This window comes from Amblyomma maculatum, chromosome 6 (assembly GCF_055883805.1).
Source record: "Amblyomma maculatum isolate TAMU_Amacu chromosome 6, ASM5588380v1, whole genome shotgun sequence".
NCBI classification, from domain to species: Eukaryota; Metazoa; Arthropoda; class Arachnida; order Ixodida; family Ixodidae; genus Amblyomma; species Amblyomma maculatum.
This window is the reverse complement of record NC_139349.1, coordinates 45,727,876-45,790,787: the sequence shown is the minus strand read 5'-3', so window position 1 is coordinate 45,790,787 and position 62,912 is coordinate 45,727,876. Positions and strand designations below refer to the sequence as shown.

At 44.8% G+C, this 62,912-nt stretch overlaps 2 protein-coding genes across 2 annotated transcripts; both read left to right on the top strand.

The window, feature by feature from the left end:
- Positions 1–2,248: 2,248 nt before the first annotated feature.
- On the top strand, positions 2,249–20,843 carry LOC146185638 (venom serine carboxypeptidase-like). Its single transcript, XM_084607888.1, has 6 exons — positions 2,249–2,258; positions 2,760–2,823; positions 5,175–5,227; positions 11,773–11,945; positions 15,497–15,830; positions 18,388–20,843. Exons 1-6 carry the CDS (start codon positions 2,249–2,251, stop codon positions 19,188–19,190), a joined length of 1,437 nt encoding a protein of 478 aa, XP_084464014.1. The 3' UTR covers positions 19,191–20,843.
- Positions 20,844–29,266: 8,423 nt separating this feature from the next.
- Positions 29,267–44,532, top strand: LOC146185637 (venom serine carboxypeptidase-like). The gene is made up of 5 exons (XM_084605565.1): positions 29,267–29,464; positions 35,841–35,896; positions 37,689–37,861; positions 41,983–42,316; positions 42,759–44,532. Exons 1-5 carry the CDS (start codon positions 29,394–29,396, stop codon positions 43,559–43,561), a joined length of 1,437 nt encoding a protein of 478 aa, XP_084461691.1. The 5' UTR covers positions 29,267–29,393; the 3' UTR covers positions 43,562–44,532.
- Positions 44,533–62,912: the final 18,380 nt, after the last annotated feature.

Here is a 62,912-nt window from a genome sequence, read left to right as displayed (position 1 = left end):
ACTTAAAATAGGATGCCCACGTTGTTGTAAGAGCAGCTGCACAGGCCGCATAGAGGCCTCTCTCCTAGAGTTTATGATAGACGTCTGTTGCAGTTGAAAGAAGAATCTAGCAGGCTTCACATGAGTTTATGTGCGTCACGAAATTGTCACATTTGAGCTCGTGTAGGCTGCATATAAGCTCAAGCGTGTTACAAATGTCTGAAAAGAACACATATCTGCTAAATACAAGTTGGTATTCGCAACAGTGTTTATGGCGATTTCGTGCTTTCCGCGTAAAAGTGCACTTCCAGACGTGACACATACATGTGGTGTATAGATTTATGTGTTTACAACTGAATTGACACTGATATACGTGCGCACAAATGGTCTCAGATGGGCACTGCAGCCACTTCTGCCTCGCATGAAGCAGCGGCTGCTCAGTTCTTCGTGTAAAGTCGAGCGTATTTCGTCAAAAATATCAAAAAGAAGTGTCGAAAGAGTGACGAATAAGCGAAATATCAACCCTTGAGTGGCAAACATGGCACGTTTTCGGAAACTTCCTTCGTGTTTCTCAGATCTGGCGTTTTTTGAGGTGAACACTTCAGTACCCCACGTAAAGTCAAAGTCACTGTGCCAGGCGCAGGCCCAATCTGCGTATGCGCCCGTCTTCTCCTTCTCCTTCTCTTCTTCTGTCGTCGTCTTCTTCTTGGCATCTCCTAAATGTTTTTGCTTTGTGTCTTCTTCGTCTTCATCTTCTTCCCTCCTGCTGTCTTCTTCTTTTTGGCGTCTTCCGAATGTTCTCCCTCCATTTGACCGGCTTCTTCCTATGTAAATAAAGAACTTTACCACATGTAATCATTAGAAGTGAAGGTTTTGTTTACACACTAGGTTTATTGAAGTTAAACCATCAGCCTTTTGTTTTTATTCTGAATAACGGCTAGCTAAGCTGCCTGTTTTAGCCTTTCCAGATTTCCTGGGCACTTAGATAGACGTTAGAAGCTATATATATATATATATATATATATATATATATATATATATATATATATAGCTTCTAACGTCTATCTAAGTTACAATGCGTAGATGGCATCGAGGATGTTGTCCCGCAATCAGCAGCCGGTTTTGGGGCCAGGCCTTGCACTCTTTTTGGTGGTGCGCGAGGAAACTATAGTTTAATTAAATAAAGGATGAATAGGATGGCAGAGTATACTATATATTGAGACGCTGTTGGGGTTGAATAGGCAGAAGACAGGTCGTATATGACATTATCCGCTTTTTTTGAGGTTGTAAACCTACGTGATCAAGAAACGCAAGTAGGTATGCGGCAGAGCTACACGCGTACTGAAATATCCATGCGAATACGACCAAGAAAGGAGGCTATGCTGTTTTATTAGAGTGCACGTCAAGAATAACAGTATGAGTGGTGCATCTCGAGAGCTTTCAAGAGAACTCGGCATACTTACGGGGGAACTTTCTAGCTACGCTGCAATTTCTGCCCCCGTAATAAAGAGCGAGACGTACAAAATAATAATGCCACTCTTGTCATTCAATGATAAAGCGGTAAGTTAGTGCGCCAGTAGTGATGCAGTAGCTAGTATATATAGCTATTTCATCGGCCAGACATTGGTTGGATTCCTGAAGCAGACGTGCTTTTCTGAAGCGCGCATCACTTTTGTCTCTAAACTGCATGGAAGCTGTTTTAGTGTAGTTATTTTTATTTTCTGACCAGCTTTTCTCTACCCCAATGCTCTGAAATATGACGGACATGACACATACATTCTTACATGACATATAGCCACCTATGTCCATATGCACACATATACCACATACCCAAAGGTCTTCTGCACAATACACATACGAAATATACCGAAGATTTGTGGCTGGAGTACGTAGGATCTTTGTCAAAAATATGCAGACCGATGGGTTTGCTTCTAAGCTCCGTGTAGGGGCTCGTGGAAGCACCTATGCTCGGGAAGGGTGAATACGAATTTCTTGTCACCTATGAGATCGCAAACGCTGAATATGTACAACAAGCCCCGGTAATGTGCTTAGAAGCAAAGCACTTGGGCTGTATATTTTTGACAGACTGCGCCTCCATTGAAGGGCATGCGACGTTTTCGTTTGCGTGAGCCCTGATCCGCATGCATTTTATTTTGTTTTTGGACTAAAACCACAGCGTTTAAATCTGCCTTTAAATAAAAAAAAAAATTTCCAGATCGCCTCTCTCAATGCACAAAAGCACGTTCATAGACTTTTACAAGCATGCTGCATGGGTGAAGGTGAGTGGGTGGGTCGTAAAAAATAACCAAATTTACACACGGGTCTTACATGGTAAAGTTCTTGAACGGCACAACGCCCCTTTTATTGCCACCTGAAGGACTGGAAAAATGATTTTTGTGACAGTTGTGGCCAGATGTTCGCCGCTGAGGTTACTGGGAAGAAGGCGCCTAAAACGTCAGTTGAATGTTTACGAGTCTCGCACGGCGCTCACTCCTGCTTACTATCACAGTACGCAGGGGGTACCACTCTTATGTGAAATGACCTGCAAGGCTGTCGTATGAAAGAGCGGGTTTATTTGATGGGGTGCTCCACACATTTGAAGAAAACGAGAAGGGGGAAATAAAAATACGATGGTAGCGCTCTCTCTCTCTCACCTCTCTTTCTTTAAACCTCACGAGCTCTGAGTAGCAGATCCTATACGTTCGAAAATAAGTCTTGCTTTCTCATTTTCGCTCCATCAGTGTGAAATATTTATCTTTTATCCATCTCTGCTCCGAAAGAGACAGAAATTAATGTGGACAAAATAAAAAAGGATGAAGGAAACAGTGATCGTAATGTTGAAGGGTGAGCAATAGAAAACTATATAAAAACGAATGAACGAAAAGTTTTGATCGAATTGTTCGAAGGTCGGACGAGGAAGGTTGATGAGATAAAAGCAATTTTCTCACCAAATTGGTGGATGACCGCTAGAGTACACAACGTCATGCCACAAATTCACTTTTGGCGAAAGGCCATCCGCCGTCCAATGAGCGCAATATAGCGTGCAATGCCGAATGAGGGAAATCTATTTCTGAAAGAGGGAGTATATAAGAAAATAATCAGAAAGCAGCAACAGCAGAAACGGGACCGACAACAATAAAAAAAGAAAAAGCCTGCATGTGTCGGGCGAGTTTGAGCAAAGACCTCTACCTGCAAGCTACAGATCTATCATCCAGTTGATGCGACCACAGATTGAAAAGTGCTGTTTCACTGTCCAGATGTTTGATCGATGGCCCCACTTCGCAATGCATGTGCTTTCTTTCTTTTGTGCACTTGCGGTTTTATGAGACTCGATGAATGTATACCTACATAGCTGGCCTAATTTTAGCGTTGGTGATATTTTTTTAATGAGAAAGTCTCCAAAGTTTGTTAATAATTGTTTAGTGTACAAAACTTGTCATAAAATTTCTCTTTACCGAGTAACGTGTTCAGTCTAGGTGCACCACGTAATATTATATGAAAAAAAAATGATTTGCCTGCTTTTAATGCTTCGCAGAATGGCGCGTCAAGTATCAACCCTGTCCGAGCTGCTAAAGAAATCATAAAGTAACCAACTATATTTAGAAAATACCGATATACCAATCCCCATTGGCGAGCGTACGAGGCGTGTAGCTATGCACGTCTACAAAGCGAGCTGCCGCGCACAAGTTGACTTGGGAGTTCATGAAGCTTTGCATGTTTTAAACTTTCTTTTGCTGTTATATATTCGTGTGAACTTCGTACGCATAATTCTCGCTTGTATTAGCATAAGTTTCGAGTACCCTTTTGTTTTTACTAAAAATAAGTAAAAAATGAAACACTAACGCGATCGGCCCTTATACTAGTCACGCAGCCGATATTTTACTCCTAACTGATGCATAATGCGTTGATATTTTGGACCTTCTCGACTCGAGCTGGATGCGCGAAGACGGGCTAACTGCGGTGTGAAATGCGCTGTCGATCGCCAATGTGTTGTGGGACTCGTCAGTGATACGAGTAACTTATTTATGTTTAAAATAATAACCCGTGTCCTTAACTTTCTGCTAATATCAGGGGAAGTGCGCGTGTTGATCAGTAGTGGGCATTTGAGTTGTGGAGCAGTGCTGCAATAAGTTCGCTTCTCAGCAGGCGCCAAGATACTTTGTTGGGCGAGTTGGTACTTATTACTGTACTGTGGCTTCCTTTTATCTTGTTCTTTGTCTTCGTGTTCGCGCTGTTTAAATTAATAATGAATCAGCAGGCGCGTCTGGTAAATGTTTGCTGCCGTCAGCGTATCTTTGAGTGGACGCATTTTGTAGCGACTGAGTAGCTTTGCCATCGCATCGCAGAGTGTCATAACTCATAACTGAGAATTCCAGCGATCACCGACAGGTCGCTGATGGTCGCAGTTGGTATACCTGCTGAACCACCAGGTATCCAGCCAGTGGGCCTTATGTAGAACTAATGTGCGCTGTTAAAAAAAGGAGATGGCGTGTAGAACAGCTACCCACAGTGACTGACTGGCAAAAGTGAAATAACTTTATAAGTCTGCGTATGGCGGTTTTCTATTATATATTATACCCGATATTCTTTCCCCCGCTGGAACCGATTAGGGTCCCCATTAATGAACCCTAGACGACATTACGTGAAAATAGATGTTTGGCTACTGCGCTACTTTGTGAGAAATTTTAGAAATGCAAGACCCATCTCCTCTGTCCATGTTCACGTTACGTGTTCTAGCCAGTTCGGTCAAAAGGAAGACTTCCCATAAATGTTTACTGCTATTTTAAATTCAGACCTTTATTGGAGGTCAATGTCTCCGAGACAAAAGGTAAATGATAATTCACTCTTATTGGGTGTCACTAAACGGCGATATTTGTAATATGCATTGCCGTGCCAAAACTTTACCACAATCCCCACGGAATTCGAACCACTGCGGAAGATGGGAGCTTTGTCAAGCCGCGTGCGCGGCTTTTGTTTTGTTGTCCTCAGTCGTTGTAAATGACAAGAATAAACTGAACTGAACTGAACTGAATTGAAGTGAATTACAAAAATTTTACAAGGTTACCTCTATCTTCCTTAGCCTAACCGAAGGTGTCAAATCTAGAAAATATCGTTGAAGTCAAGAGGGAAGTGACGCGTGCGTTTGTGTAAGCACACGAATTTACAGCAAACACAATTTCATGTTGATGTTGCAGGTCTCCGGGAGGCAACTCCGATGCGGCTTCGATTAAAGGCACTGGTGGCTCAGGTAAGACTCGTGAAGTTGGTAGATTTTAAGCAAAAAGAAATAATTTTATTTTTGCCTGCTAAAATCGCACATTTTTTTCAGGGTACTAAACGACTAACGCAAAACGTGTCTAGACAATACTATGTGGCAAAGTTTAGCTTATTTTTTTTTTATTGTTTGCACATACATACGGCTTCAATGTGATCAATCAGGTGGGCATGTTTGTACAAACAGTTTCAGTAACATAAAAATGCTCGTGCTATTGTACTGACATAATAAGTTGAGGAAGAGAAAAACATATCAGACAAGATGAATTTAGCGCTTTAGAACTGAAAAATAATTGTAGGTGCATATAATTGAAAGAAATAAAATTCTTGCACAGGCAACCTTCTGTAAAAAAAGCGAAAAAAAACAAAACAACAACGCTAAAAACAAAGGAAAAACATTGATGATTGTAGTGCTAAACTACAAAATTTATAAGCAGTGCCTGGAAAAAAGTCTAGAGTGAAATTACTTCCGCTGGAAGGCTATTCCGCTAATCAACCGTAGGTGGAAAAAAAGAACAAGCTAGCGTGTACGTAGGGAAGCAGGAATTTGGGAGCGTGTCGGTGTAGAGATGAACGCGGCAGGAAAGGACTATTTTTTGCAAAATTGCAGTGGCTTTTTTTGTATCGTAAACATATATTTTTATCGTGGCGTAATTATTCGCGATTTTAAAGTATACATAGATATATGGTTGTTGGTCACTATTTGTAATAACCTAAACTTGTTACAAATAAACCGCACTGTCCGCCTCTCAACCATTTGAAACTTATATATATATATGTATATATTTTAAATAAATGTTGGCTTACTATTGCTGCGTATTTCAATATTTGCAATATAAAAGTTCTGAAGGTTTAAGCCTGCAGGCGCTGTTTTCTGCTTATGACGGAGGTATGGAATGTTTCCAGACGCGCATTCGCAAACGTTTACTATGGATTCCGACTACAAAATAGTGGTTGTGATCGATATGCATACGTATTTTTATCCTGCAACATTTCTTATATGTGCATTATTTAATGCAATATGAAAATGGAGTATGTTTTCCTTTGCTTGTGATGCAGAGAAATCAGTGATTGACAAGACCGTCGCATAGCGATAGCATAGTAAATAGGCACGAACTTTGACATGGCGTTTGAACCTTTAGTGCACATCCGAGAAAAGGAGCACGGAACAGAATTCACAGTGGACACATATTTGACTTAAACGAAAGTGTGACCTGTTTAAAAAGACTGAATACCTACTAAATCAATTTTGTTGTTGTTGTCGATGTGATGAAGAAGAGGAAACTTAACCAAATTGTGAAGCACTGTAATAAAAATAAACAGTCGTAACCTATGCGGGAGGTTGCCACTCTGGGATTTGTAGCTAAGTAATACTGGAAAATTCTGCAAGGAATGCGATTAGAGTTCAGGGAGAAATTTTGAATGACGGTAAAAATATGCCTTGTTCAAAGTTTAGGGGAAACTCTCGGAGTGGAGTAAATTAACACGAACTTACACGGATCCTGTTTAGAGTTACGAATCAATCCACTCTTGTCCTGCCATCTGCTAGCCTTTTTGATTACCTCAGTTGGTACAGCAACTGCACCGGAAAGGCAATGATCTCGGGTAGAACCCCGCACCAGGACGAATGTTTCTTTTACCACTAAGTTTCTCAGACAGCTGTGTAGCTTTCCTTTATAGCCGCATGGCTGCACTTGGGTGGATGCCAGTGAGTAATCCCTTCCCTACCAAAAAACAGACTTGTGACTGTGTGACATTACTTGACATTTTCTCTAGCCTTAGTCATGCTAGTGTTCGGTGGTTTTTCGTCTTCTCTCAAGCTCGCTGCTGCATTTCGCGTCCTTAGGTGCCTCAGTAATCCTACCTCGGCTGCTGCTATCGTTTGTCGGTGTAGCCGTGCTCGGTAACGTTATATGTAAGCTAAATTTCAGGTTTTGAGAGCGTGGGCGCAACTCCCGTCGACAAGGCAAGACGCCGCCTGCGAGTCTTAAAGCGTGAGTTCAATGGCCTGACAATGACGGCAAGTAAACTTATGTAAAGCGCAACAGAGACACCACAACCACAATTTCTTATCTGATTGTGGTGTCTCTGTCGCGCTTTACGTAAGTTTACGAAACCAACTAGCCCCGCAACGCATTTTAATAACAGCAAGGGCCATGGCTTCCATCTCAAGCAGCCAGACTACTCAGCATTCTGGAACTGTCCCACTGTTCGTCCTTCACGCACCTCGGTCACTACTATGATGCGACGGGGATAGCTTCAATGACGTTGAAAATTGGTCAGAAAATGTCGACCAGGTGGCGGGCTTCAACCAGTGTGGTGATGAGCGAAAGCTGAGAAACGTCTTCTTCGCCCCGCAGGGTTCGTCTAAAGCCTGGTACGATAATCGAGAAACTTCTTTTACAACCTGGGCAGCCTTTCGCCAAGAATTGTTAGCGAGATTCTCTACCAGTGAAAGAAGGGAGAAGGAGGAAATCGTTCTTCATTGCATATTGAAGCAGTCGAATTAAAGCGTAACCATGTTGATTGAAGACACATGGCGCAATGTTTCAATCGGACCAATCCGCTTTGCTCAAGAAAGTGTGAAGCATAATGAGGGATTGGAAGGAGAAGGTGTTTGCTGCACTTCTCCGTTACCATCCGAGAACTGTGGCCGACTTTGTAAATCAGGCAACGAGCACGAAACGCTCTTCGCAGGGATGGGGCGCTAGTACAACCGACAGGCTTCTGTAGCAGGCCCTCATTACTGTAGGCCTACGTCACTGCCCGCCGAGAAGCTTCGAGAATATTTGAGCAACAATGTGCGTGAAGAACTCCAGAAACACCGATTCGATGCTCAATAGGCAAGCGCTTTAGCTTCCCTGGCGGATGTGGTCCGGGAAAAAATAAGGTGAACGGTACATGCGACACCAGTAACTCTGCAGCCAAAGCCCTACCTAATGATTTGCAGGGATGCGTTACGAAGTCCTGCGTGAGTGACACAGGTCTTTTTCTCCGTCACTACTTTACCTTCTATGCGGTAGCCAATCGCAGCTGTGCCCGGTTTTCCGCAGAAATTCAGTGGCGCCATGCGTGAAGCGCACTTCGGATGAACGACAAACAACGGGCCACTTTGGTACCACTGCAGGGATCCAAGCTACATAGCTACACCCTGAGTGATTGCCGCTACCACTGGATGGGTTTGAGGGCCGCTAACGTGAAGACCCAGACCGTGGAGTTACACCAGTCCCGGTTCCCATCACCAAAGACGTTTTCTTTTTCCAGCCGTTCATTGACCTCTGACCAATTCAGAGGCACCTCCCCACTAACGCCTTCCTTCCGGTTTGGAGTACTGGACAGAGTTCAAGGCTCCACCCGAAAATTTGCAGCCATGAACCGAACGACGGAGATTGTTACGTGTAGACGTCCAAGGCAGCTCGTGAGTGCAATGCATATACCGAGAAAACAAGCCGGCTAGATAAGCACCAACTGGAGCGCTAAAATTCGTACACCACGTGGGGGTGGGGCCAGTTTCCGCTAAGACAGCCCGAGACACATCACGTTCCCGCGACGAAGCAGCGCCTTGTTTGTGCTGCAGATCCGCTGCAGAATCGTTGAACTTTCTGCTTTCGTAGTCGAATTTCTGAGCGTCGGTGCCGCTTGAAAACCGGGCAATGCGAATGAAAGAGTGAGTGAATCGTCACTGCTTTGGCACACAAAATAACCAAATTTCTTTCCTCATGGAAGCACCTCAGTAGCGAATGTGGTCTCAGACAGTTCTTATTGGATAAGGTAGGGTAGCAGTTTGGTATGGTGCACCGTTTTGAATGCCCGAAAGCAACTAAAGTCAAGAGGGACGCCATTGTGGAGGGCTCTGGACAAATCGATCCCCCGGGGTTCATTATTGCGCACTGACATCGTACAATGAGCGATACAACAGGAAAAGTTTTTTTATTTGTCTCTGATGCAAGCGAGCAGCAAGATGATAAGGTCCGAGACACCGACCTCCGAATCTACTGGTGCGTGCCGCTGAAGCAAAAGCTTGTCCCCGGCGCTGCCGCCAGGGTTCAGGAATGATCGCCGTTGAAGTAGAAGGCAAGCGCCGCAGCCGAGATCTGATAGCACTGATAGTACGGCGCCGACCTCCGAATCTACTGGTGCGTGCCGCTGAAGCGAAAGCTTATCCCCGGCGTTGCCGCCATGGTTCAGGAATGATCGCAGTTGAAGTAGAAGGCAAGCGCCGTAGCCGAGATCTGATAGCACTGATAGCACGCGCCGTCGAAGCGGAAACTCATCGTCGCCGTCGAAGGGACCCAAGATTGACTGTATCATTCACGTTTACCGCATTCGCTAAGAAGGTCGCGAATGTGACGGCTCGTCGGTCTGCACAAATGTCAGTAACAGGTGATTTTCACGCAGATAAAAAGGAAGTCAACAACTGCGTACCACTGGTGAACGCGAGCGCCTCGTTTCTCTCCATCGTTGCTGATCATATGGTTCTGCCGTCTTCGCAAACCTTTGCATAGCCCATCGTCTTTGAGAACCAGGCATTGGTGGAGCTCATCGAATATGCCTTCATAAATTCTTTTCGTTCGCGAAAATGCTTCCTTAAGACGAGCATGAAGTTCGCGGGGGGTATCGCTTGGAAAGTAAGCACGTGTGGAAACAAACAAACAAACAAACAAACAAACAAACAAACAAACAAACAAACAAACAAACAAACAAACAAACAAACAAACAAACAAACAAACAAACAAACAAACAAACAAACAAACAAACAAACAAACAAACAAATAGACAAACAAACAAACAAACAAACAAACAAATAGACAAACAAACAAACAAACAAACAACGAAAGAAACAAACAAACAGTGATCTGTAACTGTACATATGTAAGGACATGGCTTTTTGAACATTTTTAACTCAGGCTATCACACACCTAAATCAATATCCAGCTTAGCTGAAATTTCGCATTAGGAAGTATAGTAATCGTCGGCCATTGTTTCCCATTTTCTTTTGTTCATCTAAAATGTTCATGCGCATCGAGCTGCTGTTTTCACCTTAGCGTAGTGACGGCGTGCCAGTAAGTTTCGTACAAAACAAGCAAGGATTGCTAAAGGATCTGCAAAACTCGTCGACATTCACGTAGTTGCCTACTAATATGTGAGAATTGAGAAGAGAGCTTGCATGCGAATGGGGCAACATTTGGATTAATTTCTCGCTGAAATTTCCGACACCAATGATAAAAAGCATTTTCGCAATGCATTAACGAACATTGTAAGGATACCAGAGTACCTTGTGTAACACGCATTGATTTTGTTTCTATATTTCTTTTTTGCAACCGCTCCCCTCTTTAGTGTATTCGCTCAGGAGGTTTCAATAAATAACCAAAATAAAAATAAATAATCTGTGGCGTGGAATGAGGTAGGTGGCTCCTATCATCAGTATACACATTATCGATGCTCATCTTGTAGCGCAGCTTTCCACAGGCTCACGTGTTTCTTTGGGGGGACGGAAATTTGCAGGCAGTGGGAAGCAAAGATGTGACCATAATATATGTATCGCGCAGATTAATGCCAGCGCATCCAATCTCTGATGAGGATTGCGTATCGACACTCTTTAATCATGATTATAGCCGTATTATTCGACCTGATATTGTGTCTTGGTGCTTAACGGGGCTTTTTGCTATGCACGCAGTGCCTGCAGCGGTGTCCGGATTGTTCTGTTTGACTGCACTATTAAATATTCTATTTTGGGAACTTACTCTTGCCTTCCGTTACAGGATTGTTCCTTAGCGTTTATTAGTTATTGCTTACCGTGTATTATTATACCAATGCAGTTATATGCAATAACGAACTGTGTACCCATTCTACGCGTCCATTAAATGCAATTTTTGGTATATTCCATTAATCTCAAGTAACTCGTTAACGAGTGCGATGGAAACATAGTTCAGCTGCGCTCATATGACCTTAACAAAGTTAAAAAGGTTCAAAACAACAATTAAAAAAGTACAATGAACGCACATAAAGCGCGCGTCATCAGGAATTTTTCTGTGTGCCTGTTAGCCGCACGCTAGGGGAATATTTCTTCTTAGTGAAAAAAAAAAAAAAAAAAAAAAAAAACATGCCAAGAATTTTCTCTGCATGAGTAATGGTAAAATATTCTTAGTTCTTTCTGCATCTTGGTTTCGTTTCTTTTTTTTTTTTTTTTTTGCACCTTGCTTCCAGTGCTTGCTGGTTTAAACCTTGCTGTCTGCTGTTCAACTGCTCACTTCTTACCATATTTCGTGTAGAAGCGGCATGATTTTGCATTGTTTCCGGATTGGCAAACCGATGAAACCCATGGCTCTGATGCTGTTTTAGTAGCTTTTGTCGTATTGGGCACCAGACACATTTAATTAATATCCAAGTAGCTTTCAGTATCTTGTTCGGCTTCCTTTATCGCCAATAAGGGAAACGTCTTGAATCTCAACGAATGTGCTTTCATTACGCAAACCTCTGACGCTTTTTGTTGCTTTGCAAACCCTTCTTACCCTGCAGATGAAGCGCTGTTCTTGACTCCGCTGATTGAGGCAGGAAAATTAGAAGAAGCCAAGTCCATGAGTAAGGTCGGCCCAATCGGCGCCCCCATTGAGGTTCCAAGTTATGCGGGATACATAACTGTTGACCCGAAGTACAACAGCAACCTCTTCTTCTGGTTCTTTCCATCCATGGTGAGTACATTTGATGCGGCGCCTCTGAGCAACGGCTCCTGACCGCACATTTGACCTTCCGTCTTTCAAACTCTTCAACGACACTGGGGCCGACGTCAATCTGGTGCATAAATGTTTCATACAGCAGTACAAAAAAAAACAAACACAAAAAACAAACAAACTAGTGCACATTGTTGAAGATGCTTGTCGCGTGATATAGGGAAATATGAGGCCATGGTAGCGCCCGACCACACAGTTATTCTACCATTAAGTCGCGCATGAATTAAGTTTTTTCGTGCAGCTTCACTCTCTGTTCGCAGTTTGTGCCACCCACATCCAAACGGTGCTCGTTTGAACAACACTGTTACGTCATTCAGTTGAAAACCTTCAAACTCGGGGCTATTTGTACGTCGCCAAGGTAAAAAGGCTGTTGGACGGGCAGGAACAAATTGTGAGAAGAGAAAATTTTAAGAGGCACGCAAGCGCGAGTTCATCGTCCAATATTGTCATCTGGTGTTCGACGTCAGGTGTAAGATGCCACGTGGTAGTGACAATAGAGACCTTGCCATTCTGTTTAGACGACTGTGGTGTTTCTGAAGATGTAGAATCGGCAATGCGAAAAGTAAAGACGCAGTATACTGTACTAATGGGCGACTTCAATGCCAAGGTAGGTAAAAAGCAGGCAGGAGACCAGGCAGTAGGTGACTATGGCATTGGTTCTAGAAATAGCAGGGGGGAGTTACTAGTTGAGTTTGCAGAGCGCAATAACTTAAGAATCATGAATACCTTCTTCAGCAAACGGAAGAACCGGAAATGGACATGGAAAAGTCTTAACGGGGAGACTAAAAATGAAATTGACTTCATAATGTGTTCAACCCCCGCCATTATGCAAGATGTAGAGGTAATCGGGAAAGTGCGATGCAGTGACCACAGGATGGTGAGGTCCCGAATTGGCCTTAATCTGAAGAAGGAACGCAACAAATTAGTAAGAAAGAAATCCATCAACGAATTAGCGGTGAGGGGGAGGGAAGAAGAGTTCAGGATCTCGCTACAGAATAGATATTTAGCTCTAAACGAGAATAGCGACGCAATGAACAATAATTTCAGAGATATCACTACTGAAGAAGTAGGCGGTAGGATAGTTACAGAGGATACCGGTAAGCTGTCTAAGGAGACGAAAGATTTGATTAAGAAACGCCAGAGTATGAAAGCTTCAGCACGGCCTTTGCAGACCATGGTTGTTCGAAACTAAGCCCCCGAAGGAGCACAGCAGGGTTAGCAGAGCCTCTCCCAAACGCACACCCCTGAAAGAGCCGGGCGCCGGGCCGGGGGACGCTTGTACCCAATTTTACCGGTGGGTGTCCGGCGGCGGGTTTCGAACTGACCACCTCCCGCAGCCGAGACGGGCGCCCAAACCACTCGGAAACCAACAGACCAGATTGAATTCGCCGAGATATCAAAGCTAATCAATAAGCGCGAGGTGTCCGAAAAAGGAAGTATAACACGGAGAAAATTGAGCATGCTGTAAAGAACGGGGGAAGCCTTAAAGCGGTAAAGAAGAAAGTGTGCATAAGCAAAAACCAGATGTATGCGATAATGGAGAAGGAGGGCAACGTCATCACGAATATGGACAAGATAGTCAAAGTAGCCGAGGAGTTCTATACAGGTCTCTACAGCAGCCAAAGTAGTCAAGACCGTAAGGAGATTGACGGTAGGGAAAACAGTCAGACGTTCCCCCAGTTATGAAGGACGAGGTCAAGAAAGCATTAGAAACTATGAAAAGGGGGAAATCAGCTGGAGAGGATCAGATAACTGCAGATTTGCTGAAGGACGGGGGAGATATCATGTTAGAAAAGATGGCCCCCCTGTATACGCAGTGCCTGGTGTCATCGACGGTACCGGAACCATGGAAGAATGCAAACATTATCCTCATTCATAACAAAGGGGACTCTAAGGACCTTAAAAATTACAGACCAGTCAGCTTACTGTCTGTTACGTATAAGGTATTTACTAAGGTAATCACTTATAGAATCAGGACAACCTTAGACTGCAATCAAGCAAAGGATCAAGCAGGTTTTCGGAAACAGTATTCTACTAGCGATCATGTATCCATACCATCAATCAGGTGAGAGTTCTACTTAAGTTGAGGACAACCGAGAGGGCTATGGAACGAAAAATGGTAGGGGTAACATTAAGAAATAGGCAGAGTGGGTCAGAGAAGAAACTCAGGTTAACGAAATTCTAGTGGAAATTAAGAAGAAGAAATGGGCATAGGCAGGACATGTAGTCCGAAGAGAGGATAACCGATGGTCGCTTAGGGTAACAAACTGGATTCCAAGGGAAGGAAAGCGTAGCAGGGGGCGGCAGAAAGTTAAATGGGCGGATGACGTTAAGAAGTTCGCAGGGGTCAAGTGGATGCAGCTAGCACAGAACCGGGTTAAGTGGAGAAATATGGAAGAGGCCTTCGCCCTGCAGTGGGTATAGTCAGGCTGCTGCTGCTGCTGCTGCTGATGATGATGATGATGTTTCTCTTTCCAGGCAGAGGATGACAGAAAATTTTTGCGCCGTATGTCCCATCGAGCGAGTTCTTCGAAACTGCCGCGCCACGTTGGTTTAGTGGTTGTGATGCTTGACTACTCAGTTGGGGTCCCAGGTTATATACCGGCCGTGGCGACCGCTTTTCAATGGAAGCGAGACGGAAGGACCCCGTGTTTGGTGCGATGGCTGCGAGTTAAATAACCCCATGTTTCGGAAATTATCGAACCACTTTTAACGGCGTCCCTCATAGCCTCAGTTAATTTTGAACGTTAAACCCAATTAGGCAATCCAAAGAAACCATTGTGAAATTTTACGGACTTGACTCATCTTCAAACTCGGGGGCCTTCAATATTTCATTATATAGTTGTGCCGTAAAGTGAAAAAAATTAAAATCTTATTTACTTAATTTTTTTTATTAGTTGTCAATTGATTGCCCTCCACCTTGCCTTACAATCTATGAACAGACCACACCAGCCCGCCTTTCACAACCTTATAAAGAAAAGTCTTCTTTGAATAGTTTGAAACACCCCGTATATATGCTAGTCCGTCGTTGCTATGCTAAAATTACGCACTTAAAGCGATAGTAAGAAACTGCATGCAATTCTGTACTGGTTACACAAAAATGTCTCCTTTGGCTCTCCGTGAATACATTGCCGCTTGTCTGGCAATAATTCACGGTTCATTTATTGGTGATAAAACTCGGTACAAAATCTTCCCGTCAATCGATGCGAACTCGACGTGCATACCGAAAAAGGTTCTGCTGCTGCTTTGAAGTGTTGTACAGATTCTGAGATCCGGACCTGAAAATGTGCTTCGACGCACACATTATTCTTGCGACATCGGCCTGGTGTTGGTACCCATATTAGCGTCCTATAGCTTATTACTGCCCCGTCTTCGGCGGCAGTGGTCCTTCGCAATTAAAATGCGTCGCCCTATTCATACAAACCGTATTCTGTTTGGCCTTAGTGCCCCGTAAGTCTGCGCCTTTCACGACGTTCAAACTATGCACTTGCTTCTATTTGTTTCTTTCGCAGACTGATCCAAAGAATGCACCGGTAGTGGCATGGATGCAAGGAGGTCCTGGCTCCAGTTCGTTGCTTGGTTTATTCGCCGAGCACGGCCCGTACCGAATGTCGCAAGATGGCAGCCGAGTCGAGTTCCGCAACGTCACCTGGGCACAGCGTTACTCGATGCTCTACGTGGACCAGCCTGTTGGATCTGGCTACAGCTTTACAGAGGGCGATTGCGGATACGCTCGCAATATGTCTGACGTAGCTCGCGACATGCTCGAGTTCATCCAGCAGTTCTTCACGTTGTTTGGCGACCTGTCGAAGAACGAGTTCTACCTTAGCGGAGAGTCATACGCCGGTATGTGATGCACCGACAAACGTTTTACACAGACGCGTTTGTGGTGTTGAATAATTTCAGTGGTGCTATAGTATTACGGGAGGCGTACTGGACTCGTGCCGAAAAGCCGTCGCCGTACCCAGGCCTGACCACGGCCGGCCTAAGGGGGAGCACGCGCTCATCCGCCCGTGGCCTGACATGGAGCTTTGAGACGATTCAAAAACTTGCCGGCGAAAACATTTCGGTGGGGCCGTTCTGCGGCGGCCACCGGAACTCCAGGCATCATACGTTTTTGGCAAGGTAGATTCTGCGCGAAGTGGGACTAACCACAACAAGGGAAGAGGACTTCTCTAAATGGCTCGCCGACAACGATAAGAGCTGGAGCCTGCTCCGGTTCCTTACGGAAAATAATTTACACGAGTTTCTATAATATGCTTTATGGCAAGCTTCCGTAAGAAAACAAAAACAAAAACAAAAAATGGCGCCTCCGCGTTTTAGTGCATTAACATCAAACTGCGCGTCTGCTTCAAAGTCTAGTCGAAAACGATGCCAGTAATATGATGGACGCCTTGTATGTAGTGTTGATTAATTGAGGACGAATTGTAGTGTGATTTATTCACTGATTGAGTAATGAGCAGTGATTTGTTATTAGTAAACATAATGAGCATGGTGTAGACAAATGTTGTGTGTGTGTCGCTTAGATTGAACATGCGTGATGACCTATGGCTAGTACTAGTGCGACAACTTCGCATATGGCACCAGATGCATGTAATAGTGTATGTGCATTGTTTGTGGATGTGTTTTGATGGGATTGAGGGTGTTCGACGATCAGGGAGAATTAGTGCGGAGAATACCGAGAAGGCGGAGAAGAAAGCTTGGTGCGAGGCAGTGAAACGGTTGATCCAGAGGTGAGATGGCGAGATACGAGCATTAAAAACGGAAGCGAATCATATAAGTGTGCAGAGAAGCCGATCTGAAACGTCAGCATGCTGCCGACGATAGCAAACACAGGCCTGAAGCAGAGTCGGTTCGTAAAGCCAAAGCATCAGAGCTGTAACATCAAAGTCATTCAAGAGTGCACATGCTTTCACGTATACTTTTGAGAAGCTCAAGCTGTCTCCTTTTTTTTTTTTCATGTCTAACATAAGAAAGTGGAGGCTTGTCATGAGAAGAAAGATATGACATCAAAACTTACAGCGTGTATGGATTCACTCGATAACATTAAGCGCCTCGTTCAGCTTAACGCTCTGCACCAAGGTTTTTGTCGTTCTGGGCTAAAATAAAATTAGAAGAGTTCAACGCTGCTGAACCGAATATTGAGCGAAAGCAATAGCTGCGGGTGACCGAGCATTCTTGTAATTCTTCTTCTTCTTCTTCTTCTTCTTCTTCTTCTTCTTCTTCTTCTTCTTCTTCCCCAGCCCACACATAAAGCCCCGCTTTACCCAAGCCGTATGAATGTGACTTAGTGGCCTAGAGGGGTAACAAAATGCCGAGGTCCTGGTAGGCTGAATCTAACATAAGCGTCCCATGTGAAACGAGAGACCCAAGTTAGCAGCTTCTGAAAGCCCACATATAAAGCCCCCTCTTTAAACAAGCCGTATGAACGTGCCTTATTAGGCTCTAGGAGTAAGGGGAATGCCAGGGTCCTGGCAGGCTGATTCTGACATAACCGTCCCATGCGAAACGACAGACCCAAGTTGGCAGCTCCTGCCAGCTCGGTGGGCACCGCCGGGCCACGCTGACGGCTCAAACTGCGAGCAGTATTGCTTTCGAAATACAATATTAACATGCCTCTAGAAGTAAGTAATTGGCATATGCCATGGGCGAGGACGGACTTGCTAGCAGGCTGTGTTCCGTCACGTGACGACTCGACAAGGTCAAGTGGCAAGATCTGCCAACTAGGCCAGCTCCCGCACGATAGGAGGGTAAGATAAGATCGAATCTAGCAAGCTTGGATTTCGTGTCAAAAGCGTTACCCTTATGACTCACAGGCACGTTTCTATTCCTTGCCTAAAGTGGGGGCTATGTGGCTATGCAGGGTGGTCGTGCACACAACATGGCAGCTTACGAGTCTGTGCTGATGAGTATGTGTGAAAGATTACGTTCGCAATGAAGTTGGAGTATTTGTTTTTACATTAAGGGAAGTTCGCTCAGGAACGAAGAACAGACAGCCCGAGAGCTTGAGTGTTTTTTCTATTTCCATGCCCATGTTTTTGCGCAAAATTCACTTCATATATGAGGTAAAATAGCCACAAATAAAAAGGTTATTGAGTAAATGCTTCGCAATGTTGTACGCGAATTAGGCCTTGTAAATGCGGCCGTAGACGGAAGCTGTTAATGCTTTGGTACTCGTTCCTCCCCCTCCCCCCCTCCCCCTTCTATTCTTATTTTTGTTTTGGAGGGGAAGGGGGGGATCTGGCTGACGCTGCCCGTCCATCATACTAGAGGAACTGGTATAGGTTCCTGACTCCCTATTAAGAGCAATCATCAATCTCTCATTAGGCAACCCGACGATCTCATTGTTTTTTCACGCAAGCCATAGTTTTCACGACTTTCTGTTTTTACATTTCTTTTGCAGGCAAGTACGTGCCCAGCGTCGGTGCTGCATTGCACGAGAATGCAAAATCACTCCGAATTAAGGTAAACTTCCAGGGGATTGCCTACGGAAACGGGTTCACAGACCCGATCAACATGATGAATTTCGGAGAGCTGCTCTACAACTTTGGCCTCATGGACCGCAACGACGCCGACTACATGACGCGCATCGGTAATCAGGTGTGCGACCTCATCCGCGCCGGTCACACACGAGACGCAGCTTTGTTAGCAGACAGGCTTTTCTTCGGCATCCTTCACAAAGACACCTTCTTCCTGAACCGCACAGGTTTCCAATACTATTACAATGCACTCTACGACAGGCAGCCCCCGGATAATTTATTCTACTGGCAGTTTGTCCAGCGGCCAGACATTCGGCGCGCCCTACACGTCGGTTCGCGGACATTCGATCCGTCCCGTCGCGTCGTCGCCAGAAAGTTCATGGACGACCTGTTGCGTTCGGCCAGACCGCAGTTCACTGTGGTAGTGGAGGGTGGCTACAGAGTGCTTGTCTACAGTGGCCACCTGGACTTTGCCATGTCGACGACGGCGACCCAGCAGTTCCTGTCCCAGGTGGAGTGGTCGTACGCCGACCGCTGGGCCCGCGAGCCCTGGAGAGTGTGGCGTAGTAAGGACGGGGAGGGCGTGAACGGCTACGTGAAGACTGTCAAGAATCTCAACTTCGCGTCGATCAGAAATGGCGGCCACCTACTGCCTTTCGACCAGCCGGAGGTGAGCATGGAGATGATCACGGCGTTTATCGACAGGAAGCCACCTTTCACCAACTAGGGCCACGGCTCCCGGAAGTCTTCCCTGTTGAGAGAGCGTAGTAATGCTCGCAGCGCCAGCATTTTCTTGATTGCTCAAAAACCATTCAAGCAGGTGATTCACCTTGGACTGTCCTCCGCACCAAGTATGGGCGGTAGGTCGAGGTCTTGGGTCGAGATGATGTCATGGCTGTATTCCACGCATGCGCAACTGGCGTCTACAAAACAGAAGGTCGTGTTCAGGGACGGTCGCAGTCAAGCCGTGATGTGGTTAGTTGTAAGGGCGCATCAGTCGAGCAAGCGTCTGATGAGGTGTAACGATGGTTAAAACCTCAATTAGGTTCACTCTCTTGACATATTATTTCAGAGATGGTATGTATTCGTTTCTACTGCATGTAACCTAAGGTTCACGTTAAGCTTACAATTCTTTAAAATCGGCTCGAATCGTTCACTTCGAAGGCACATTACCCAAAACCAAAAGGAGAAACAGATGAAAGAAAGCTTTGTGTTTATTATGCGCCTCAGTCACCAAGAAAGAAATTACCCTTAAATAAGTTATGCTGGTAGCCAGTTCAGAAGAGTTGAAATTAGTAGAATAGTTTATGTACAGACCTGTTTGGTGTCCACTTAGCTTATTAGTTGCTGCGGATGTGTCACAGCGATGTAGCGAACAAAATACGGTCGATTATGAAATTCACGACTTTAAAGCTAAAGAAAACACGTACGCAATAATGCTATGTAATTATACAGTATTCTTGCAGTGTAGCATTGCATGCATATACTCGTAGTAAGAGCGAAAATTCTTTACAGCGCGTGGGACTATAGTTGAACTCCATGTGCAACGCGAGGAGTATGCAGTGGTTGAGCTTTCATTCGCTGCAGCTCTTTGACGTAGTTTCTTCTTCACAGTGCAACAGCCGTAATCCATTAAAGCAGGCAGCGCTCACGGACCGCAAGGTCCTTTCGGCGTAGAGCACTCATTCGAGAGACGATAAGGTGGGGAAGCGACCACTGAAGTGAGCGCTGAGCGCCTCCATTTTGAATTGTCAACTGTGCACGCAAGCTGCAAAGCATCTGCAGAGTGGCCAGCTTGCTCATAACTACTAGGACTGCGTTCATAGGGTAATTAAGACATCCAAATTAACAAGAAATCGCTAGTGCACCATCACGGCAACTGCTGTTTCATGATCACGTTGATAAATCACTACAAAAGCGTTGCGGGTACCATTCGTAAGAACCAATCCCTTAACTCGCTGTATCTAGGACGTATGTAAACGAGTGGACGCTCAAGCGATGACGCCTGTGTTTTTATTGGTTTTTCTGCTGTTGCTGCTCGAGTTGACCATACGAGGACGCATATATCTTTCTCCATAGGCCAATGCTAGAAAGTATCACGCATCAGATGAACTAATTTTTTATGATGTCTTCAAGTTCTGATATAGCTGCGACAATAACCTTAGCTCGCTGTGTCGAAACGCATGACGCTTGTTAACCTTCGTGGTGTTATAAGCCAGAATGTGATGACGTATGTTTTCTTGTTTGTGATTTCTTTCGATGAGTTGTAGAAGAGCGAGAATTAGGTTGCTTTTCGCCAGGCGGAATGACTACATTTCGGCTGCATCCCTCACGAAATGGCCTTGGCTCTACTTCATGTACGTGTAAGAATATTGTTAATATAAGCGAAATAAAGGCTGTTATAGCTTTGACGTTCAGATTTATTTAGTGCGTTTGCTTTTCTTTTCGCTTATTCACATACACCTTGGTAGAGCTCTGGTGAAATATTGTAGACTGATTTGGCGTTCACGGTAGTGCACAGAATGAAAAGCGCAAGAGCCTGTGCACGAAACATTTCTTCCTTTTTTAGTTGGAAAGCTTCTGGAATCAGTTTTGAAATAATTGTCATAATGACTCTCATTATAAATGGTAATGTTTGGTAAAGGCTTCGTGGTCACAACAGGATTGCCTTACCTCTTGGCTTGTCTTGCAAGACTTAAAGGGACATTCTACTGACGGAGAGAAATATAAGAATACTGATATATCCTGGTTGACGTCACCCCATGATGGCAGTAACGAGAGTAGAACTCGAGGTTCAGGCAAACGTTATCCTGAATTGGTTAAAGAAGGGCAAAAGTGGCATAGAATAGGTCCCGATGTCAGAAGGACTTCGAGGTGGCGGAAGGCAGAATCATAGTCAGCAGTCCAGTTAAACGGTGCGCCTTTGTGAAAAGGCACGTGAGCGGGTAGGCAATGTCAGTGAATCTGGGCTCAAAACGCCGAAAATAGGGACACAGTCCTAAAAAGCTCCGAAGCTCCATCACTGATTTCGGCGCTGTAAAGCTGGTTACAGCCTCAATCTTTTGAGGATCAGACCGAATATCATCCTTAACGACGATGTGACCAAGAACGTTCTGTACTGGCGTTCGCCAAAGTGGTCTTTTTTAGAGTTGAGGACGAGGCCTGCTCTCTCAGTGCAGCCAAGAACGATGGCGTGGTGGCTATTGTGCTCCTGAAAGGTCTTGTCGAAGATCACAGCGTCGTCCAAAAAGCACAAACAAATTTTTCACTTCAGTCCGCGCAGAATGGTGCCTACGAATTGTTCAAACGTGGCAGGCGCATTGCCCAATCTAAAGGGCATTGCGTCGAACACGTAAAGACCGTCGGGTGTCACAAAGGCAGTTTTCTTTTGTCACTCGGGTTCATCGGTATCTGCCAGTACCCTGATCTCAAGTCTACCGAGGAGAAGTATGACGCCGAATGAAGACAGTCGATTGCATTGTCAATACGTGGAAGTGGATATACATCTTTTTTGGTGACGGCGTTAAGGCGACGATAGTCCACGCAGAAACGCCATGTGTTGTCTTTCTTTTTAACGAGAATAACTGGAGCCGCCCAAGGACTTGAAGATTCCTGGAAACACCACGTTGGAGCATGTCGTGAACTTGTTCGCCAACAAGCTGACGTTCGGTCGGTGACACACGGTAGGGCTTCTGTCTGATCGGGCGAGATGTTCCTGTACCAATCGAATGATGCATGCGAGAATTTGGAATCGGTGGCGGACAATCCCTGGAGAAGTCGGAAACGGAAACATGATTGGAAAGCAGGTTAGTCAAAATGAGGCGCTGCTGTGTTCCCAAAGATGTGTTTATCATTACCTGGATTTAAGACTTTGCAAAAGGGTGAGGGTGTTTTTTGACTTAAATAGCACAGTCACTTGGTGCCGCCACGGAATTTGACATACCTTCCTCGAAAAGAGCCAGTTTTATGCCACGAAGTAATACGGCTGGCTCATCTGAATAGTTGACTGTCCCCTGCAATGTGTGGCTTCTGGTCACTGAAACTATGCAAATAGGCACCAAGACACTCTTCTTTTGCAGGTAAGTGTTGTAGGTTCCACTACGGCGTCGAAATTCCCACACAAATTTGTAGATGAAATAACTTAGATGAATTCTACGGCCATCGCAGGTACGACTGTATCTTCAGACACAGAAAACGTTCTCCAATCGGGCTACGAGGTTAAAAAGTAATTAAAAAGCTTGCGGCTAAAATAGATGACCTGGAGAATCATAGCAGAACATCAAATCTGGTATTTCGGAAACAGATGAGGAAACAAACGAATCGTTGGAAACGACGGTGAACGAAGACATTTTCTAAGGCATTCTAGAGATCGATCCTGTACCTATTTAGAGCATTCACAGACAGGGGAAACCAACCGAAAACAATACGCAGCCGGTTATTCGTAAGATCTTAGACACCCGAAAAAAAAAAAAAAAGCTGAGACACTCAATAGAGGGTATAAACTGAAGGGTAAATAATTTTAAATTTGCTAAGACTTTTCTAGAAAGGTGAATGACATCAGAAAGAAACTATGGGCAAGCGCGAAAGTAAATCGCGTCAAAAAAGAACGGTATTTTAAGTTGTACCGGTGCGAACAAGAGTAAACGGAGCACGCTACTTCTTTCTGAAATTTTTCATTTGTTGCGTAATTGAAAATTGGAAGCCATGGTATGTGCAGGCTAGTAGTAGACGCCAGTGCGCATTCATTTGGACAAATAATATTTCCCTATCTCCGATACAGATGGCGTGACTGTAATTTGAACGAAAAACTGTGCTCCGTTTACTATGTCTGCACCTGCACATCAATAAAGTGACTTAAGTCTGAGACAGCGAAAAGAATGATAAAGTGCCGCTGAAAAAGAAAAAAAGAAACTACGACGATGCGAAAGTAAGCCGACCAACGATCAGAAGTCAGACGCAGTCGCAGAACCCCACTTCGTTGGGAACGTGAGCAATGCATATAACAAGCGTATATCCAAAATGCATATAAAATTGCAGCATCTTTGTTTACTGAAATTCACAGCTTGACACGCAACGGTGATAAAGCGAAATAGAATAAAATGTGATTGAGAATTGTCAATATTATTGCGCGCAGTGTTCTGAACAAAAAATATGTACTTGAATTTGGATTATTGGAATTCGACCCTCATATAACTGTCCTCACTGAAACCTGGGTAAATAGTGGCATAAACGATGACCCGGTATTTCTCTCGGATTATGAAGTTGTTCGCAAGGACAGATCTTCTAGGGTGATGGTGTGGCCTTTCTTTTGAAGGGATCTATCGAATGCGTGCTCGTGTATGAAGTGCCTGATCTCGAATGTGTCTGCATGAAAATATCTTGTTGGAACCATTTTTTTGTATCCTCTATGCATGCTATAGGACACCTGATGCGGCCCCTGAATACTTAATACTTAATACAACTACAAAGTCATATGTCTCGTTTCCAAAACAAAAACATTTTACTGATTGGTGACTATCACGTACAGACTGCGACAGTTTTTAGGAGTTCAATAAATCTAGAAGCAACGCTGACATTATGTTTGATATTATGATTACGCGTGATCTTGTTCAAATTGTTAGCGAACCTACTTGTTGGGAAGGCTCATCATCTTCGATCTTAGACCTAGTTTTTAACCATTATTTTTTTTTTTACATACAGCATAATATTTGAACAAGACCCTTTGCCAAAAATGCTTCTCGTAATAAAAAAACTGAACCAGTCGTACTCGATTGAAGATTATTGTAAGGCTGATGATACTCTTGTTTCGGATAATATGAAGACGTTTTTCTAAATTTTGATCAAAGTGAGAATATCAGACAACTATGGGCGCCGTTCACTGGCATGTTTCGATATTGTTTTAACTCATTCGTGTCAAATAAGCCCAAAAAAGTGCATAAACACACGCCTTAGATGACGCGGAAGATTATTTACCTTAAGCGAAACTTAAAACTAGCGAATAGAATGAACCGCCAGCCTAATCTTATTCAAACGCTAATAGAGAAACTTTGGTGCGCAATACGCGAATTGAAAGATAACTACTTTAGCACGGGACCGAGTTTTCTAAAAAATGACCCCAGCAAGTTTTGAACTACCTGAGCTATAGGAAAATGTGCATTCCAGATATATCAGTTGATGGAAACGTAGCTACTGGCGCGGAAACTATTGCACAGAAACTCAGTGCGTACTTTTATAGTGTGGTTCCTGAAACAAGTCTAGAACCAACGCAAAACACTGCACATTTTCAGCAATCGGAAGTCAACTTTATCAGTTACAGTGGCCTGTTTTCTATGCTTTTCGACTTGTACTAAAAAAAATCTCCAAGCCCAGATAACTTACCAAATGTCTTTCTTCAGCGGTATGCTGAAATCATAGCGGAGTTTCTTGTAGTGCTATTTCGTAAATCTTTAATGTCATCAAACTTCCTTCTGACTGGAAAGCCACTCGTGTTGTTCCGATCATTAAGAAAGCCGACCTTTTATTAATACAAAGCTATCGTCCAATGTCTTTAACTTCTACATGCTGTAAGTTGCTCGAACAAGTCATTGCAAAATATATTAATGAATTTATTGAACAGCACTCTATAATCAGTAACTGTCAGTATGGCTTAGGGTTTTTCTACACTGAAACAGTTAGTTACAATGGTTAAAACATTAGCAAAATCCTTAGATAAAATGGTGAGATTGATGTAGTTTTTATAGGCTTCAGCAAAGCAATCGATGAAGTTGGTCATGTAAAACTTATACAAAAGCTAAGAGACATTAACCTCCCAAATATTTTGATTTTATAGATTGCCAATTACCTTACTAATAGAGTACAGTTTGTTTCAGTTGGTGGCAGCAGCTTAAGTTGTCTTTTAGTCACTTCAGGTGTGCCCCAGGGAAGTATCCTGGGGCCGTTGCTTTTGCAGCTGTACATAAATGATATTGTTACCTTGGTTACTGCGGGAACGAAAATTCGACTATTTGCGGATGATTATGTGTTGATTCGACAAATTTCATGCACAGGTGATGAATATGAACTTGATTCGGTTCTAGAAAAGGTGTTTGAATGATGCAATATTTTTTAATGTCTATTAACACCGAAAAAGTTTCACTCCTCCAAATAACACATAAAAATAATTCGTTAATGCACAGGTATAGACTTGGATTATTGCCCCTAAAACAGTAATAACTACAAATATCTAGGTATGACAATAACTAAATATCTTTCTTGAGACTTGCTCCCCTAAAGCAAGTTAATAGCTACAAGTACCTAGGCGTGACAATAATTAACGATCTTTGTTGGAACTTGCTCATAGACAACATATGTTCCTCAGCATTCCGTAAACTATGTTTTCTAAAACAAGCTTAGAAATTCTCGCTCAAAAGTAAAACTCCTCTCATATTACACATATATCAGACCGATCTCGAATATTGCTTCATAGTATGGGACCCTTTTCTAAACAAAATATCAACAAACGAAGGAATTCAAAGATAGGCTTTTAGGTTCATTTACTCTAAATTCAAAATGTCAGATTCTCCTACTGCCCTCATGTCAATCAACAATGTTGAAAGCCCTTTAAGTACGAATAAAGAAGTACCGCCTTCACTTCCTGTATTCCCTACTTAATCGCAATCTTGCTTTAGATCCTTCCCTATACTTGACTCCGCTAACCACACGACGCACCCGACATGATCACGAACATTTACTGACATCATATTTTGCGAGAACTGACTGTTATAAATTTTCTTTTTTTTTTCCGCACACGCTATCTGACTGGAATAATCTTACAGTTTGTCAGAGCTTGAGTGACACTATTTCTTATTTTTCCGTATCTGTGCAATTGGCCAGTTTTCTATTGTTCCTGAAAATTTATTTAACTGTGCCTGTCCTGCTTAGCCCCTGACGTGGTCTGCAGTATGCACTAAATAAAATAAAAGCGGCCATGACATGCCAGTGAAAGCAGCAGCATTGTCCAATGATGAAAAATGCAGGTCAAGAGGTCAAGGGCATACATTATTCTGCTGTCTGTTGCTCAATGTGAGGATGGCCTTTTCAACAAATGCTACAAAAGTAGGAATGCGTGAGGGAGGGTTTAGAGACAAGTTGATTGAGTAAAATCGCAACTGGGCTAATTGGTTCTATGATTTGAAGACTGGTAATTACATTTAGGAGGCTAGCATGACTGTTTCGCCTGCGCTATTCTAAGGTCATGATCGGTTCACCGGAGCTTAAAGTGAGAGCTTCACCGTTTCTGCGTTGGTGTCAGTTATTTGGTTCTTATTTGAATATATATTTCATAAATGCATAGCCATTAATAAAAAGAAATCGCATCGTGGAGATTCAATTATCCGCATTCGTAAGAACGTCACCGATAGGAAAAAAAAAGAAAACATTACTGACAACTGAAAGCTTCGAGAACATAGCATTACCACTCGTACCCAGTTGCAGCCATTCCAATGCGATTGCAAACGTAAGCTTCCGAGTCTACAAGCGCACTCTGAGAAAGAAGCACATTTGAAATTTTCCGCCGGTCTTGGTGATCTAACAGCACGAGGTCGTTTTTCTAACTGTGCCTAACTCATATTGTTGCAATTCACGAAGACCGAACTGTCCAATCACATCGCTTTGATATATGTTCTCACTTTTATTAGTGTCGGCGCGTTATCGCACATAATGAGAAAGCACAGATTTATTTTTTAATAACTGTATAATTCTAACTCGGTCGTTAAAGGGTTCAGTGTTGCCTATTGGGAGACTCGTTTACAGAATGCATGCTTAAATTTATGCCACTATCATCGTGCAATACACACAGTTGGCTTTTCATTTCCCCAATAAGAAAGTTGTGGTCCCCACGACGCCCTCATGTTTGTAGGGTGATGGCAGCCCACATCATGCACTGAAGATCCTTTACCCTTTCTTATGTGTCGTAGCGACTGTAGTGTAAGTTTGAGAAGCTAATATAATGGCACTTGCACATTTCAACTGGGCGAATGCGTGGCCGTGGCTCGTAGTTTATGCCATCGAAAGGATAACGCAAGAATAGCCGCATTTTGTTTCAAGCAGATAACAGAATGGCACTTACCAAAACGTTCATCTGCTGCTTTATAATTTCCCACAAGATGAGTAGTGGTTTTCCTTATCGTGAAGAGATTAACATACCACCTGCCCTCCCTCAACTTCAACGGCACGTAAATTGCACAATTCCACGCAATGCCCCGATCGGCGGTTAAGGCGGCGGTGCAACTAGGGTAGGAAACCTGCATGGAAGCCACTGTCCCCCATTTAAGAAGCTGGCGCTATTACTGTCCTATTGAAGCGTTCTCAAGCGATATGAACCGCCTCCGGCGAAAAAAGAGTGCTTCCCGACACCGGCACCTCAGACAACTCGGTCACCGCTGCATCTGAACGCACCGCATGCATGTAGAGGGAGGTATTTCTTTACAAACATCAGTTAGCTTCAGTCACCAGGTACGCTGAACCAGTTGGAACCAAAAGTAATGAGACTTTCCTGTCCCTGGTATAACCTCTTCGTAACACAGCACAGCCAGTCTACCCTGACTGGGCGTCCATTACCCCATAGGTAAAATCGTAGAGACCCGGCGTTTGGGCCGGCGAAAAGAGCTCCGCTCAACACCGATAGGTTTCAACTCGACACCGAGGATTAGTTTTCCACTGTTCCTCGGTTTTGACGTATTGTAGGCCAAGTGAATATACGTCGACGAACCGCATTTACCAAAAGTAATCAAGCAACAAGGTTTGCTTCTCTAACGTATTGTGGAACCCTCTATATGCGGTACCTTAAAAGCCAAGACGTCGGAAATGGCGAGGGCAAGGGTTTTTGTTACTCTACACAAATTGACAGTTTATCCACTGCCGTATGTGGTCCATGCACAATTAAGAAACTAACCCTGTTGCCTGGCTGCTTTTGGCAAAGAAGGTACATAATGTTTTTTTTTTGTGTGTGATATATGTGTAGGATAATATTTCAGAAGGGCACATTGTTTGGGGAGCTCATGCATGTTCCCTACTGAAATGACGCTATGGGGTTGACACGTGCGCTGTTCCCTATGTCGCCGTCTCAGTACGCTGTCACAGCGGCGCCCTTCAAACCCATGATACTTTTGTCTCCCGCAGGTTAAGTAGCATGCTTTATTTATCTTTATCCAAAAGTAGTTTATTTGTTCGTATTTTGGAAATCCACAGAAGTAGCCTTTTGTCCGGGATAGAACAGGTACAGTTGCTCAATTTCAAAGTTGCAAAAAATCACACTTTCTCTTCCTTCGCTGTTTACCATTCACTGAATATTTACAGGAAACGATGGAAAATAACGTATACATATGCTCGTAGGCACAAATGTTGCGAATGGGGGTCCAGGCCGGTGGCCTATCACTTTATCGCGCACGCATCATCAAGGAGTCGCTGGCCTTCAGCCGACGGCCGGCAAGTCCCATTAAATAAATAAAAAGGACAAAAGAAAAACAAAAGCCAAGTGGGATTTAAAATGAGCAGGACAAAGTTAAAAGAATATTGCGAAGTTCTGTGAGCGCGCAATTATCCGCACAGTGTTTTGCACGGCACATCTGCCCACTCCTACCTCGGATAAGGCCTCACGCTTTAAAATGTGGGCATCGCACACACGCACTAGCTGCAGCGACGCATGACAGCGGGAAGGTCATATTCCCCTGTCTCGCTCGAAAGAAGCAAAACCAAATTTCAATTATAAAGCCAACGGCAACCTCACAAAGGATAGCAAGTTGGGGCTGCGGATGTTGACGGTTTGCTCCGACAGTGATTTGCCTCTTGTCCAGCGTAAAAGCATCAGTGAGGCCACTGCTTGGCAAAGGGAGCACGGCGCTATTTCACAGGCAGACACTCCGCTACGGTGTTCCTCGGTATATCCAGCGACATGCAGCTGGTTGCCGTTCTGCTAATTTACGCAGGTCCCCTCATTGGAATTGGGGTGCGGAGCGTCAGTGGGTGAGCCAATATCTTTTCTGCAGAAAGAATGACACTTAGCTCACCGCTTTCCACGCGAATGCACTTTTTAAAAGAAAAGGTCAAGAATAAGCGAACAGTCAGCAAAAGGTTGGCTGCGTGCATATGGCGGGCCTATTGCTTGTTTCTCGAGCCTATATGAACGACTAACAGTTCTCTTCTCTAGTTCATTTTCAAAACCTTTGAAATATCATGACTGATTTACTTTTGAATAAAAAGCAGACATTTCATACCGGCGATATGTCTATGGCTAGCATGGCGCAAGTGTATTGCTTGCTTATGTCTAGAGGCCGGATTTTTAGGCACTAAATACGCACATTTTAGGCGCCAAAAATTGGCAGTTAAAGCTGCATTTTAGGCCCCGAATGAAGGAAAATAGGCGCCATCAGCATTGTATAATGAGCTCTGAATATGAGATCTGAAAAGCTTAGCGCAACATCTGCCACCTTAGAGGATGGTTAGGGTCCGTTATCAAAGGCGCGAACATTAAAAACATTTTTTTAATCGGTGTCGCAACTTTTACAATAGAATTTATAAGTTGAAGCAAATCGAAGTGGGTGGTCGGATCTTGCGTGCGAAATCTTTGGAAGTAGGGTTACCAACCCAATCGAAACACGTTTTAACCACCTTGAATCTAGAATAAACTGCAAATGCAACTGCTGAATACCTTTAATATACCTAATAGAGGGCAAGATGACCTATGTTTAGCGCCAAGTAAAAATGAACCCTTAAATGCCTTGAGAGGTGGTCATGAATTTAGAAGTTAAAATAAATATTTTCAATTTAAATAAATGCCTATATTGGCTCAATGCTTTCACTAGTACGGAAATTGATCCTGTTTATTGCGTTATAAACGATGCTCCGACTTTTTAAGTATGTTGTCATCAATGTAAACAGTGCTTTGTAGTTGGCGTCTTCAAATGGGTGGAGCCATACCACTTTCTTATGGTACCGGTTGTTAGGTGTTAGGAAGGCATTGGTACCAGAAATATATGGTGCCAGAAAACGCAGCCGCAGAGTGCTACTTGACAAGGAACAGGTCGACAAAACAGGCCTCCATACATCCGTTGAGGGTACATCATAGATAAACACCGCCCATCCAGAAATCTCTGTTAGAGGTATAAAAGTAGTAGTACACAAACGCCAACTCCAGATTAACGGGCTTAAATCATGTTTCTCTTCAAACGGGAAAGTTTTGAGCTTAAAAGAAACGCTCGACATCAACGAATCTTACAGACGCGTGCATTCATACTTCAAAACGTGAATCAGCTCTGCGCTCTTTGGCATCCTGGAATGTTCACTGGCAAGTATCCTTGAAAATCGCTTGAGTTCTACAAACCATTAGTTTTTGTCCGGAATAGATCGCAACTTGCCGCAGATCTTTTCGGCAACTTCTCCGTGATAAAGAAGAGCGCTCATTGCTGTGCAAAGTTTTGGAAAGCGATAGCTAGATACAAGGACTGGGCAACGCAAACGCGCTGCCCAGTGTGTGTGTTGTCCAATCACTGTGTCCGGTTTTCAATAGGTATAAGCTTTCCCCCGGCCTGGTGCTCGGAACTTTGAGACAGACAGAGACAGAGATATATTTTAATGGCAACAGGAGATGTCTGCCTGGTGGTAAGCCTAGCATGCTACTTCTGATGAGGGTTGAGGGATGAGGGTGACAGATTGTGGGAGGGGAAGGGGAAATAAATGAGAAAAAAAGAGAATCGGTGTCGCACACTTTCACACGCACATAAGCACACACAGATGAGTTTTAAAGGGTATTGATCAACTCTGTGTCCTTAAGAAAAGTTAACTTTCATACGCACATAATCACACACAGATGAGTTTTAAAGGGTATTAATCAACCCTGTGTCCCGGAACTTTGAGGTGAAATGCTTGGGAAAGGGGTCATAGGTCCCAAAAGGTGCGCCGATGGGACAGTGATCCGTTCCGCTATCCGTCAACAATAAGTGTGCCGCGCGCGGCATAATCCCAATATGTGGCCCTCTTTTGAACCATAATTTTTAGTGCATGGGCCCTTTTTCCAAGCATTTAACCCCTATAAGAGCCGATCATCAGGCCGGGGGAAATTTGTGACCATTGGGAACCGGTGGGTATCCGGCTGCCCCGAGGATCGAACTTGGTGCCTCCTGAATGCGAGTCGGGTGCTCACCACAAGGCCATCGCTTCATTTAAACTCGGTCGCTGCGGTCAGTTCAAACACGGGGACTGCGGATCAGTAGCCGAGCGTCTTAACCACTGAGCCAACGTTGTGTTTATTACGGAGACATTAATCAATCTGGCAAAAAATGAGGCAACCAGTCCGAATTTAGGAAATATGGCGCAGTAGTGACCGCGGAAGAGGGGCCTCCATACTGAAAACTGGAGTTGGACTGAAAACAGAAATGGATTTGAAAGAAACAGAATTCGAAAGCAAAACTGCCCAGCATTCCGGGCCTTGTTCTGCAAATTAGCGTTTTAGAGCGCAGCTCTCTGGCACCCGTTCCTGAGTTTCGCATCGTCGTCGTCGTCGGCTTCGACCGCGTCGGCCTCGTAACCAGCTCCGTCCCTCTTTCATCTCCTCAGTTCGAGCCGGCGCTTCGGCAACCGGAGCCTCGCAGGAAGAGGGTAGGGTGATGCACTCAGCGGCGAACGATGGGGGCAGGAGCGCGCAGCAACCGGAGAACACGAGGAAACGAAGGGGGGGGGGGGGTCGCCGGAAGCAGCGGTAGCTGCCACTGACTGATGCCACTGCCGCCACTAGCGAGTCAAGACAACGTGACTGCGTAGAACACCGTCGCCGCCATGCAGAAAGAGGAGGAGGGGTCTCCACTCTTCCTGCGTGGCGGCGAGGGTGCTCTCCGGTTGCCGAAACGCCGGCTCGCTGTCAGTGGATCACGGTGCGCGCATCCCGTTCTCACTCGCTTCACTCGCTAGCGGCGTCAGCGGCATCAGTTAGTCGCTGCTATCTGTTCGTCGCGCAACGTTCCTATGGGCCCACGCGCTGCTTCCCGCAACCTTCTGATAACTAAATTGCTCTTTTCGTTTCACCGACCACAAAGCCTCTTTCATGACAGCCAACTGTTAGTGGAGTGTTTCTTGATAAAAGACGTGTGAAAAATTAAAAAAAAAAGTTGCCTGTAATTGTACATACGTGTCTTGCTCGAAATCTTTGCCTCAATCTATCGAAAAGGTGAAACAGCTGATAAGCTGCGCTGAAATTTCGTATTAGGAAGTAGCGTAATTGTGGGAGGAGGAGGAGGAAAAACTTTATGTAGCCCTAAATTACGTGGCGGTTTTTGGGACGTCTTCAGAGATGTCTGCTTGTTGAATCCACAAGAGTCTTCTCCGTCGACTTCGTCCACTTTTGCACAATTAATGGTCGGTTGCCCTCAGTCCAGGGCTCCGCTGGCTACTGCAGTCTTCCATTGTCAAAACATAGATGTGGTCCCCAAAATTCGAAACCCGAGTGCGTAATCGTGGGAATGTTTTTTAGACATAGGCAGATATATGCACTAACTTCTATATTATACATTTATAGTGAATAGAAAACAAGTAATCAACCTGTTGTTAACACAAGATATGTGCTCATAAAAATCCCAGGCGCTTCTTAGGCCTGCCTAAGCCGTAGTGAAGGGCTTCGGAGTATTTTGACCAACTGGAGATCTTTAACATGCGCTGGCATCGCACAGCACACGGACGCCTCTTCGTTTCACCTCCATCGAAACGCAGCCGCCGAGGTCGGGTTCGAACCCGAGTACTTCGGCACAGTAGTCGGGCCTCTTACCACTGCACCACCCCGGCGGGGCAGACAGAACAGAAAACAGAGAAGAAAGAAAAGGAAGAGGGAGAGAAAGACGCGCGCCGCAACAACAGCCGTCGCCCGCCACCGAAGCAGTGGCGGGTGCAGCGACGGCCTACATCATAAAAACTTCGGTGGCTGGCTAGCCCCCACCCCAAGCGGCGTTGACCTACCGTCCCAGCCCCGTAGGGCCACTGATTGATTTATAGGAAGGGAAGGGCGCGGTAGGTGTCTCTCTTGTTTTCTATGGACACCTCAACCGCGCCGTAAGGGAAAGGAGGAAGGTGGCAGTGAAAGTGGAAAGAGAGAAATAGGAGCCGTAGTGGAGGGCTACGGAGTAATTTCGACCACCTGGGGATCTTTAACGTGCGCTGACATCGCACAGCACACGGACGCCTCTTCGTTTCGCCTCCATCGAAACGCAGCAGCCGAGGTCGGGCTCGAAGCCGGGTACTCCGGCACAGCAGTCGGGCATCTTACCACTGCACCACCCCGGCGGGGCCAGGAACTGCCACCCCTCACCACCTACCCTCCATGAAGAGAGGAAGAGTACGAAGGAAGACAGTGATGTTAACCAGTAAAGGTGTCCCGATTGGCTACCCTAAACCGGGACGCTAATTGAAACACCTTACACGTATCTAACTTGTCCCTCACAGAGGACGACAAACCTACGAGGGGGTACTCAAAAGAAACCGAACTAATTTTTTGGTGGCAGCACTTTCGTAGTACCGTGTTTTGCCGCTAGGAGCGCATAGTGTGAACATCCCAGAGTCAGTTAGCCGAGTGATGTCGCTAAATGTCAGATGTACTAGCTTCGGCAGAGTTTATAGGGACAACTGTTTTCTGTGAGCGTCGTTTTTGCAATGGCTGATTTTTGTGAACAGCATGTGGCGGTGAAATGTGCTTTCTGCTCGGAAAAAATGGAACAGGAACTCTTGAAATGTTAACAATGGCGTACAAGGATGATGCTACGGGGAAAACGCAGATGTTTGAGTGGTTCTCCCGTTTCAAAATGGCTGAAAGGTCAATAGATGACCAACTTCGTTCTCGTCGTCCTTCCATGGCCCCAACACATGAAAATGTTGAAAAAATTCGTGGAATCATTGATAGTGGACCAAAAATTGTATGACCCCTGTTCTTCACCCCCCCCCCCCATACTCACCGGATCTTGCCCGGTGTGACTTTTTTCGTCTCCCAGAATGAAAAAAATATAAGAAAGAAAACGTTTTGCTGATGTTGCAGAGGCAAAGAAAAAAAACGACTCAGGCGCTGTCAAGCATCACAAAAGATGAATTTAAACAATTTTTTGAAAAGTGAAATGAAAGTTTAAACAATTGTATTAGTGAAAGTGGAGAGTACTTTAAAGGAGATTGAAGGTTTGGGCTTCAAATGTGAATAAACAGGTTCAAAAGGAAATAAGGTCGGTATTTTTTGGGTACCCCCTCGTATTTATGTAAACAATATGTGTGGATATGAGCTAATTGCAATGACCCACTTAATTTCACGCAAAACGTCGAAGAACGTAGAATAACATTTCACTATAGCAGCAATAAACACAGTCCTATTCCCGCAAGATCGCCTTTAGGTTAAAATTCGCTTGTTGCTTTTTTGATAGACGAGGTGTACTGGTTCCTTATCTGTTTCAGGTCAAGTGAAATGTTATGCAAATGCGACGCCATCGCCGGCTTCGTTACAGTTTGTATCCGGTCTTTTGCGCGTTCTTTTCTTGTTTTACGTTGCACTCGAAGAAATTAGGTGGAGTTTTCTAAATTTGTTGTGTTGACAAGTGAGAAATTATTAGCCATTTTGTTAATTCTGGGCTAAATGATGAATGGTTGGAAAAGAGTAGAAAAACAAATGCTCGCCGCCAGTGGGAGCCGAACCAACAACCTGCTCTTGTCGCGCGTTAGCAAGTGACACGCGGTAATATAGAGAAATGTATTCCTTAATACATTCCTGGATTTCAGCTGGCAGTTTTGTACATATGTGTATCGCAAGAACATTAATTCCTTGTCCTTACCTGCTAAGTAAGCAATTGTTGGTGACATATTAGAGTTTAGGCAATAATCGCTTGACCTTGTAAACTCCGATAGTACGCACATCGAATTTTGTTAGCATTAGTTTCATTATAAAGAATTTAATTAATGCTTACCAACAGGCAAGCTGTATAGGATTGTCTCAGATTACAAAGAAGTTATTCTTGGTCATTCCCTTGCTTTCAGTTTTATTTGCTTTTCTAAATGTTTTTGCAAACACTTATGATTAATGCAATTTGCAGTAGGAGTGTACAAGCATCCATATTTGTTTTATTGGCACGAAGTAAAATACCTTGTACGGAGTTATGTGAGGGGAGGGAGGAGAAGCGTTACAAAGAAAGCTAAAAGCGTAAATCAGGCTAACAGTACAAAATAAAAAATTGCTAATAAATGGATACAGTATTGTTGTTATTGTTGATCACAACAATAGAGAGCGCATAACGAGATGCACAGCGAAGTGACTGTTATCCAGCTGCATTGTCAATGAGCACTTCTGTCCGTCCTCATGAGACATGATACATTATTTATAACGCAGGTTTCCAGGACGCCAGGAGCCTGTGACAAACGATGACACCAGCAGCAGCGACGTAGGTGAGCCAGGAGCAACTGATTTCAATGTCGATTAACAACACTCAACCACGGCAAGAATAGCTGCTATTGAATAAAATATTCTAAGGGTCGGTGAAATCCGTGTGGAAACACTTGCGGCCTATGTGTGCCTTACGTCAATCACTTCGGCAGAACGTAAGCTACCCTCGTGGCTTCGCGATATAACACGTGCTCGCTATTGCAAGGAAGTATTTTTGTACATTACTGAGCGAAACTATTCGCTACCCTGAAGGCTCGTGGTTTAACCGTAAGGACATTGCTTGCCGACCGTCTCCAAGCGTGTTGTTCATGCACAATCCAAGCCGCACAAGTTTAATTTGAGGTATCTGCAGTAATGATAAAACTATTACCGCATATATGTAGACTACTTATTTTATTGAGGTAATGAGGTTACGGTCATCTGCGTTCCTCCCACGAACGCTTATCAACGTGCTGAGTCCTTTGATAATTTGAAAGTACCGCCACGCTTCGAACGTCGTCACCGCCACGCTGCAATGAACGCTAATGATCGTTGAGTTCTATGCGCCATCTATCGTGATTAAGTGGAGGTTGTCTGCCTTCCTAGGATGAATTTTTCAGTCGGATAATACAACCACCATATGAGAGCAATCACTATGAATTGCTAGGAAGGCAAATTTCAGGAGAAAAAGATATCTAGTCGGTTTAATGCGTTGTTCATGTGTTTCTCTCTTCCAATGAAATCCTATGGCGCTATTATGGTACGCATTACTACACCGCAAAAATACAAAGAATATGTAAGATTTTTGTTTTCCTGTGTGCAACGGGACATATCTGTGCGGAAACTTCGAACACGAAAGCACTCATATGACTTCTATACGAGATATCGAACAGAGGACGTTCACTGGCATAATACCTAGGCAACAACGCACAACAGAAATACCCGCGCAATAAAAATAAAAGTTTACCGGACAATAGCCAAGAGGCCGTTCGCCCTGTTTGTTTGTTTGAAGCAAATAGAAAAATCAATCAAATAACTACAACCAAAGGGAAGGTACCTAATTGCTCAAGTCTGAAAGTCTGTTTATGAAAGGCTGTGCCCACGGTGAAACTGTTTTGTTTTATTACTAAGTGTCATTTACGAAGGCGCCTTGTTTTGAGTTGAGACGAGACATTTATACCAGCTTGTCCCTTTTGTTTTGTTGTGTGTACAGTAGTTATCCAGTGAATGGAGCCACATGTTACAACGTTACTGCATTTCACACAGCGTTCAAAATCATCGTTTCTGCGCCCGAAATTCTAGATGCCATTGTAGCTATCATCTCATGTGCGCAAAGGCTCAAAGACGAAACGTAGAAAACAATGTCACCAAATGTGCGCCTCACTCCGGCAAGTGATCACCGGGGTAATAGATACAAACAAGTTAGACAAATGTGTGCATCCAAATCTTGCGTGCTTCGAGCAGTTACGTTTATGATGTTTGCGACATGGTGCCAAGAGACATGGCTCATCTTTAAATTTGGACTGGGGAAATCCAGAAATTTACTCGAAAGCAGTATGCACTCGTATGTCTTTGAAATGTTTCAGTGATATTATACGAATGATCGCAGTCTGAAGGCAAAACTTTTTTGCTAGCTAAAGAAAGGATGAACAGAATAGAAGGTGTAACTCGGGAGCCACACCTCTTCAGCGGAAAGAAACGCGTAGGAATTGTATCTGGCTTGCATGTTTGCATGACTGTACACAACAATGCTTGTTGGAGAAGAGAGGAAACGTTTCTTGGCGGGCGCTGTGAATTTGCTGTCGATTTTTGCAGGGGAGGCCCTATTCTTGACGCCACTCATCGAAGCGGGTGACCTGGAAAATGCAAAGTCTCTTAGCAAAGTCGGCCCAATTGGGGCCGATGTTGAAGTCCCCGGATACGCGGGCTACATAACAGTTAACCCCACGCTAAATAGTAACCTGTTTTTCTGGTTCGTCCCCTCTCTGGTGAGTTAAGTTGCACGTCTAATTTAGTCATGTTTCAGGTGACAATAGCTTTAGCATGGCAGACTGTAGCATTTTTGGGACGCTGGTCTGTACAAAAAATACATATATTGGCGGTAGTTGTGCTAGCCAATAGCTTGAAATGCGTAACGGTACGATGGGGCGCACATGCTCCAATATACATTAGTATTAGGTGAGAGATATGAAGATGCGCTACAGTAAATTTTTTAATGAGGACACGCATCTCGTAAACTTTTGGTATTAAACGTACTTTCACGATGAAAAGAAATGTGAACGGCGTATCACGTGACTTTTCCCCAGAGTCCAGTCACCCAGAGTAGCAGCCTAGCCTTGGCTCGCAAGTCTGAGGATAAAAGTACGATTCCTACATTCTTTGGCTGTCACTAGGTGAATAGTCGCGCCGCTGTGAGGCTGAAATCTTGTTCTGGCTACACGAAGGATTTTATTTCTTGCTGGGGCTATATAATCGCATGAGAGTTCCAAGTTTTCAGTTCTTACAAGCGTAAGATAAGCACTTCTATAGTCCCTTAGGAACCGCGCCGTAAATCCCTTGTATTAAGGAACAAAACCGTTAATACCATTGCATGGTCTTTGCAGGTTTATCTTCTGTGCTGCCTGGGACAATGCTCATGATCTTAGCTTTAGCTGATACTGTGTTGGCATTTATCACATGAAAACGCTCTTTGCATGAGGTTTTGGCTGAGAAGGCTAAAACGCGCAGCCTTCAGCTGCGATGAATAAGTTGATACGAGGCACAGTCGAGCCCATTTATAGTGGCTGCAGACACAACGCACGCTCGCTTATTACGGACAAGGGAGGTACTACCTTCAAAACAAGGCGGTGTCGATTGCGATATAACGAATGACTAGGGCTGCGCCACTGGGCTATAGCGAACGAGGAAGTGCACCGACTTCCATGGTCGAAAACTTCGCTCTTCCAGACAGGATGGACCGCTCAGATTTTTCTCAGCCCCCATGCAACCACCCGTTATAGAACGCAGTGACCAAGGACAGCCCTAAAAAGACTGCTTTGAAGTTGCGGGTAACTAACTGTCAGCCAGGTACGCGCCGGCGGCTTGTAAAGTCAGTGATTGCGTGCATGTGCACTGGCTGGGCAAGGAAAGAGAAGCGAGGCGGGCGCAAGAGAGACACAGCATGAAAAATGATGTAATTGCTTACTGTAGGGGATGATCCAATGTGATCTTAAAGGAAGTTCGATTGCTTTACTGGCCCCGTTAGCCACGTGGTATGTTTCGCCAGCCCAATTGGTTCTCCAGCTTTTGTTGGGGCTATAGCGTGTGTAGAAAATGCTCGGACCGTAGACAGTGCAGCAGGTGCTTTCTGTTCGGACGCATGTGGCTGCGCAGGCTTTGTCGCTGCATGAGCCCAGGAACGACAGATGACGCTGTCAAAACCCGAATGATAAGGCGCATGTGGATTTGTGGCAACACGTCGTGGATGCACAGCTGGCTGGTTTTTTTAAGCACAAGTTGGTTTGATGACGCGGACATTGCAGAGACGAGCTGTGACGAAACCTATGCACGCTAAGCAGTACTCAGCGGCCGTTTAGAAGCTAACTATACGTAGATCGACGTCGGAATGATTTAACCAAGGTTAGTTATGCACCATCTCTAAATGTCTTCCGGCCAGAAGAACATGACGTGCTGGATAGCATCTGAAGCGCCGCTATAAGGGTCTGTATGCTTCAGAAATGTACGCATGCAGGCTCCAATTTTAAGACAAAAGCCTTTAATGGCAAAGCGTGTCCCGCTTTTGCAGCGTTCTGATTGGCCGAGGCGGGATGCGTTCCTGACATCTGCAACGCCACACTTGAACGCGCGCCAAGGAACGCCACGCGGCAGGAGCGATGATGTACAGGCCAAACTCACACTTGCCGGAGGAAGTGTGATAGATACTGCGCCTTTCCGTTCCTGTAAACCAATTATAATTATATGTAGCACTGCAACGAATGTCGACAAGAGGCTAACGATGGGATGCAAATTATAGGATAGGAAGGGTACGCTTTATCCATTCCCCTCTTAAGAGACATCTAAGAGACCCTCTAATTTTTTAGAAATAAGCGACAGTTTTGTAAAATTTTATACTTTTGGTCTTAATAAAAAAAGCCCACTACTACGAACTCATGTGCAACGAACGCCAACCCCCGGTGTGTAGTGTGTAGTGAGCCCCCGTTGTGTGGTGAGCCAACACCACCTAGTCTAGGTGGTGTTGGGTGAGCTCACTATTTCTGAAATTGCGTGCCTTTTCTCTCGTTGCAGTATGATAAGAGACTCTTTTGGAGCTTTAAGAGAACACATATGTATAAACGGTTATGTAAACATATTAATTGGCATCGAAGATCTTGAGGCAGTATTTAAATGTTGTTATTACGTCAGCATTATACTTATCAAATATATGCCAATAGAAGTGAAATGAAATATGTGCAGCAATAGATTGCATTTATACCGTTTAACAACGTTTCTGGTTTATTTATATCAAACACGCTGGTTCCCTTTCTTAGAAATATTCATGCTGCACAGGTGAATATGATCAGTTACTTAATATTTAGTGCACTCTATATTGAACGGCTCACGCATATTGTGGTGATATAAAATTTGCTGCCTAAATGAAGAAAATGCCGATGCAGATGCATGAGCTGTTGAAAAAAGCGATTGTTTAAGGGTTTTTGAGCGTGGCGCTTAGTCAAAGTTTTCTCGTTTAAATGCTATGCTGAGCTCTATCACTGCGTCAGGCCCCTTCGACAGTTACGCATACAGCACAGCAAATGTAAGCTGAAAGGTTATATTCCAGGCACTGTAGAACAAAAACCTCAAGAATCAGGCGGGAGTTTTTAACATTCAGAAAACTGGTGAATACCTGGTGGCTTTGGGCATCGAATACCTCCTCTCCTACATGTGATGAAGATGCTCAGATCACTAGGCAATCGTTGTGGACGTTACGACGGGTAAGGACGGTTCTTGTGACCCCCAAAGCTCCGTGTAGTATATTTGAATTGTACAATTAACTGCGTTCTCCGCATACGTCGCCACTCAGCCACAGGAAGCGCGCAACAATAGTTATAAAGCTGTGCAGTAACAGTCGTATATAATAAAAGTTATAAGGATCTGTTGCCCTTCGTGCAAAAAAGCATTTGGCCAGTAGCTATATAAGCTGAACGTCCATGTTACTCTTATTCTGGTTCAGTTAAAAGAGAAAGTTTTTTAAAACTTCCATTTATATTCGAAATTTATATGGAACGATATCAAGAGGTGGGCCCTACCGACACAACTAGGGCCTGAACAAATACTTGTGCATGTCTTCATCTGCACTACACTGTACACGCTTCTAGTTTTATAGTGTTTACCCGTGAATTTTCCCGTGTAATCTGACCTTTCTGTCTTCGCAAGCACGTGCTTCGATGACGCTTTACACGAGCTTTAAGTGACACCATACTTCATGCTTTATTCTGTGGCATTGCACACACTACAAAAAATACGCAGACATGCACCCTCTCTAGCACGCGTGAATGCAAAAGGGAGGCTTTGTTAGCACCACGGCACAAATAGAACTCAACGGGTCTGGGAGGCTGTGCTGTGGCTTATTTAGAGAGTTCAGTTTCCTTATATCCTGACCGTTCTTTTTCAAATCGCCATCCTCACCGCTCTCATTTGTATGACTGGAGCAGTCATACCGATGAGTGATGCGCGATACACTAGGTCGATGTGATTAGCACTGGTTGCTCTTTATTAAATTTTTCCGTTGGTCACATTCTTCACTAGCTTCAATGCTTGTGCTGCAAGATAACGTCAAGACCACGAAAGCATGTTCCAGGTTTTTTAAGGAAAACAGCTAACGACGGTAATAAAAGTGGCTCCCTCTAAGACGAAAAGCTGTACACAAAAAGTTGTGCAAATATTTCTTAAGCATAGGCGCAAAATTGCGCTTGATGCTTGTTCCGTAGTTAAAACTGTATTGCGCCTTTCAGGAGGGAAAACAGCCACTGGAGGCAGGGTTCTGAGGATTCAGACAGCTCAGTAGCGGTAGTTGTTTCTGACATGTACTACATGCCCATATGTACATACACTTTGTTATCCATATGCGCAGAGTGATCCCGAAAATGCACCGGTGATTCTGTGGATGCAAGGCGGCCCCGGCACGTCCTCACTACTGGGCTTGTTCAAGGAGCATGGTCCATACGACCTCTCAGAAGATGGCACTCAAGCCAAGTTCCGCGAGCTCACTTGGACAAAGCGTTATTCCATGCTGTACGTGGACCAGCCTGTGGGCACGGGTTATAGTTTTACGGATAGCGATGCCGGCTACGCTCGAAATCAGACCGACGTTGGGCGAGACCTGCTCGAGTTCGTGCAGCAGTTTTTCACCCTCTTTGGCGAGCTGGCCCAGAACGAGTTCTACATCAGCGGCGAGTCTTACGCCGGTGAGTGCAGCTAAAGCGTGAGATGTTTTGCACTTAAGTGTTCACACAACGTTTTGGCATGCATAATTTGTCACTTTGTATGTTCTTCTACTGTTCTGGTAACGATCGTGAACACCTTAGTCTTCATTTTCATTTCGACATCAAGTGCCCTTTAAAGAAAAACAGAGGGCAGAAAACATTTAGAGCTGCCGCTTGCGATTTTCCTCGAAAGCTGAGTGACTATGGGATGTAGAACCTCATGCGCGAAACCACTAAGCCGAACTACGATTTTCTGTTTTGTGCTGCACACCACTGCTCATCTGTGCAAAAAGATGCCTTATAACCACTGCAAGTATTGCAACCTCCCCTCTGCGCACAAGTTTTGAAATATGTGGCCTTGAAATGCTACTTTTTAAAAAAAATATTTACCCTTGCTCTTTCAACCCTCTTTCCCCCTGTGCAGGCAAGTACGTCCCGACTTTGGGTGCCGCGTTGCACGAGAATGCGGACACGATGCGAGTGAAGGTCAACTTCCGTGGCATCGCTTTCGGCAATGGTATAACTGATCCGATCAATATGATGGGTTTCGGCGACTTCATTTACGGGATAGGCTTAATTGACCGCAATGTCGCTGATGACATGATGCGCATCGGCCACGTGGTAATCGACTACATCCGCGCTGGAAGAACGCTCGAGGCAGGCGTCATCGCGGACAAGCTCTTCTTCGGCGTCCTGGACAAAGACACACTCTTCAAAAACGCCACTGGCTTCGACTATTACTACAACTACTTGATCACCGAGGATCCCCCTGGCATGTACGCGTACAAGCAATTCGTCCAGAGGCCAGAGATCCGCCGTGCGCTGCATGTAGGGCAACAGGGTTTCAGCACGTCGCGTACCAAAGTGGCTACGTACTTTGCCGCCGACTTAATGCGCTCGGCAGTGCCGCAGTTTACCGTAGTCCTGGAGAACGGCTACAAAGTGCTCGTCTATAGCGGCCCTCTGGACATTTGCGTGCCAACCACGCATACGGAGCGATTCCTGTCACAGGTTGCATGGTCTCACGCTGACCGCTGGGACCTCGAGAGCAGGAACATCTGGCGAAGCTCTGACGGAAAAGAACTTTACGGCTACAAAAAGACCGTGGCGAATCTCAACTTTGTGGTGGTTCGCAATGGTGGTCACGTGCTTCCGTTCGACCAGCCCAAGCCGATGTTCGAGCTCATCACGTCCTTCATCGATGAAACGGCACCTTTTGACACCTAGGCTGCTCACCTCCTGCACTGAAGCCTTCTCGAGCATAGTGCTTTCGTTTTAGGCTATTTTAGTATAAAGTGTTTAGCAGTATTAATGCCCTCTTTTGGTGGGGGTCTCGCAGAAGTGCGAAACGCGAATCTTGTGAGAAGCCTGCGCTGAGCACGGAAAAATAAAATAAAAAAAGACCTTTCGGAGAGGAGCAAATTCGAGCCTAGGTATTTCTCGTGGGAGGCTAGTATGAAACCTCGCAGCTACCGCCACTTTTTTTTTCTTTATTGTCTGTTTAGATGAAAGCACAAAAGTGCAGATTAATAGGTAGAATGCGTTAGTGGCACACAAGAATACATGGTTATATAAAAATATTCTCACGCCTGCCAAGTGATTAAGAATGCTCACCGACCCACTGGCTTCGCTGTGAGCTCGATAAACTTCTCTAATAAACGAAACACTGTCAATGAAGTTATAACACGCCGATTGAACACTGTCATTAGGATGATGAGCAGCCATCCTCATCTTTCACAAACTGTGAAGGCCTATATAGGAGAGTCAAAATAACATGCGGCATACCCTCATCAAGTACAATCGAGAGGTGTAGAATTCTATACCGGGGAAACTGTATGCACTGTAGAATATTCCACTAAAAGATGGCGTCCCAATAATCAGTGAAGGCTTGTTAAGCTGCCACAGGAGACAATCACCCCACGTGTTATGCTGCAACACACTCTCGCGCTATGCATTGCACGTCAACGCCTCCGTCAACCTCCATCTATGCGCAAAAGCTTTCCCACGCCCTACTCGGTTTAACTACGTTTAAACCCGACAACTTTTTACGTGCAGTGAACTTGCGTGCCGCTTCAAGCACGCCAGACGTGGGCACCCTACCGAAACCAAGCTGCTTTAATCTACAAAATGCGCGCTCATATAACGCAATAAATTCTGAAACTTTCCTTTAGTGGTTTTTACAACGTGCTCATACCTTCATAGCTCACACGAGGCTTCGGTCGACCTACATTAACAAACGCGCAACATACTGGTCAACACTGGCTACATTTTTAAAAGTAACACGTCCGTTCGCACGCACGGATCTTGTATTTATTAAGCAATATTTCTATAATGTACTTCCAGCCGACAAAAATTACCAGTTTTTATCATGTGACCGGGAGACTGGTTTCAACGGCTCATGAATGCTGTGCAAGTTGGTTTCGAACAAAATATTTTCTGAAAATTTGAACGCCTATGTTCAGGGAGTTCGAACAGTTCTTCTTCGAAAACATGTTATTTCAGGGAAACTCTAATGACACCTGTAGATCGTAGTGGGTCAACATAGAGAGTTTATCCACTTTTTCGTTTTCAACACGTGTCATGTTCTGCGAAGTCTTTATTAATCGATGTAAATGACAACAAACTGGTGACTAAAGCTCCACTTAGAGGAACCGGACGTTTTATGAAAACATTGCGGCATTTTTCTTCCATCTTATCCTCCACAAACCTGGCCCCGTCCGAGAAACCAATAGCCATTCTGAAAGTGCACGACTTCACATCCTTTATATCGGCAGTAACGAAGTTTAACGTCATCCTAGGAAAATTAAAGAGAAGCTAACATTTCTTCGTTTACTCATTCTTGAGGTATCTCAAAACATATTTTATTACAAAAACTGAATGCAAGAGAGGTCGCATTGCAGTTGTGAACATGAGGCTAACTATTATATTTGAAGGAAGGCATTTGGTTGCGAAGACGACAGGTGCATTTCAATGGTTTTCTAATGGTGACTTTTAAAAAAGATTTGAAACGCAGATTAGTAAATTGTTTGACAAATGGCTTCCGGGAACTGTACTGAATGAGCATCGCCAACATTGCACGGATCTTCAAGAAGAAGCAAATTCAGTACAGATAAATATGTTTCGTTCTTGCGACCCAACAGTATCTTTTCGGGCAAATTTTATCTTTAAAAATTGGGATGCAATGGCCCGTGAAAACAGAACGAAGCTGGAAAACTGGAAGACCTCGTATCCTTGAACGCGGCCTTTCCGCTGGTTTCTTCACGTACCATGCACCAACTGACCCAACAAGCCATGCTTCTTAAATTTTAGGATGCAATGGTCGGCGGTGTAATATACGATATCGAGCTTTCAGCCTCGACGTTTTAAAAAGCTTCAAAAGAGAAATACCTACATTTCGTCATCTCCTTTATAACATACGTTTGCTTCGTAATGCGGACACTAAACCATGTTGTAAGCCAGGTTTTGAGATATTTATTTTGAGACACGATTACCGCTTCAAAACTAAAGCTTCTCTTTTCCTTAGTTTTCGCCCAGGTATACACTGAATAATTGCTTACCAAAAGTGAAATGCAAACATTACACCATGTGCGCTGTACATGGTCTTGGCAAAAGGTTTGTCTCTCTCGACAATATCATTTAGCCTCAAATCACTTCCGGCGTGAAGAATTTGGAATCGAAGGTTCTTTGAAAGCAACATGAGGGAACATTGAAAGCTGGTGCATAACATTCCCCGGAAAGTTATCACACACCTCTATGAAAGTGTCATCAAATGCGCGTGGCCTGCATCAGCCATCTTTCAATCACCGTGCGACACACGTCTTCTGCATTTGCATTTACGGTTGCCAGGCACCCTGTCATTGGTACCGGGATCTCTTTTAGTCTCACTATCACAAGTGGTGGCCACGCCCGTTTACTAATATCAAATTCATGGTCATGGCTCTTTCCTGGCTGGGTGGAAGAGGGCGATAAACGGTTGTAACAAAGACATCCTTTCTTTAAATTGATCTGCTTTGTGGCAACCGCTCTTCTGATTCCACATTTTATAATTTTTGCCCGTATCGCCACTTCTATAACTATCCTTCAGCGCTGACAAACTTGCGGTGAAAGTGAAGCCTCATCTTCTCTTCTTTGTACTCCGTGATGGTCGATACGCTGACATCTCTACTTTAGGCGAAAACGCTTTCTTAAGTTTTTGCACTACGATGCATTTTATTGTACTTTCGTCTCAAATGCCTATTTATGAGAGTCACGGGGAAGTGTTTCATTGAGCACATTAACATAATGCAGTGAAAAGATATTCGTGGAACAATGCTTCAAAGGGATGCATGTATAGAGTGGAGAAATCAATCGTGTTTCAACCTTAGCTTTTGCTATTTCTCTCCGGGCGAGAACCACGTCAGAAAACTTGACTTATATCCCTGCCTTTATCTCAAGAGGAAAGAAGACAGGTTCAGGTGCGCCATCACTGTTCGGTAAGCACTCATGGAACAGCATTACAGTAGGGAAACTTAAAGCATTTAGTCAAGCTTTCTCTGAACGAGTGCTCCATAAGGAAGGCACTGAAAACAATAGGCACCTAGTAAAATGTCTTGCTTCAGCGTTCGAAGGCTATGGAGCAAAAGCTGGCGTAGAATGAATGGCTAATTTCCCAAAGCTTTTTGTGCATTAGAAGGGTTGAAAATTTACAGACTCTTCGCCTGCTGTTAATCAGGATACACCGTCATTATGAGAGATGAGCACGATCTAGACACGCCACTTTAATCCTCGCGATGCACTTTACCTGCTTTCTCCCGATTTTTTGGCTCCTTCCGTTGAGTATAAGCCAGTGCCCGGATTCTTTGAGACGCTGCGCAAAGTATTAGCTCATCTCGTAGTGAAGGAGCTGCACCGTCATGTATTACAAAGCACCCAGTTATTGTTGCATCTTTGTGGCTAGTTAAATAAAGGAGGAAATCCGGCGCAGTTTCTTCATCAATCGGTGTGTAGTATATTTTCTTGCTCCAACCAGCCACAAACATCTGAAATTTCAGCTGCTAAACCCCAACCTGAGCACTTTGCGCTCCCTGCCGAGACTACCTGAGGTAATTCGACCGTTCTTTTTTGAGGAGAAACCCTTTTTTGCCTCATGCGTGTCGTGAGCAGAAAATGGACCAGATGGCGTAACTAGAAAATGCTTTTGACACTGACACTTAAAAATCTATCTCCGCCAGGAATGAACAACTATCACTCCGATTTCCAGCCGAGAGCGAAAACCACTGCTCCACACCGGGTTCTGAGGAAACAGATCGTAATTCTAATTGTGTAGCGTACGGACTGGATTAGATTAGTACTGAGGCTCCCCTTTTTTACCAGGTGGACAATAAAAGGCCCTGGCCAAGTAAATTCCCTACTGTGGCGGAGTCTGTCCCGCCGTGGCGCAACGCCACCAACACCACTAGTCAGCCTTATCAAGCTCTCAAGGCGCCGTTAGGCTGTCTACGGAGCCATCACCCTCTCATCTCTCTGTTTCAAATTACTGTCCACCTGCCTTCTTGCGGCTGTCCAGACGCGAACCGCAGCACCTGCGGTAAGGTCGACCCTCTAGGCTGGCATGGCAAGAGCACTTGGCAGGTCATCACTACGTTTTCGATCGTCTCTGTCTCCCACCCGCACACCGCACACAAGACGTCAACGTTGTGCTTGCCCTCGATCTGCGCGTTCCATTTCTTCTTGCTGATGTGCGTCGGGTTCAGGGGGCGAGCTTCACCGCAGCGGACTCAGGAGGCGACCAGGCATCGAGGCGGAAGACAGCCAGGGAGGAGAGGCAAAAAGTAAAGTTTATATACACTTTCTACATACTGAAGAGGGTACAAGTCATGAGAGGACAACGGAGCTATCTGTCCAAACAAAATCCGTCAGTTAAGTATGGTTTGTTATTCCCAGTTCCCTAGCTGGGGAAACAAAGTTCATCGATACTATCCAATCAGTGGGGGCAAGGGATCACTCGAGGTGCCGCCCACTGTCGAGGGTGAACCTCCTTGCACATCTTCCGGTGGCGAGGGCAAATCTTCTGATGTCGATGACGATTTTGTGCGGGCGATAGAGTTTCGGTACCAGGGCAAAATGGTCCGAGAAGTCGTCGTTTGACGGTGGTCATTCACCCCACGAAATTCCGAAGAGGTCAATGCTGCTCGGCGACGCGCCTCGTGCCGATTAAGCACAAGAATAGGTGCCCTGTTGTCGCCGTCGTGGCGCCACGGGGATTAAGGCTCGAAGGGCAGCTGGTCTTTATCCTGAAGGAGGGGGTGGGGGCGGGAAGGGTTGGTCGTCGCAGCCGGAAACACCTGCCGTCGCCGCCGCTTCGCTGCTTTTGTTCGCGGTCGCTCGCCGGCGTCCGCTAAGTACGCCTCCATTGTCAGCTGCTGGAGACGGCCGGAACTCCGGTCACAAAAAGTACACCTCCATTGTCAGCTGCTAGAGTCTGCGCATATCTCGGCCGGAACTCCGGTCACAACAGCCCGTCCGCCGCCCGAAGAGGTCTCGTAGTGTTAGCAGCCAAAGCTGCACCCCGTAGAGACCTGGAGTCGGTTCAGCCTGGTCGGTCTGGCCACGTCAAACCTGGCCATCTGGTTCCTGCTTCCCTGTTGAACAGCGCTAGCAGACTCAGCCACTCAAAGCCCAAAACACAGCAAGCAGCGAGCGCAAAACAAAATCTGAGAAGTGCCAGGTTGCCTTCATAACAATGAGTGCCATTTAAAAGTAAAGAAAACAAAATAAAATTCGTCCAGAGAAATTTAAGTTCTCTTCTAAAATAGACCATGTCCGAGAAACAAGAAAATAAACATGATTTTTTTTAGCAAATATGCTAGCTAAAATTTTGATCCATGTCGTAACATGACAGATGCCATAGAAGGCCACTTCCTGTGAGAACATATCCCAAGGTGGAGCGGTAGGTAAACGATAGTAAGAACAGCAGCAACAACAACAACAACAACAAAAAAAAAAACAACTCCGCGAGCAAAAAAAAAAAAGAAAAATATATAATATGCGTAGTCAGTCAACGTCTGGGAGCGCAACCAGAGAGCGTTACCCAGGGAAACTTCGGCTGAGGCCATCAGCGTTAGCATTATCGCGCCCCTTTCTATAACGCGCGTCAAATGCGTGCTCCTGCAAGGCTAGACTCCAACGAAGCAGCCTGCCATTTTTGGCCGACATATTACGAAGCCAAGTCAAAGGACAATGGTCAGTCTCTACAAGAAACGGAGACCGTGACTAATAACACTGCAGCTTCTGAATCGCCCACACGAGACAGGCGCATTCCTTTTCTGATGCACTATAGGCCTGCTCGCGTAGGGTGAGCTTCCCACTTACTAATACAACAGGGTGCTCCTCCCCATTATCATCTTGCTGGCTGAGGACGGCCCCCATACCGCGGTCACTCGCGTCGCATTGTAGCACAAACAAACGCGTGTAGTCTGGAGTTCTCAAAACAGGCTGACTGGCCAGGGCCGCTTTCAGGGCCAGAAAAGAGCGTTCTTTGTCCGAATTCCATTCTACTTTGACAGGTTCATTCTTTCGCAAACTGCCGGTAAGAGGGCTGGCGATTTCGGAAAAATTGCGGATATAATGTCGACAGTATCCGGTTAATCCGAGGAATGAACGAATATCTGTCTTGGTGACTGGCCTGGGGAATTCGGATATTGCCGCTACTTTTAGTTCTAGCGGGTGCCGATAACCGCGTCCGACAATGTGACCCAAGTAAGTCACTTGAGCTTTTCCCAACTGACATTTTTCCGCTCTCACAGTCAAGCCTGCCTCACGTAACCGTGTCAGTACATCCCTCAAATGACAGAGGTGTTCCTCCCAGCTCTTAGAAAAGACAGCTATGTCATCTAAATATGGAAGAGCATAGTCCCCCAGACCCTGCAGCACACGGTCCATGAGACGGGAAAAACAAGATCGCGTTTTTGAGGCCAAAAGTAAGGACGATAGGACGAAACGTTCCTAGAGGGAAAATAAAAGTCGCTTTCTCGGTCAGAAGCACCTGCCAATACCCCCTAGTGAGGTCCAGCGTATGAGCACCACTTATGGCCTCAACCCTTTCCTCAAGATTCGGAATCGGGTAGCTCTGATCACGTGTGATCTCATTCAGACGGCGGTAGTCGATGCATGGACGAGGGTCTTTACCTGGCGCCTCAACCAATATTATGGTGGACGTGTATTCACTCTCAGATGGTACAATCAGCCCCAAGTCTAAAATCCGCTGAATCTCAGTTGCCAATATTTCCTTCTGCCGAAGTAAAACCGGTAAGGCCTGCACCGGATGGGCTTGTCGCAAATTAGCTCTATATCATGCTCGATCAAGTTATTCCTGCCGGGCCGGTCAACGAAGCAGTCTCTGAACTCTCGCAAAAGCGTTTCTTGCTCTTTCTGTTTATCTTCCAGTTTGGCGTCGCATTAAATTTTCTGGCAAAGTATTTCGAGTGCGGAATCTAGTTGTACTTCTGGGGAAAAAAAAACATTTTCCATCTCTTCAAGAACATTTAGAGCGAGCTGCACAACGCCTTCCCTCTGTCTGTACGGTTTCATTAAATTGGTGTGGTAGATCCTCACCTCTTTGCGTCTTCCTGGCATTCTAATAATATAGTTAGTGTCCGAAATCTGCTGTACAACCTCTGTGGGACCCTCCGATAAAACATCTAGTTTGTTCTTCCGCGACGCAGCCAGTAAGAGCACTTTGCCTCCAACAGCAAAAGCTCGTTTTCGGGCGTTTCGGGCGTAGTATAGTTCCGCCTTGCCCTGAGTTGATTTCCTGTTAGCCTCCACTAGCTCGCGACATGACTGAAGACGTTCTAGTAGCTGCAACACATACTCTACCACTGTGGGGTCCTCTCCGCGCCCTTCACATGCCTCGCGGAGCATCTGAAGCGGGGACCTCATAGAACGGCCGTACACTAGTTCTGCTGGGCTGAAGCCGGCAGCCTCATGTGGCACAGACCTCCACGCAAGCATGATAGCTGGCAAAGAAGCCTCCCAATCTTTTTTGTTTTCATGGCACAAAGCCCTTATCACTCTTATCAACAGGGAGTGCCAGGCCTCTACACTGTTGCTGTGTGGGTGCCGCACGGAACTGTGCATAATGCGAATACCGCATCTCTCACAGAAGGTAGTTGTCAGAGCGCTGGTAAAGATTCTGCCCTGATCACTCTGTACTTCGGCCGGAAAACCCACTCGAGAAAACACAGAAAACACAGAAAACACAGCGCTTCGACCACCTCTACTGAGCTTACTTTCTTAATTGGGACGGCTTCCGGAAATTTGGTGGCCGGACATATCATAGTCAAAATATATCTGTATCCTGACGTAGTTACAGGCAACGGTCCCACTACATCTACAACAACACGCCGAAAGGGCTCTGTGATTGTGGGCACTAATTTCATAGGCGCCTGTCTGGTCTCGTGTGGTTTGCCTATTCTCCGGCAAGTGTCGCATGTCTGAACAAAGTTTTCGACGTCTTTAAAACATCCGGGCCAGTAGAATTCTCTCAGCAGCCTGTCTTTAGTTGTTTTTTTTATACCCAAGTGACAGGCCCAACCTTTTTCATGCGGGAGGGCGAGAACTTGAGCCCTATACTTAGACGGGGCAACAAGCTGGTCGTGTTCTACTCCTTTCCTGTCCTTACACTGGCGATACCATAGGCCAGACCGGCGCTGGAAAGCGATGTTTCTGCATGACACACCCATTTCTCTTTGGTCGCTCAAGTTTTGCAGAGACTGATTTCTCTCTTGCTCAGCGGCAAACATTTCTCGGTCCACACGAAGGAGCTCGAGAAAACCCTCTGAATGCGGCAGCACCAGATTCGTACTGACTTCCTCTCCTGGCTCAGATTGAGCAGTTGGACATAATTCGGGACAGTCAGTGCAGCCAGCACCGCTATCGGTGCTTTCGAGATCAGCGCTATTAGTGAGTAAATTCTGTTGCTCGCCACCGTGATCCTGTACTTGGCTTACAGTTTCATGCTTACCCTTTTCCTCTAGCTTCGTCTGCGCTGCGATTTCTCGCGCTTTCGCACGTGTGAGAGCCTGGAAAGCATGGTCTCCAAAACTCAGCCCCTTTTCCCTGATCAGCATGTCCGAGCAATTGTAAAATATGTAGGGATACTGCTTGGGTAGGTTTTGAGAGACGGCTGCCTCAGTGTGAAGCACCCCGAACGGTCCCTCGACCTCGTCACGGGCAATCGGCAGAAACACGCTATTCTCCTCAACCACCTGTCTTATCCAGGCGTATTCACACGTGAATTCTCCAGCCCTAACATATTCAGGGTGAATGACGTCCATTGTAGCAGCGGAGTCGCGGAGAACTTTGCATGGTTCGCCATTTACGGTCAGATCCCTAAGATAAGGCTGCAACAATCGCAAGTTGTCGTCCTCGTTATCCAGACACGAAAACACCACTTTTGGATTACGGCAGCTTGCCGCTACGTGCCCAGGCTGCTGGCAGCGGAAGCAGACGACCGGCTTCTTAGATTCGAAAACCTTTATTTTCCCCGCGTCTTCCTTCGAGCTGCTTACTGCCCCTTTTTGTTATGCAACAGGGATATTAGACGACACAATTCCCACTTTTCCCTGTGTGTGAGAGTGTGCCCGATTATCCTTACCGACTTTCGCACTGGATCTGATGCGTGCTTTCTCCGATTCTCGACGGATCACGAACTCGTCAACTAATTCTGCCGCGCGTTCCAAGGTCTTTTTGCAGGGCCTGTCCTGCACCCATTGGCGCATTTCATCTCCCAGGCTACCGTAAAATTGTTCAAGGCAGATTACCTGAATGACTCTATCACGACTATCATAAGCCTCTTCACCTTTCAGCCATTCGATCAGATCTGCTTTCAATTTGTACGAAAAGTCCTGAAACGTCTCGCCTTGCTTCCGTGCTGCCTCTCGAAAGCGGCGCCGGAATGCATCAGCTGATAGCCGGGACTTTTTAAGGAGAGCTGCCTTAACTTTATCGTACCTTTCGGCTGGCAATTGCTTCAGCCGCTTCACAAGGAAGTACGTTTAATATATACTAGGGCCAGATGTCTCGCTGAATTCCCTCCTTTTCACAGATCCTTTCAAAATTTACAAAGAACAGCCCAATGTCCTCGTTTGTCTTGTAGGGCTGCAGGAGATCTCTTTCATTTTTATTGTTGCGCCCGTCGGAATAGCCTGATCGTTAGAATTATTTCCGGCACGCGTTGCCTCAGCAATTTAAAGATCTAACTGCCTGAGTGCAATTTTCCTCTCCTCTGCTTTCTCATGTCTGATGGCCTCTTCTTTAGCCTCCCTGGACTTCTCCTGAATAAAATCCCAAGTCTCCGAAATTTCATTGCCATCCGCCCCACATTCCTGAATAGCCTCAATAAGGTGTGGCCTTCTGTGGCTTTTCCCCACCTCAATACCAAGCTCTTCGCAAAGCAAAATCAACTCCTGTTTCTTTAACTTGCTGATGTCCATGGCCACTTTTGAACGATGACTTTCGTAAAACACTGCTGCTTCAAAAGCACAAAATGAAATCTACTAGTTTTGATAAAGTCCCTGAGTTATCAAACCTGGCAAATTCTCAGAGCAAGTCAAGCGCTCACCATTTCCGATGCCAGGACCAAGCGTGGACGATTCGACCGCAGCCAACCAGTTGAAGTGTGTCGGGTTCAGGGAGCGAGCTTCACCGCAGCGGGCTCAGGAGGCGACGAGGCATCGAGACGGAAGACAGCCAGCGAGAAGGGGCAAAAAGTAAAGTTTATATACACTTTCTAAATACTGAAGAGGGTACAAGTCATGAGAGGAAAACGGAGCTATCTGTCCAAACAAAAGCCGTCAGTTAAATATGGTTTGTTATTCCCAGGCTGGGGAAACAAAGTTCATCGATACTATGCAATCAGTGGGGGCAAGGGATCACTCGAGGTACCCCCCCCCCCTCCCCCCACTGCCGAGGGTGAACCTCCTTGCACATCTTCCGGTTCCGAGGGCAAATCTGATATCAATGACGATTTTGTGAGGGCGATGGAGTTTCGGTACCAGGGCAAAATGGTCCGAGAAGTCGCCGTTTGACGGTGGTCATTCACCCTGCGAAATTCCGAGGGGGTCAATGTTGCTCGGCGACGCGCCTCGTGCCCATTAAGCACAAGGATAGGTGCCCTGTTGTCGCCGTCCTGGCGCCACAGGGATTAAGGCTCGAAGGGCAGCTGGTCTCTATCCTGAAGGAGGGGGGGGGGGGGGGGGGGAAGGGTTGGTCGTCGCAGCCGGAAACACCTGCCGTCGCCGCCGCTTCGCTGCTTTTGCTCGCGGTCGCTCGCCGGCGTCGGCTAAGTACGCCTACATTGTCAGCTGCTGGAGTCTGCGCATACCTCAGCAGGAACTCCGGTCACAACAGTGCGCAGCACCCCCGCACGGGCCTCAATAAGCAGGGCGCTTTTTAAAAACAAAAAAGGGCGACAGTAGTGATGGCGATGGCGATGCAGTTAGGGATAATGATAATGATGATAGTGGCAATGACAACTTCGAAAGTCGTTTACGTAAAAAAATTTTTGTTCTTCTCCAAAATATTTTGCCAAAACTGTACTCACACGATTGAAAATTGCCCCAACTTCTTTTCTAGAAAATTGGGAATGGTAGGTTTTGGGGCCTGAGACGTTTCGCATGGAATGACCCCGGTACTATCCTGATCTTTATGATGTGAATGCGAAAAAAACGCCGTTGAAAAAATTACCAGCCAAACTTGGTTCAAACCAGCGAATAAATATTGTTGGAGCAAAGTAAGCGGCTAAACGAATAAATATGAAGGTGTTGAAAGACGTTTCCCATTTTTAAATTGCAATATCGAGCATGCGGCAACGATCTATGTTGAGGTGAAGCTTTCAAAATGTTATAAAGGCACACTTTCATTTGGCGTAGAGTGATTCCATATATCTACTGCTAGGTTATTATATGCAATATTTTTAACTTGCATATTATCCTGTTTGACACGCATCCTTTATATGTATGGCCTGTATTTATTGTGGTGGCACATTATGTACTGCCTGTGTTTTTAGTGTTTCAAAGCAATATAAACTGAAGCACGAGACGAATAAAAGTATGCACGTTTTTTGCGCTTCGACCTGTGTACTTTGATTTAAATTTAATGAAATTGATGCCGCTGCAATAAAGGAAAGTTGCGCTATTTTGGAGGCAGCACATTTTACGATTTTTTTGCTGCTTGCTCGACCGTCTTGTATTTTGTTTCCTTTTTTGTTGTGTCACTCTAGAATTACGTATGGGTGTAAAGATTTTGTCAGGCGCAGCCCACCTGCATTTACACTGACAACCGAGACCACGTGATACAGAATGAATGAATAAATTTAGAAAGGAGGCCCTGAAACGTCCGAATAGAAAAACGTACTATAAAAATATATACATGTACTGCTCTTTCAGATCACTAAGGTATCGTCTCGAATAGATAAGCTCTGAAATGTCAGACGTCAACTCGAAAGATAGCTTGCCTTAGGAGCTTTTTAGTGCACACATTTTTTTCTTACTGTCCTTGCCCAGCATACTCGAAGGTCCAACTTAATATGACGCCGATGCACATTTTGTTACCACGCGCTTTCTTTCTTCACAATCACGTCCTGACATAAATTTTGGAGTTAATGAAGCACTACGTTTTCCTCTTTGTACAATCTCATCTTCACAACAGAAACTTTGGCTCACTATGTATGGTAAGCGGTTTTCAAATGCTCTATTTATTCACGTTTTACTCTATAGTGAAATGTAGTTTTGTGGCTAAAATATTTGTGAGCGCTGAATACTGTAATAAATGACCATCCTTGAATTGTGTCTCCTTCCAGATTATTGGTCGCCTGAAAAAGAATACGAACACCTACCCTGGTGAAAAAATCCAATGAGTCACAATAACCTCATACAAATTCTCATACTAAACTCAGACGATTTTCATATCATCCCATACAAATCTCAGTCACTGCATGAGAAATATATGAGATTGTATGACATTTGTAGGAGTTCAGTATGAGAAATCTGTATGAGGTTATTGTGACTCATACGTTTTTTTTATTTTCACTAGGGTCGCGCTTAATGAGAACTCTTCAATAAATATAATAAGATGAATATCTAAATATCACCTGTAAAATATCAGCTGAATAGGTTAAAGGATGTGATTTCTCTAACCGCACAAGCGCACTAAAACTTTGACTATGAAAAAAGAAAGAGTTTACAGTTTGCGCGAAGAAGACGCAGCGTCCTCAGCAGCAGACAATATAACTAATGAATGGATGACTACAATAGCCTTCAGCAAGCAAACCAAGTGAGGCCGCTCCCTTATTTTAGAAAACATTCGGTTGTGCATAAACAAGGTACGTTCGTAATCCATAGGATGCAGCTAGTGATGAAGTTACCTTTTATAATTCTAAGCGTTTTGGGAACAACTAAATATTTTTTTAAGGGTTCGTATTAAGATATTGACAGCCGCATACTTTATGGTCATCCGAAGCAGTCGGTGCTCTAGTCTCTCTATTGTTGCGTCTTCCGCGGAAGCCACCATTTCAGTAGGTTGCCAATAAATTTGAAAATGACAGCTGAGCACCAGTTAGGGTTCTGCCAATCTCACCTAAATATTCAGCAAAACGAGGTCCACCACTGCGAAGCACAACCCTTTGCGACAGCTTTTCATCGCAGTGAAGAGCAGGCTATATGGACGCCGAGTGTCTGTCACTGTCATTCCATTCAGCGGTTCTACTACGCGCAGGTGTGAACCACCTCATGTTAAGCTCCTCTTCATACCATTGATGGGGAAGCTGGTGCCATCTAGGAAAACGTCTCTAAACATGCATGCCTTGGGAAATCGACCTAAGAAAACTATTCTCCTAAAATTCCGCCTTTGAAAGAAGACAGTGGTGTTTGAATTATGCCTAAATAAATACTGACGCAATACATATTTCAGAAACAAAAAGGTATTTGCTGAAACTGGGTAATTCATTCTGCTACGTAGGAAGAGAGAGTTTGTTCCAGCCCTATAGATTCAAGTACACAGCCTAAATAAGCTGTCGCAGGGTGTAAGAAAGGTTTCTGCCAACCTGAAGCCATCGCGTCGAGTATACTATATAAACGCTCTGCTGGCATAGTGTGCTGCTGGTAGATCAAGCACTCAAAACGCACGTTTGAGTCATGTGGACGTATGTTTTTGAGCCAAACACGTCGACTATTAACGTGGCGTTCATTTCAGTACTGTTACCGGGGTTCGAAGAAGGGACGTAGAGTTTTCAATTTCTGACACCTATTTCGAATTGAATTTTTCCATTCAGCCAATGAAAGTTGAAAAGTAGGTTATGCTGTCCATCCGATGTCAGGTTTTACGTCAAAAAAACTCAGTAATACACCTTTTGTCAATTTCTGATTGCTGCTGCTGACCTCCCTGACACGTGCTCATGTTCATTCGGACGCCTAAAGTGCTTACAGAATTAGTCTGAGAGAAACCAGAAGGAAATACTTTAAACGCCCAGAACACGAACAGCGTTACATGGCACACGTCGTATTCTCGTTTTTGAGAAAGAAACAGAGTGCGTCCAAGTTCTGGCATAAAATACAACAAAAACCGAAACTTACTATTTAAGACGTGCGATCTTAATTCAATCGTGTAGGTTGTTATACCTTTCTGGAGATAGAAAGGAAGATACACCATTATGTTATACTGCCTAGAATGTACTGGCTAGTGGCCGACCAAGAGCGTCGAGGTAGCACCTAGAATAATGACTGTCGTTGGCGGTCGCATACTGGGTGTGGGCGTGTCCACCAGTTGGTCAGTTGTGCGCGCTTTCAACTGAATCGCGAAGCTCTCTTCAGGCATATGCGCTTCTTTACATGTCAGTTTGATTTCCTTTCCCGCTCTGCAGATGGTACTATGTCCGACGGGGCTGTAAACAAAGACACATTTTGCTTGCTTGAGTTGCATGGGCACGCCGGCACACGGATACAAAACATGCCATTTACAAATGGTGATGCACAATTCGAGCAGTTTCGCTGTGCATCAGACGAGGAGTCACTGCAGCGATGTGCATGCTTAAAGCGTTCGACACTCACCACAGAAATTACATGCACCAACACAACTGCGCAATAATGTGCATTTTATAGGTGGCTACGATGAGAACGGTACTGTTCTAAGCGAAACCGTGTGCAAAGGGGGATCTTCTAATGAGGCTGATGCGGATGAATTCAACAGTTCTCACCTTTGTAGAGGCGGTTCAAAAAGTTCGAGATCACGCCAAGAAAAAGTAATGTGATGATGAAAAATAGGAAATCTTCTATATCAAATGATACGCGTTTCTTTACGCTGATGGTCACATTGTGGCACACTATCACAAACCAGCGCCTTAAACTGAAGTCTTCTGGCATCCACTGGAAACGACGCCACCCCCTATTATAGCGAGCTGATTGGTTAACAGTTATTAATCTGATTGTTTAACAGGGTCATGACCTCACAGCTATATGACCTCGCGCGAAGCTCTAACACACTACAAAGGTTATGCAAATTTGGAGTCCCGCGTGAAACGAAAGGGAATAAACCATTACATGTAATCCAAATTCAAGATCGTTGCGTGGCCTAAATAATATAACTCTACAATGTAGACCATCTAGCTTAAAGAAAAAGAATAAAGTTTCAGTGGGATTCGAACCCACGAAGCTCCGCTTGTAATGAAGGTACGCTGTCGACTTAGCGACACAAGATTTAGTTTCTCTTTCTGGTATTTATTACAATGAAATAATGTTCTTTGTACATGAACTCTGTACGAATAGATAGAAAAACAGCTTCAAATCGACACTGCACGAAATCATACTCCATGCATGGTGTGTCCTTTCGCGCACTGCGCCGATTTGAAACTGCCAACAGCTTTGTTGAAATGCATGTCAACAAAGCTGTAGACAAGAGAGAATTCAGAGAATATTACGGAGCGCGAATGGTTTATAAGAACGTTCGAATTGCATTCTGCTTCAAATTCGGCCTAGAATTTCATGAAATGAACAGTAATTCTGCAAATGTGGTCTTCTATAGAAACAACAGAATCACAACGTCGGTGGAATCCAATTCTAAAGGACGTATATAACTGCTCATCGAGAAATTACAGTGCACTGAATTATCGCACAGAATGTGGTGTCAAATTAGTCCGCTGCGTAATACCAGGAAACAGTATAGCATCTTTGCTCCATGGTTTCTATAGAATCATAAATAAGGCAAATTCCTCACGCAATACGAGGTTGCCCGTACGAGGAACAGTTAAGCGAAGGTTCATATGTATATCTGGTGGCCTTTGTGTAAAGCAAGTTCATAACACAGCACGTTATAAAGAGTACCACAAGACACTATCGCGCCCTGTCCTAAAGGCGGAGTTTAATTGTGCCCCTTGTTTTGAGAGTGCTTGATAATACGTCAGAGTATTTGGCTTCAAGCACCGTAAATAGGTTATGTCTTTAACACGTCCCAAATCTGCACAAGGCACCGAGAAACGCCGCAGTGGAGGGCTTTGCAATAATATTCAGCGGTGAGACCTATAGCATGCACTGACATCACTGTGATGATGATGATGATGAGGATGACCTTAGACAAAATCACTTACCCACGGCGGGGGATTGGCTGGGGTGAATTGGGACCCAGCACGTGGCGCTATGACATTTTCATCCCCTTCGCCAACACGGCCGCCGCGAGCAGAATTAGGTTCTGTTTCTGTGGCCTTAGCTGCGCAACGCACTAACCGCTTAGGAAATGCGGCGGTTAAAAAAAAGGCTAATGTGGATTAAAAAAAGCAAAACAAACAAACAAACAAACAAACAAACAAACAAACAAACAAACAAACAAACAAACAAACAAACAACAACAACAACAACAACAACAACAACAACAACAACAACAACAACAACAACAACAGCAACAACAACAACAACGACAACAACAACAACAACAACAACAACAACAACAACAACAGTAATAATAATAATAATAATAATAATAATAATAATAATAATAATAATAATAATAATAATAATAATAATAATAATAATAATAATAATAATAATAATAATAATAATAATAATAATAATAGCACTAACTACTAAACCTCCCTCTTCGTCCTATCAGAGCAGCCCTATATTTTATGGACCACCCCCTTTCATGCCGCCGCAGGCTCCTTCGAGTCCTCAATCACGAATACGCAATACGAACCCGTGGCGAACCGCCGATGTAATCCTACTAAACCCTTCCCCCAAAAAACATTTTCAAAACTACTTGCAATTGAATGTTGGCTACGGGCTTAAGAAATAATTATACGCCCTAATGCGAGCATTGAGCGCATATTTTTTCATTGGTTGCGGTGTGCATTCCTTTATTATTCTTCTTGAAAGGCAACGCTGTTGGCTGCGCGAACGCGTGGACAGTCTGTCGTGCAAACTATCACACGCGACAGCTTTCGCCTTCATGCTCCTTCCTAAGTATGAAACAGCACTGAACCAAACAGAGTCAACCTTTTGAAAAATAGCCTCGAAATTGTTTCTCAAAATAAAAGAGAACGAGAGGGGAGAGCCCGGGAAGGGGCACCCAGAGAGATAAAGTAAGCGCCTTGGGCGTTTATTGATGCCTGCCTCGATGAGGCCCACACTCTGTCCAGCGGGCCGTATCGGGTGTCCGATGAACGAGCGGCAAAGAGCTCGTCGGTATTTCCCTTGTTTTGAGAAATTCTCTTTGGCTCCTGACTCTCTAGTGACTCGTGAGTTTTTTTTTCACTAAGTCACACCAGCAACGCACGATCGGCGACACGACACAACCGCCGAACGGGTGCATTAGAACTGCGCTCTAAAAAAGCATCCGATGGAAGTTAAAGCAGTCACTCCCCATCATAACCTAGCAAGCTCAATTATACATGATTATAATCGCCAGTCTAAGGTCTGACGATTTTAATAACAAATCAGTAATGCTGCGAAGAGAAGGCTAAGGGGACTTCCTGTAAAAGGTCATAGAGCCGTTCTAACGAACGGCATATACACCGCGATGTATGCGTCTACTTTCCCGGCGCAGCTGGTACGTCGCAGATAATCAACGGGTTGCACACTTTGGTGCTTTGCATTCGCTTGAAAGCTGTCAGAGTGAGTTGCCTAACCTGCGCCCAACTCTGTTTTTTCTTAACTAGCTTCGCTTTAATGTGAAGTGTGATGTCTAACGAGGTCAAAGTAATCTAAAATTCACAGAGGATAGTGGGCTTGGCGAAGCAAAATCAACCATGTTGTTGACGAGACCTATGGCTTTCGTTATTCAGGTGCTTGCGCTCGTTGGTGTCCTTGCTGTCCCTGCTGGTTCGTCGCCGTTGCTGCTACCCCTGGATCCAACGCCCCTCAAGCCGCCATCTTCTTGCATGCCCGCACCTTTCTGCCAGATGCTTCACCTTCTCCCCGATGATATCATCGTGGCGCTCCGATCTGTGACGTCACCTTCCGCACAACATATAAACAGCTGTCCCCGTCCCCTCGACATCAGTGGGCTTGGCGAAGCAAAATCAACCATGTTGTTGACGAGACCTATGCCTTTCGTATCCTGCCAGGGCCTTTTTATGGCCTGCAGTATTGTATAAATAAATAAACTTTTGGTTTTATCTTTTTGATGATGAAACTCTGGCAGATTTTGTCAGACAGAAAGCAAAACGACGAATCAGCATCAAGAAGACCGCCCACACAAGCCAGACATGTCTGTTTTTGTCCTGCACCTTGTTTTTCAGAATTTGTACCTATAGATAAGCCTGTCGACCAGCTCACTATCAGTTAAGCAAAGCAGCACGTGAAATGTCAAGGTTAGAAATATTTGTTATTTTGATAGAACGAGTTTACTCTGTAGGATTATATGCGGACAAACTGGTTTCCATTTCGTGTGTGGTGATGATCTATTATTGGTTGAACATGATGGTCACGTAGAATGGACGCCATATAGGGAACATGTTCTGGTTGGCCCAAGTTAGGACTGAATTCCTATGTACGAAATAGTCAGGCCGGAAAAACCGAGCAGAAGTCCAGATGATAGCCTGTGCTAGTTGGAAATCAACAGGTAATCAGAACACTGGGAGGGTATGCGCACCGGTGTAAGCTCACTGGCCGAAGTGCCTAACATCCTCCGCCTGTCGGTTGTAACGACTGCTATATATTAAAAACCGAATCATTAAGCATCCCATCTGTAACGCCGAAAGGTCCCGATGGCAAATAAATAATGAAATGAAAAAGTCAAAAGTGCAAAATAAATTTCAGGGAGCAGGACATGACTGAAAGGTTTGTCTGGGCCATTGTCGAAGGTCTGGCTCTGCAGCGAGGTTACTGTCAATAATCAGAGGTGAATCGTCAACACTGCCGTCGAGTATTCCTGACGTGACCGAGCTAAACTGAATAATATATATATATATATATATATATATATATATATATATATATATATATATATATATATATATATATATATATATATATATATATATATATATATATATATATATATATATATATTTTACTGCAACGCGCAGTGAAACATGAATCCTTGGCGCCTGTGA

Coding starts and splice junctions, on each gene's coding strand:
- LOC146185637 (XM_084605565.1), top strand. CDS start 29,394: ATGCAGCTGGTTGCCGTTCTGCTAATTTACGCAGGTCCCCTCATTGGA. Junction 37,862..41,982: donor TCTGGTTCGTCCCCTCTCTG/GTGAGTTAAGTT, acceptor CCATATGCGCAG/AGTGATCCCGAAAATGCACC. Junction 42,317..42,758: donor CAGCGGCGAGTCTTACGCCG/GTGAGTGCAGCT, acceptor CCCCCTGTGCAG/GCAAGTACGTCCCGACTTTG.
- LOC146185638 (XM_084607888.1), top strand. Junction 2,824..5,174: donor AGTGATCGTAATGTTGAAGG/GTGAGCAATAGA, acceptor TTGATGTTGCAG/GTCTCCGGGAGGCAACTCCG. Junction 5,228..11,772: donor TAAAGGCACTGGTGGCTCAG/GTAAGACTCGTG, acceptor CTTACCCTGCAG/ATGAAGCGCTGTTCTTGACT.